Source organism: Castor canadensis, chromosome 2 (assembly GCF_047511655.1).
Source record: "Castor canadensis chromosome 2, mCasCan1.hap1v2, whole genome shotgun sequence".
NCBI classification, from domain to species: domain Eukaryota; kingdom Metazoa; phylum Chordata; class Mammalia; order Rodentia; family Castoridae; genus Castor; species Castor canadensis.
This window is the reverse complement of record NC_133387.1, coordinates 7,218,186-7,288,872: the sequence shown is the minus strand read 5'-3', so window position 1 is coordinate 7,288,872 and position 70,687 is coordinate 7,218,186. Positions and strand designations below refer to the sequence as shown.

The window sequence follows — 70,687 nt, the reverse complement described above, 5'->3', positions numbered from 1 at the left end:
AGAGAACAAAGTTTCATTAGTCTCCAGTGTTAATGTTACCCCTTGCAAAAAATAAAACCAAAATAATAATGAATAATTGATGTGTCATGATGAAATAGATTTAATTTCTAAGAATAAAACCTCTAATCAAATTGTATATCCAAAATACCCACACCTAAGGACCCATTCTTTTCCACCTCTTGGCTTTACTTTGGAAGGCTGGCAGGAGTGACTCCATTTTGCTGTTAGTTTAGATACAGGGTCTCATATACTTTAGGATGGCCTGGAACTCACTATGTAGCCCAGGCTGGTCTTAACTCAGGATCCTCCTGTCTTAGCCTCCCAATCACCGGGATTTCAGGTGTGAGCCACCATGCCTGGCATCTTTATTCTGACAACTTTTCCCTTGATTCTTCAGTTTCCTCTGAAGATATCCACTGACCGGTCACTGTGGCCTGACTTTAACTGTCCCTCATTTCCAGGGTCCCCCAGATGGTTTGATGTGATCCCACATCAGGGAACAAGTGTCAGATAGGTTGAGAGTCAGTGCCAATAAAACTCTTTTTTGGTGCTCGCTTCGGCAGCACATATACTAAAATTGGAACGATACAGAGAAGACTAGCATGGCCCCTGCACAAGGATAACACACAAATTTGTGAAGCGTTCCATAAAAAAAGCAAAAAAAAAAAACCCTATCTTTTTTGTGGCCAATTTAAGCAAACTGAGAAGTTTAGAAGTAGCCCTTAAGCTGGGCTTATAAGGCACCTACATTTAAGAGCTTTTTGTTGTTGTTGTTCTAAGGTAATGTGGGAGCATTTTTAAAAACATGCTATTTATGTTGTACTTTTGCAAAATATCAGCAGAGAACAGTTAAAAGTATTACAAGGAAAATACAAAACAAAACCAATGATAGCAAATCTTTAAATAGACAACTGTTGAGAAACAGGTACTTGCTAGAGATGTTTTCTTGGAGTTTGGTTTTAAATGCCCTAGAGAAGGGTCCAAGCTATAGATGACAAAAACTTAGAACAGTTATTATTAGAATGTTTTTAATGTTTAGCAATTGACAAAATAATTTCTATTATATAACATTTAGGATAATAATTATGATGGGTAGCACTTACTAGTACCATTAATTGCTTCTTATCTCTTAAGTATATTTTAAAAACTCCTATTTTAGTGTTAGCATGACGTAATATACACTTATAAATCCCCTTTATAATTTTGCCTTTAGAGTAAATGGATTTTAAATAAATTACAATATGATTTTTTTTTATTACATATGTATTTTATGAGTGACCAATGTCCAATCCTTAAGTAAATGACAGTGTTTTTTACTTTAGGCAACATATACTTACAGAACTTACGTGCTTTTAACATTTAAAGACAGTAACAATTAGCATCATAGCTACATGGATGTCATATATGTTAATTTAAATTTCTGACATTTAGAGGAAGATTTAGCAAAGCTTTTAGACCTCTTACCAGCTTCGGGAGACAGTGTCAGTGCCCCTAAGTAGACTTGCTTTCTATTGACCAAGAGTTGGTCACTTTAATAAACTTCTGTAACTTTAATCCCATAAACTTTTGTATAGCATTTAAATGAAATTTAGACATACAGCCCACACATTTTTAGCATGATAAATGTATTTAAGTCACTGAAAAGACAGATATTTAAATAAGTTGATTGGATTAGAACTTAGTTTTCTAAATAGTCAAAAGCCCAATAAAATTAGCAAACTATAAACAATTACTTATCACAAAAGAAAAGCTTTCCTGTTAGCCAGTTTTTAGCAGTTACTACTCTTAAACTACAGTCAACTTAGTTACACAATAAACTTTTATAAATCCCATCCACCACACACTTTTAAGACTTACTTGGGATCTTTATATGACATTTTAAAACTTTTGATGGTTTGTCCTTATCCCTCTCTTTTATTTTGGGAGCAATCTTTAGGATAAAACTTTTTTTTTTTAAATCCTTTCTCATCCAAAAACACACTCTTTCTCACTTTGACTTTTCTTTTCTTTTCTTTTTTTATTGTTTTTACAATTATTCACACGTGTATACCTACCTCTCTCCTCCCCCTACCCCCACCCCCACCCCTTGCTTGCAGGCTCCCTTCAACTTTTCTCCAAACACAGACTCAATACCTTTTTATATTCTTTCTACTCATTGACTTTGAAACTTGTATTTAAAATAGAATTTTAAATTGAAATGAAATTGTTTTTTCAAGTAGCCTTATTTTTTACTATACAGACCCATAAAGACAATTTTAAACTGTCTATACAAGTAACTTAAAGACACATTTGTTAATAAGTCTAATTATGAAAGAGAGTTGAATGTAAATTACACTTACGAAAAGGTGAAACAGATCAAGATTACTGTCCATAAAATAATGACTGTGCTTTAGTTAGACCTGGTTGAAATAAAACCTTGAAAAGTTAGTTTTTCTAAAAAAGTAGTAGCAGGAGAGGTGAGGGAAAGAAGAGAACAGAAGCAGCAATGTCTTTATATTAACTCAATAATAAGAACCATCCTAAAGATTTTTAAACACACATATGCAAAAAAAAAAAAAGGTTTTAAATCAGGCATGCCATAAATGTCAATTAAGCACACATAGATAAGCTGAAATTTTAGAAGGAAATTAAATTGTGCTCAATGCTGTTTTAGAATTCACTTTGTTAGTGGGTTATCTTGGTAGCCTAAGGAAAAGAAAACTCTAACAAGACTGTTGTTTCAGCCTTTAGAATCTTTGCCTCCATTAAGTCAATCAGAGCACAAGATAGACATACACAAAAAGACACATTAAAAACAAGAGTGCACTCACAGAAAAAACCTTTTGAACCACGTGTAAGTTAGAATTTTCCTTAGGGAAGCAACAAGATGACCTCAGGGCCTTTCATTTTTATGCAAATCACATTAGATCTCTTTGAACCTCCTATTTTAATATGTACCATCCCTTCCCTGATAAAGACCAAAATAGAATCCAAATTTTCCTGTTAGACAAACTGCAGAAACTCGAAAGTAATACAAATGGCTCAAAATACCAAAGTTGCGTTGGCGTCTTTTAAGGCCCAATTCTGAGGCCTCTTAATGTTAGGTTTGGCCATATATTATTTTTTTTAATCCCTCCTTTTAAAAGCTTTATACACTTAATAGTACCCTTAGTGCAGTAAGCAGCGCTCATAAAATCCTAATGGAGAATCACCAGGCCTGCGTTTTCTCCTGTGCTGTCTCAATTTGTGCCTGGAGAAGAAAGACAGAAGGAATTAAAAACAGAAATGGAACTGTGCATAGCTGCATCTGTTCCCTTATAGGGAACTATTTGCCAGGGGATGGGGAAGTTTTCTTCCCCCCCTTCCTAAATACCCTGTTCCCTTTGTTACATGCCGGTGTGAAATGTTGTGGCTGGTGTCGAGGGTCCTTGAATCTTCACAGGCCAGAGAACTGGCTCGTGAGGCAGCTGATTGACTTGTGAGGCAAGGCCGGTACACAAAGTAGGATTTATTAGAGAGAAAGGAAAGGCTACAGTGAGAGCAGTGCAGCGGAGCCCGGAAACCAGTGACCCCCTGCTCAGGTGAAGGCTGGGGCTTTTATGGCCGCTTTAACTCTGGGCTAGGGTATCGGTTAGGTGGGTTCTTATCATTGGCTGTGGATTTGCATGCATGGCCCTCTTCAATGAGCTGGTCTGTTTGCCCCTTACTTGGTGTTGGGGGGAAAACAACCTTGAGAGCGTTCTGTTTATCAGCCCTATGGCAGATTTATGAGACCCTGTATCTCCTCCTCAGGGTGCAGGAATGCAGATTTATAACTCCTTCTCAGGGTGCAGGGCTCATAGTGCTCACCATGGGGGATGGGATACTGACTCACTCAAGGTCCTTTAGGTCTCCAGACCCAACAAGTCTCCCTCTGAGACAAGTGCCCAGCTGCTGTTGGGGAGAGAAGTAATGACTTGTCTAGCTGCTTTGTGTCGGCAATGGGACAAGGGAGGGTAGGGGTGGTGGTTCTTGTCTCAGAGGTTGGCCTGTTAGTCTCCAGAGGCCCCCCAGTAGAACTGGATGGAGGACTCACGTGTAGGCAGAGGTGAGTATTCCTTGACTAAGAGCTGGAGTTTGATCCATTGGACCTGTGGAGATATGGATCTGGATAGAGCATTTATTATACAAGGCCCAAATAGGAATATTAGGAGGAGCATAAAAAGGGGGCCAAACAGAGGTAGCGTTTAAGGAGCCCAACTTCATATACTGTTTTAGAAGGACTACGAATTTGCTAGCTTGCTGTTGTAAGGGGTTAGTGGAGTTTTTAAAGGCAAACAGAGGCTGACTGTCAGGATGCAGAGGAATGCAAGAGAGCATCCTTTAAATCTAGTACAGAGTAATATTGGGCTTTTGAGGGTATTTGAGCCAATACAGTATAGGGTTTGGGAACACTTGGGTGGAGGGGAGTGACTTCTTCATTAATGAGCTGGAGGTCTTGAACCAACCTTTATTTATTTGGCCCCTTGCAGACAGCAAGAATAGGGGTACTATAGGGGTTGGAGAAACTAATTAGTAGCCTTTGTTTTTTTTTTTTTTAAGGAATTTAAGACAGGTAAGAGGCTTCATTGTCCCTCAGGCTTGAGGGGTTACTGTTTTTGATGTGGAAACTGTGGGGGATCTTTGAGTTTTATTTGAATTGGGGGGGCTGTTTTGGCTCACCCTATAGTCATAACATCAGTCCACATTCTGGGATCTACTTGTTCCTGAAGAAGGGGACAACAGAGACAGTTGCCTGGGTGGGGGGAGTAGGATTTGAGCCTTTAGTTGAGATAGTAAATCCCATCCCAGCAGAGGCACTGGAGTTTCAGGGACTATGAGAAAAGAGAGACAGAAGTGGAGGTTGCCCCAGGAGCAGGCCAGAGGCTGAGTAAGATAGCGGTCTATGGGCTGGCCAGATATGCCCCAAACAATAACCTTGTTTTTGAACCAGGGACCAGGAGAGAATGGTAAGACAGAGAAATGGGCTCCACTGTCTAGGAGGAAGATGACCTTTCACTTCTCTACTATTATGGCTTCCTAAGGCTCCTCAACATTGATGTTAAGAAGTAGAGCCTGGACAGGAGGCCCCAGGACCCATCAAATGTTTGGATCACAGAAATAAAGGTCTGGATATATTGGTCTAGGGCATCAGTTTAGCTACCCAGATCTTTTTAAATCTCCCTTGGATCTGATAACTGGAAGGGGACATAGACTCGCCCTCCTCCTACCACTGTGGTTGAAGGGAGAAGCGCCCATAGGAGGCTCTGAATATTGGGGTGGCTTAGAAGGTAGGGCAGAGGGTGGAGCAGTAGGGACAGGGGCCCTGTCACTGGTAAGGGGCTTTTCTGGTCCTCTTTCCCCATATTTATCCTGTGGCTTACAAAGAATGGCCAGTGTTTGAGCATCTACATAGCAATTATGGAGCCACTCTGGGTGGTCCCAGAGATAAAAGAAAAGCTGTATATAGGTGACCTCAGTCCACTTTTCCTCCCTTTTACAGAAAAGGTCTAATTGGAGTATGGTATTATAATTTAAGGAGCCCTCTGAAGGCCACTTTTCTTGATCACCCAAGGGATATTGAGGCCAGGCCTCAATATAAAGAAAGATGAGGATTTGCTTTTTTTTTTCCTTGAGATTAACAGGGTCAAGGTCCTTCCAACATTTTAGTAGACAGACCATCAGAGACCACTTGGGTACTGAGGCCAGAAGACTGGAGAGGGTAGGTCCCACCTAGAAACACTTGTCAGACTCCCCTTTTGTCATCATCCCAACTAGGGATTGACCTGACAAGTGCACGCATCCCTGTCTTGTGATTTCCTTCTGCTGTCTGTGGCCAGGACCAAAGGAACTGCAGTGACTGGTAAGACTGCAGCCACCCTTACCTATGCAGTGAAAAACCTCTATGATTCTGCCTTTTAGCCTTATATTACCAAAAGCAGGCAGCCTCTGACAAAGGCTACCTCTTTAACAAAGGGATGCATCAACTGGAGAAGTGTCTGTAAAGTTAGAGAAGGGTGCTCAGAGGGAGTCCCAGGGTAATTACAGTGCCACAAAGGGACAACTAGATTTAATATTTGGAGGAAACTTCTTTATGCTGAGGCTGAAAGTGTGAGAAGTTTTAAATGAGAAGTCTAGAGACCATAGTAACATCCACTTTTTGCTGTCCTGAAAAGTTACATTAGTGCTTCTTGGGGGCCATAACTTTGAGATAAGAATTGGCTCCAAGGGCTGGGTTGGTCAGGCTTGGGCATGAGGTGGGGCTGGGAGCAGGGCTTTCACAAGGCACCACCGCCCTCCCCCATGCCCGGGACAAGTGACCCTGTCTGCCCAGGCCTGCCCCTGTGGCCTGTTGCCCCTTCTCCTGTGTACACATGCCTGCACATGTTTATTTTTCCTCTCATCACTTTTTGGGGAAGTGGCAGCAGGTTGCAGTTGTTGCCACGTATGGCTGGTGGCTTTGGTTCCGTGCAGGGCCCTTTTTATGGATTGCCTTAGCTGTGGTGGGTGTCACTGCTGCACCAGTGGGATGGGCCAGTGTCCCTGTGCACACGTGTGCACTTTTGCCTCCTCCCCTTGTGGGGATGCGGTTAGGGAATGCATGTGATGCAGTGGGAAGCCCTTGTTGGTCCTCAACCCCACTGGGTCCACCCCTGTGGTCTGCTGCTCCTCCTTCTGTGTGCATTTATTTTCCTTATTATCTGTTTTTGGGGAAGTGTTGGCAGTTCTGGACACCAGCTGGAATCTTCCCATGGATTGCCTTAGCTGCAGTGGGAGCTGTGCCCAGGGGGGTGAGATTTGGGTACACATGTGGTACAGATGCCTGTGTCAGTCCTCACCCCTGCTGGGTCCGTCCCCCAGGCCATGATTTCATGAGGTGCCTTTGCCTCCACTTGCACCCAGCAGCCAATTTAAAGCTGGTGTGGACCAAGGGGCATGACAAACTAGGTGTGGGAGTAACTGAATAAAGACATGAGGTACCATGGTAAGAGTTTCCCATGGGAGGCCAGGGTCCCAGTAAGCACAGGGAGGGGAAGGCAGACGAGATGAAGGACAAGGTGGCAGGACCAGGAGGGAGTGCGTAAGTAAAAGTATGTCTGCTGCTTCTGGTGGGGACAGAAGGGGAGACCTGACATTCTGGGTAAGGGAGGGGGGACAGAACCAAGAAACAGGACACAAGCTTGAGGAATTAATGATTAGGTGTGCTTTCAGGTCTCTCCCACTAAGTGGTACTGGAACACTGTCAGCCACACAAAATCTCCACTCTAGGGTCACTGCCTCCAGCAGAAGGGGTATTGACAGGTGGAAGAAGATGAAGATCGCCTGGTGCCAAAACCAATCAGGTGTCCTCCAGTGTAGCATAAGACATACCAAAATAAACCCTGGGCTCGGTCTCAGCTTGCAGTGAGGGAGCCAAAAGCAGCCCCAGAACTGGAATCACCATGAGGCCAAAGTTGGCTAGGAGCTGTTGGTTCAATATCATGATGGGAAATTCCCTCAGGAAGACAGGAACAGAGAGAGAGACGGGGAGCAACACAGGGAAGACTGCTTTTGGCTAGTCCTCAGCAGGGGGTTCCCCCAGCAGGAGTATCCAGTAGGGTGCTGGGGGCTCATGGCTGCACTTTAGGCAAACTCTTGCTGGTTTGGTGCTCAAGTCATACAAACCTTGGTCCATGAGAGATGTCCCTTTATGGTCGCCAGAAGTGTCACATGGCAGTGTGAAATGTTGAGGCCGGTGTCCAGGGCTCTTGCCTTCACAGGCCAGAGAACTGGCTCGTGAGGCAGGTGATTGACTTGTGAGACAAGGCCAGTACACAATAAATCTGGGTTAGGATTTATTAGAGAGAAAGGAAAGGCTACAGTGAGAGCAGTGCAGCGGAGCCCAGAAATCAGGTGAAGGCTGGGGCTTTTTATGGACACTTTAACTCTGGGTTAGGGCAAGGGTTAGGTGGGTTTTTTTCCATTGGCTGTGGATTCACTTGTGTGGGCCCTCTTCAATGAGCTGGTCTGTTTGCCCCTTACTTGGTGTTGGGGGGAACAACCTTGAGAGCATTCTGTTTATCAGACCCATGGCAGGTTTATGAGACCCTGTATCTCCTCCTCAGGGTTCAGGAAGCAGATTTATGAGCTCCTTAGATGCAAGACCTGTAGTGCTGTTCCCAGGGGATGGGATACTGACTCACTCATCTGTCCTTAGGTCCCCAGACCCAACACCTTTATTTGGAACAATTAATCTAGACCTTTAAGGATGAATGTTGCCTTACACCTTAATCAGCATGATTAATTAAACTTGCAATGATTGTTATGGAGGTGTCCCTTCCTAATCATTGCACCTTCCACTCTCACTGCTGGGTCCCTGGACTGCCCCATCCTCTAGGGGGTCCCCTTATTAGGCATATCAAGACACACAACTAGGATCAAAGAGTGGGATCCTAACTTAAAATGGCCTCTTTTAATATTTCAGATTCACTCCTAGAGGGTGTTTGTAAACAACCTCTAATAATAGTTTACCTTGGACTACAGCAACTTTGTTATTAGTCAAATCTTTTAAAGAAAATTTAGGGAGCCTAGTTTTGGATGGAAAGCTGGCATCCTGTATCCTCCTCTGGAAAAAGGATACAGGATTTGAGAGTACACCCTTTTAATTTACACCAAAATTTAGTTTTTCAAATCAGAATTTGTATGTTAGGCAAGGAAAAGGGATTGCATCTCCAATGAAACTGGTGATATCAAGCTATTTTAGTAAGCATGGAAAAGGTAGAATGAATGAGACCCTCAAGAGTTAACTTCAGGGAAGGGTCCCTTTATAATCATAAAAATTCCTAATGCCTTATTGAATGCATAACAGAGCCTAAGAAGGGTGCTGTCTTGTTCCTTTTAGCTAATGTAATAAACCTGGAATACTAAGGTCCCAAATTTAAACACAAGGGGCATTTGTAGGAGGTAAAGAAAAGCTTAGACAGAAAATTGAAATTCTCTTTTTTGTCCCTCCAGCCTGTGCACGCATGAGGCTGAGGATGTGAGTCCATAATCCCGACCGTGTGGTGTCTTGGCCAGGAGAGCAAATGGGCCAGCACATAGTTGCTGTCTGAAGCAACCTGGATATGACCTGGCCCCTTCCCTGATCTTGACATGTCTGTAATGGGAAAACCTTCCCATCTTGGAAGCAAGACTTAATGGGTTAACTGTTAGTAGAGAATTTAGGCAGATTTAGAGATTTAGAATTAGATGGGAAAAAAATCCAGGAGAGAAGCAGCACCAAACCTCAGCCACATCCCATTTAGATTTCCAATTGATTTTATGCTTTTAATCCCAGGATGCTGTGAGTCACTTGGGAGGCTGAGAAAACTAACAATTGGACTTGAGCAGGACTTCTCTCCCTTTTCCTAGCTCCTCATCCATCTTTGCTTCTGTTGTCCTCAGCCAGGAGGCCAGTCCAGGAGATGAGACAGGGGCAGGCAATGGAGTAGGAGAGGTGAAAGAAACCTCCACTATGGTGGATAAGACAGATTACAGAGAAAAGTTCCAAAGCCAAACACTTCCATACCTTTGAGATTCAAGTCCTGGCTCAGGCTTCTCAATTTATGTTATCAGAGGATGGATGAAGGGGCTCCCACAGCTTCTCAGTTTCCACTCAAAATCTCAAGTCCTTGAGATCCACAAACATTGAAAAGCATTTCAAGGTGTCTCACAACAAGGAGTCTCACAAGGTGAAAGTTCCAGCAAGGATTTATTTTAGTATAGCAGAAACAACATATAGCTGGAGGGAGGAGAAAAAGAGAGAGAAACATATCCTGTTCCCACACAGGAAATGGGAGCAAAGACTCAAAATGGTGGTCCCCAACTCCTAGTTTTATGCTGGAGAGCTGGAGAAATACACATGGTCAAAGATAATGGGTTCTGATGGCTGAGGTGGCTGACAGGGAGGGGTCACCCTCCCAAATCACACCCTAAATCCAATAGGATGCTTTAGAACTTCCTTTCCTAGACATTATTATTCTCCACCCATTCAAGAATCCTTGCAGCTTCTTAACATCTCAAAGAGAAAAGCAGAAGCAGGTAGCTCCTCTTCGTCTCCCAGTTTTTATAACTTAGCATCTAAAAGATGGGAGGGGGCCAGCTGCCCTGACTCTTCTTGCTCCAATGTCAGTGTCTGGCCTTTTAAATATTGATTAAAATATAATTTCCCTGTCCCCTCATCTAACTATCCTGCTTCGGTTATGATGTGTCACCCGTTTTCTACATTTCTATTTGTCTGGGCTTTGGTTTGAATGCGTTCATGTTTGGAAACTTAATCTCTGAAAAGAGGGCTACCAGGAGTGGTGAGTCCATGAGGGCTTTGCCCATGGTCATGTGCATGCTGCTATTGCAGGAGTGGGTTAATGACAGTGAGTGGACTTGTGAGAAAGGCAGGTTTGGTCCTGTGAGAAAGCAGTCTTTCTATCAAAGTGTGTGTTGCCATTTTAATTACCTGCACTGTCTGTAGTTCTGGGTTCATCTTCTGGATTCTTGCTAACCCCCTTTGCTGGTGAAAATTGCCCACCATACTAGGTGTCTTAACCCCCCTCTCCCCAGTTAGTATAGAATTTCAGCCAATGAGAAGATCGTGAACTTTTGATCTGGACCAATCCAGTTCAAGAGGCAGGGACAGTCATAGCAGGAATATCAGGAAGGACAGACTGCTCTCCCCTTTGTGTGTGCTGTGCCCGTGTGCCCGTGCACCCTTCTGCAGAAGTAAATTTTGCCTTGCTAGACAATTCTCCATTTCTGTGTCTTTAATTGTGACCCCAGTGGTCTTCGGGGGTCTTAATTCTAACAGTCCCCTTTAGCTTGCTCTCACCCTTGTGCCTTCCTTGATGAGATCATGCAGCACAGAGACCCTCCAAGATATTAGTACCATGTTCTTGACTTTCCAGCCTCCAAAACTGTAGGAAATAAATTTCTCCTCTTTATAAATACTCAATGTGTGGTATTCCATTATAGCACAGAAAACAAAGATGATCTGTAAATTTCTTTCACTCTCATTGGCTACCATATATGATTAATATTTGTATAATTATGTTCTCAAAATATGCTAGAAGTACTTTCTTTTCTTAAAAATTACATAATACCATTTCTGTTTCTTTTTTAAATGTGTGGCAGTATTGACCACTGAAACCATCTGAGCCTGGAGTTTGTTTCATGTGAGTTTTTAAATTTAAAAATTTTTAAAAATGGGACTCTGGATTTTCTGTCTTGTGTCAGTTTTAGAAATTTGTGCCTTTCAAGGAATTTGTCCATTTACTACAAGCTGTAGAATCTGTGGGCATGAAGAAATGAACTCACAGTCTCTTTGTTACTCTTCTAAGTGATGGTGGGGTGCGAAGCATTTCCCCTTTTATTCCAAATACTGATAATTTACACTTGCTTTTTCCTGAGCAGTATGTCAGGAATGATATCAACTTAATTTATCTTTTCAATAATCAACTGGTTTTTATAATTTTTTGTTGTGCTAGATGATGGTACATTGTGGCATTTACACAAGTTCTTATACTAATATGTCAAATATATCATACTTGAATTCGCCACCTCCACCATTCTCTTTATCCCCCTCAACTGGTTTTTTGTTTCTGTACTTTTGTTTTTGTTTTGAGACAAGGTCTCACTATGTACCCCAGGTTGGGTGGACTTAAACTCATAATCCTCCTGTTTCAGACCCCCAAACGTAGGGATTACTGGCATGCACCACTACACCCAACTCAAACAATTAACTTTTGCCTAAACTAATTTTCCATTTTGTCTATTTATTATTTCACTAATCTATGCTCTTATCCTTATCATTTCATTCATTCTACTTACCTTCAGTTTAATTTGCCTTTTTTGTTTGGTAACATCTTGAAGTACAGGTTTAAATAATCCTCTTTAAAATTATAAATTTGGGGACTTCTAGAACATAAACTTTTGAGTCAGTAATATTTCCTTTAACTGCTGCTTTAAAATTATATCACAAAATTTGATTCTGTTTTCATTATCATTCAGTTCAAAATTTCTTTAATTTCACTGGACATTAGAATATATTAACAGGAGATTGTGCCTGTCAAGATAAATGTTCCCAGAGTTCTCCTGAGCAGTACTACATTGGGATTACTAGGAATGATCTGTACATTTTATGAGGTCACATAGTGATACTAATGCAAAGCAGATTGGGTCATTTCTGATCAGCATGTCCCTCCATGAAATAAACTGTAAACAGCAACTAATTAAGAACTTCTGAAACTCACACAGATCATTAACAACAGGACCCTGGATTGTGCCAGACAACTGATGTCACTGGAGAAAACTAGCAGAAGTCCTAGAAAGAGTGGTGACGAGGGTGACTAGTGATCAGAACATCGGATAGAGAAAGAACCATTCTATTCTAGGTTTGGCAGTAAAGCAAAACACCAGCAGAGGGCACTGGGACTTCAACCTGGAGACCTCTTGATCTGCAGTCAAATGCTACACCCCAGTGCCTGACTGGGATTTCCCCTTAACATATTTCACCTGTGTTACCATCTCCAAGGATACCATAGTATACTGTAAATTTTATTCTTTCTTAGCCTATGTCAACTCTCCATAAACTCTTGAATTCACAGCTCCATTCCCAAGAAGCCCCTCACTTGTCTGCCAGACTCTTTTCCATCCTGAAGCCACCTTCTGAATTTCTTCAAGAAACCAAAGTCTCTTCCTCTCTCCTCATCCAGTGCCTGATGAATGTTGGGTGTAGAAATTATGGCTGTGTAGTCAGCCATGTAGTCAGCCACTCCCACAGTAATGCTTCTCAACTAATCTACCCAAAATCCAGCCTCATGCAGCAATGAGCGTTTGTTCTCATGCTTGTAGTTCTGCAGCGTGGGTTCCAACCAGCTGATCTAGGCTGGGCTTAGGTGGCTCTGCTTCAAGCTGTGGGTCCATCTGTGCTTGGTTTGTCTCTGTGAGGTGGGCTCTGGGATGCTCCAGGTATGTTGATTCTGGGGTCCCCGCTGGCTGAGTAAGGTGGCACAGGGACACTTCTGCAATGGCAGAAATGCAAAAAGAGCAAATGCACCCAGGCAAGCAGGATTCAAGCCTCTGCTGTGTCACATGCTACTATCTCATTTGGTAGAGCAAGTCACAGAACTGAGACCTGCTCAAGAGCAGGAAAGTGTGTTCTACCTCTAATGGGCAGATGTGAAAAGGAATAAGTGAAGGACTGGGGCCAATGGTTTCATCTCCTACAGTATGTCTTCTTGCTGTAGCCGCATGCAAAATATACTCACCTCTGTCCCAAGACCCCCAACCCTCATCCAATCAGAGCCCAGGATCTTGTGATCTGTGTTAAATCTTGGTGAGGCTTCTTTCAATACAGAGATCTATGAACCTAAAAGACAAGATTTCTGTCCTCACACATCCCAAACACAGGGGAAGCACAGGAACAGACTTATTGCAATTAGCAGTCACCCTCAAAGATGGGACAAATGGGAAGTCCAAAGTCATGAACTGGTCATAGACATTCAGATGCTAGGCAAAAGGGGCCATGTCTACCTTTTATCTCTGTTACAACTGAGCCCCTGCTAGATATAAATCTCACTAGCTTCCAGTCTTTTCACAATCACCCCAAAACAAAGCTACAGAGAACAAGAGCTCCCCAGGTTTAGGGAAAGTTCCTTGATTAAACCCTGCTTCTGCTCCCTGGGAGTGGCTCCCAAGATATTGTTCAACATAACCCTTGACTCTGCCCTCTGAGGATACCTTTTCTCTCATCCTCCTTTGCAGTGACCATGAGGCCATTGGAACCTGTGTGCCTTTGGGTGGCTAAGCAGTCTCCTCTGCTTGATTCCCACCCATAACATGTCAGAGGCTCAGAGGTCTTTTTACTTCTCAATCTTAGTATTTGAGTTCACAGTTTTGTCAATACAGCTCTCCCAAGAAACGTGAGGGTTTCCCATGAATTTAATTTCATTTTCCAAAAGCCATGATCACAATTCTTTCTGACATTGACAAAAGCCATGATCACAATTCTTTTTGACATTACTTTCCCCTAACTCAATTACATGTATTTGGGCACATCAGGTTCTGTGGAACCACAACTTGCATCTTCCCAGTAGGACTTTTGTCCACCTGGGTATCTACTTGATACCACCTTGGTGACTTTAGTGGATTTAATAAAAGGTGTTCAAGCCTCCCAGTTGATTTTGGTCTCTTCCCTAAGGTCACATCTTCCTGGAAGGCTCTGAATTTGCCTTTTCCTAAAGGGATGCCTTTCTTAGGGCTCCTTTTTTATAGAGAGATCAGCTTAATTTTTCTGAGTATAATTTCTGGACCTCTTCTATTGTCTCTGAATTCTGTTTACAAAGCCATCAGCTTTCTTTTGAACATTAATCTTTCTTGTAGCACCTTGTCTCACGAGCCTGTAGCAAGTAGCTCACACAGTCAACCTTTTGCCCTGAAGTTTCTCCCTCAAATGTACAGGTTGAAGTACATTTTCTGCCTGCCATGTTATTATGAGCCACCATCCTTTGTCAGTACTAGTGGCCCCACCATTTTCCCAGCTGACCATAACAGCTTCCTTTCCACCCACTACTTCATGAGAAGCTATACCAAGGGTCTCAGGCTTTTGTCACAGCCAGAGGCCATTCTAGATGTCTATTTCAATATTTGCCAGTCTTATTCACAACAGTGTGTAACACACCACCACAAGAACCAGTGACACACATTGATAGGCATTTGTTCTCATACCCGTGAGACTGCAGTTGGATGTGAATGGGCTGATGTCATGTGGACTAGACTGGATGGGTTGGCCTTTGTCAACCTAAAATAGCAACAGAGAGAGTGGATCTCCACAGAACTGGCACAGATGTTATAACCAAGAATATGAGTGTTGTGATCAATCATAGGCCCATTCAAAGAGGCAAAAAAGATGAATTTTTTTAGGGATAAAATGAGGAACGTTACATAAGTTGTTTGAAACAAGTTTGTGTGGAGCAAAGACAAAGATTGATAATTGGGTGGTGTCAGTTCAAGACTGAACAGGCAGGTCTTGGGCAGGTGTGCTCTCAGAAGATTTTTTTTTTTTGGTGGAGTTGGGGTTTGAAATCACGGCTTCGTGCTTACAAAGCAGGTACTGCTTGAGCCACACCTCCAGTCCATTTTGGCTTGGTTATTTTTTGGAGATGGGGGTCTCATTAACTATTTGCCTGGACTGGCCTTGAACCGTGATCCTCCTGATGTCAGCCTCCCAAGTAGCTAGGATTACAGGCGTGAGCCATCAGCACCTGGCTGGACTCCTTTCTTCTTTTTTTGTTGTTGTATTTTTTTTTTAATCCTTCTCTTTCTTTACGTACTCTTTCATTTGTAGACATTTTTTTTAACATTTTTACTCTATGTCACTTTTCAGCTTTGTTTAACCTGACAAAGTATTTTTTATGTAAGATCGCAGTGGGCTTTATGCAAGGTTGTAGTTTCAGCGTCTTTGTGAGGCTGGGTAGATAGATGAGGAGACAGGAAAATTATATTATTTTAATAAATATTAAAAGGTATAAGCAAGTAAAAACTGAAAAGCCAGAGCAGTAGCCCCCTCGCAGCTCCTTTTAGATATTAAGTTATAAGAACGGGGAGACTTACAGGGGCTCCCTGAACCTGCCTGCCTCTTTGAGATGTTAACAAGCTGCAAAGTTCCTTGGATTGGTAGAAAGTGGGAAAGGTTTCTCTGGCAAAGAGAAGTCCTAAAACCCACCTATTCTCCCTGTGTTTTGGGCAGGCCTTGGTAACAGCTCCATATTTTACAATTATAAACAACACCCACCTTGGACCCTCAGAACCATTGTCTAAAGGTTAGGGTTGCTAGACTTCTGGTGACTTAGATTCTCCCATCCTAGGAAAGTATAAGACCACAAGCACTGAACCACCATTTTGAGTCTTTGCTCCCATTTCCTGCGTGGGGACCGGGAAATGGTCTTTCTCTCTTTGGTCCCCCATCCCACTGCTCCATACTGTGTCCTGTTACACTAAATAAATCCTCGCTAAAACTTCCACCTTGTGAGAGTCCTTCTTGTGAGACACCTTGAAATGCTTTCATATTTGTGGATCTCAAGGACCTGAGATTTTGCATGAACACTGGGAAGCTGTGGGAGCCTCCTCTTCCATCCCCCAGTGACACTTGCAGCAGTTTTAATCCTAGGCACGTGTGTATGACAGTCCCTCCTTCATGGTCTCCTGACTCCATTTCCTAAGTGACTCCATCTTGGCCTCAATGATTTTTGCAGCTTTAAGCTGCAGATACCACTGGGCTCAATGAGGCCATGTGTGCTCATTGTAGGTCCACCCATGTTGAAAGGGCAGTAGTTTGCATCTCATGGTAATGGTGGACGTGACAGATCTCAGGTCCTGCCTGCCTCATATCTGTTAACATCTCATTGGCCAACAGAAAGCAAATCCCACGTGTGCCACTTGTCAGTGTATTGACTCTCAGCTCCAAGCCACCCTTCCAAAGCTGCTCTGTTATAATGGACCAGGTTGTTTTAAGTTGTTCCTTCAATTGAGCACAATGTTGACAGTTTTCAGTAGGGGGTGCTAGGGAGACCATTCAGGAGAAAGGAGCCTCTCTTCCTAGTCCCACAAGGTAGGTCTGCTTTCCTGCCCCTGCTGCTGGTTGTCAGTGGTGCGCACACACATCGGAAGAAGGTCCCTTGGTGACCTTGCAGCCTCACGAAGCCCAGTAACTACTCCTCCTTACCAGCCTCAGCCTGCCCTGCCCTGGGGCTTCAGGGGAAACACTGCAGCCCCAAGGCCTCACTTCCACGTGGTTCACCTGTGCCCTGGCAAGCACCTGTCTGCCTGGCCACTGCAACTAGGTGGAACTGGAGCAAGCCAGTGTGTGGGCTGCAACCACCCTGTCCTCTATGAGAGGCACCCCGCTATGTGGAGGGGTCTTCTTCCAATTTGTCACTCCTTGGGTCCCTCCATCAACCTCCTGTTTTCTTTACACCTTTCACAGGGTAGTTCTTTCTGTTAGATGTCCTCTGCTTAAATTACTGGGTGGTTACATCCGGCCAAGCACAAAGGGAGTGGAGTGCATTCCATCCTTGTGGGAGGGGACTGAAACGTCACCAAGCGTGGACACAAACAGGTGAAGGCAGAGGAGTGAACCCACCACTCCTCAGTATGCCAGAGGAGGGACACCTGAGAACACAGCACAGTCTGAGGAGAGCTGGGGGAGGGTGACTGAAGACATATCTCATGAGAGAGTGAAAAAAGGGAATCTACAGAGAGCAGCCGGATTTGAACCAGGGACCTCTTGATCTGCAGTCAAATGCTAACCCCTAGTTTAAAAGAGTCTCTAAATATCTTTAATCCATGTGGCCCGGCCATTCCACCAGCTGCCTAGAGGGCACTCTTTCAGCCGGGAGCTCACCTTCCATTGGCAAGAGACCCCTCGCTTCTCTGCAGACACTTCCATACTCTGTAGCCACAATCTGAAACACAGCCTCCCTTCCCTCTTCTCTCCGGGCCAGGTTTGAGAATGGGGTGAGTGGCTGGAAGCCCCACCCCACCCCTGGCACTGAGCCCAGCTGCTCCTGGGCTGCCGGTCCTCTTCTCTCTGTCCCTGACCCCGTCCCTGGTCCTACAGACTCTCCGCGGGGCCCCAGGGTAAATAGCATGAGAGAGGTCGCCAGCAGACAGCATCAAGCTGCGGTTTGGAGGCCCCCAATCCAGGAGGGAAGGGGCTGTGGCGTTGATCAGAGATCTCTCCCTCTTCCTCTGTCCCACAGTGGAGAGCAAGCCTGCACTGTGACCGATGCCCTAGCAGATGTCGGTCCACATAGCGGGGACACTCACCTGTACTTCTTAATAAGCAACTGACCCTAAAGATGCCAAGGATTTGGAGAAAGAGTAGCAACCTGTGCAGTTTGCTTGCGTAATTACTCCGTTATACATCAACTATTTCACATAAAAATATAAACTAAATTCAATGAGCGAGGTGATGCACAAATCTATAATCCCAGAACTGGGGGGAGGAAGAGAGGTGAGGCAGGAGGATTGAAGCCAGTCTGGGCTGCAGAGCACGTTCCAGGCCAGCCCCCAAACCCAGTGTGTGGCTGGGTGCTGGTGGCTCACACCTGTAATCGTAGCTCCTTGGGATCCTGAGATAGGGAGAGTCACCGTTCAAGATCAGCCCAGGCAAATTGTTCATTACATCTTCATCTCCAAATAACCAGAGCAAAATGGACTGGAGGTGTGGCTCGGGTGGTAGAGGATCTTTGCAAGTGTGAAGCCCTGAGTTCAAATCCCAGTCCCACAAAAACAAAACAAAACAAAACTGTGTGCATATGACTGAAATGCCTCCCCTGCCCACTGTCCGGCCACCCCAACTTGGACCAAGCCCAAGTGTCTGATCTCTTCGTCCACCTGGACTGCGAGCTCTGCTTAAGATTATCAGCCAGCCTCACAGATTGGGGCAATAGCGAAAGCTCACTCATGCACCCATGGGTGGGTGCAACACTAATGTGGCTTCCACATTTTAGTGCTGTGAAAAACGCTGCCATGCGCTTTGTGAACCGATAGTTTTCAGTTCTTTTGTACAGTACTAGAAGTGGAATTGTTGATCACACGGCAATTCCTTTTTTTTTTTTTTGGTGGTGGTACCCATGTCATCAGGGCTTAAAAGTTGCTTTTTCTGAGGAGCACTGCCCCCTTACTTGGGCCCACGAGTTAACTAAAGACAGGAAGCAGCTAGATGATGGTGATGCTTCTTTTCCATAGAAATGGAAAGAATAAATGGACAGTGGGGAAAATGTAGCAGGGATTACAAAAGGGAAAACTTTTTGTGTAGCCGGCTTGCATGCTGGCCAGTTTACTCTGCTCGTTAATTAAAATGACATCTTATCCCTCTTTGTCTAATGCTGGAGAGTCAAGGTTAACTCCATTTACTCTTCAATTAAATCCCTCATCTCTCTCTGACCACCAGTACAGTCAACCTGCCAGCCAAGACATACAGCTTCAGAGAAGTGGCACCTGACCCCTGTAGAACCAAGGCCAGCAGCCATGGGGAACATGCATTTCCTCACGTAGTCAAGCCCCTGAACTCCCCTTTAAAAGGTGGACGTTTTCTCTCACAGTGGAGCAACAGTGCTCTCAGAGGTTGACTCTCCCCTTGTCCTCCTCTGACAAATAATAAGCCTTATTTGCTTTTCCTTAAAACCCCGCTCTCCTTATTTGTAAATTGTAACTTGACATTGAGGCTTTCCTATAACACCAGGGTTTGAACTCAGGGTCTCATGCTTGCCAGACAGGTTCTCTACCATTTGAGCCACTCCACTGGCCCTTTTTTGTGAGGGTTTTTTTCAAGATAAAGTCTCATGAACTATTTTGTCTGACCTGGCTTCAAACTGTGATCTCTCCCTCCTGAGTAGCTAGGATTACAAGTGTGAGCCACCAGCACCTGATTGATAGTGTCTTTTGATGACCAAAATTTAAATTTTTCAATGAAGTTTTCTTTTTCTTTTTAAATATTTTTCAATGCACTTCTGCTTGTCATTTTTTCCTCATGTTGCCTGTGTCTTTGGTGTCATATCCAAGAAAGTTTGTGAAGTTTTTTCCTTATGTTTTCTTCTGAGAGCTTTACTGCTTAAGGTCTTAATTCAGGTCCTTGATCCATTTTGAGTTAATCTTTGTATACGGTATCACTTAAGGGCCCACTCAATCTTAAGATTGCTTTGGATATTTGGGGATTCATGAGATTCCATATGAATTTTAGTATGGGTTTTCTGTTTTTGAAAGAAAAATGTCTTTGGAATTTTGATAAGGATTGCTCAAATCAGTAAGTCACTGTGGTAGTATAAAATCTTAACAATATTGAGTCTTCCTGTACATGAACATGGGATATCTCCCCTTTCATTCCCAGAGGTCTTCAGGGTAAAATTAGCCAAATAAAAAAATGCAACTTTCTTGAGAGGCCCTTGGTTGAAGTCACAATGCCAGGTTAAATGCAGGAAAGAACAGCAGGAGGCATTCAGATTTGAACTGCAGATCTCTGCTGTCAAATGCTCAACCCCTGAGCTACACCCCATAACTACAACTCACGTCACAACCAGCAGCGTTTGATCTGTTGTAATACCCAGCCATCCTGCAGGGCGGTGATGTCGCCCTCATGGGAACCTGCAGAACTGACTGCTTCACTCTGAGCCCCCAGCCTCAGCCTCCTCTGCTTCCCACAGAAGTGCTTATGTGGTAGGTGAGTCTGCGTAGACTATGCATCGGCTGATTTTCTTCCTTAGAACTGCAATCAGTGATTGCTCACCCATCTGGTTTTTGTACTGTGGACTTACACCTTTTTAAAAGTTGCTTTGTTATAATTAAGATAACATCCACATTTTTACAAGTTGTATATTTCAGTGAAATTAAATATATAAACAAAATAAAGTAAAATAAGGTAGCTCTAACAGGCCTGTATTTATTTACTTATTTTATTTGTTTATTTGAGACAGGGTCTTGCTAGCCCAGGGTGGCCTCAAACTTGTAATCCTCCTGCCTCAGCCTCCGGAGTGCTGGGATTACAGTTGTGCATCACCATCCCTGTCTATAGACCTGAATTTTTTTCAGGGAAAATACATATTTTTTTCCTCAGAAGTAAAATAACCTCTAATTATATCTCAAATTTCCACAGCCTCAAATCTATTATAGTATATGCACTGCTAAATGTGTAGGTTTTCAAAGCCATTCCACCAGCCCTTTTTTTGTGATGGGTTTTTCAAGATAGGGTCTTGCAGATTATTTGTCAGGCTGGCTTGGAACCTCGATCCTCCTGATCTCTGCCTCCTGAGTAGCTAGGATTACAGGCGTGAGCCACCAGTGCCAGCTGTTGTTGTTTTTAAATTGTATAATTTCTTCTTTTACTATTGTGTTATTAAAAATAAGTAAGCTTTAGCTGAAAAGTGCAAGCCACAGTATTTTGGGCATTGACAAATACATACTTGGCTACACAGACCCCTGAACTATGTCATCTCAAAATTTAAAACTTTTCGATGCTTTGATGAGATGAGAAATTGAATAATAACATTGCTGTCTTTATGGACATTGTATAACATTACACAAATGTTTTTTTGATGGTACTAGAGTTTGAACTCAGGGCCTCACACTTGTTAGGCAGGTGCTCTTACCACTTGAGCCACACCTCCAAATTTTTTATGCTGTAGTCATTTTGGGGATACGGGCTAGCCTCAGATTGTGATCTTCCTGCCTACTCTGGCATGTATCTGGGACTACAGACATGCCCTACCACACCCAGCTTATATATTGGCATGGGATTTAACTTTTTGCCCAGGCTGGCCTCAAACCACTATCCTCCCCAATTTCTGCCTCTCAAGTAGCTGGGATTATACACATCAGCTTCCTCACCTGGCCCTTAAAATATTTTTTAAGTGCCGAAGAAAAGTACCTTTGAACCTATGTAAACTGATAATTCAAAAACTGGGACAAAGACATTTTCAGATACAAAACTGGAGAGCATTTTTTTAGAGCAGAACCTCCACAGATGAATACCCGAAGGAGAGAGAAGGGAAAGTAAGGCCCCAGGAGAAGGTGATGACCACACTGCCGCACCTGCAGCCTTACTTCTCTCCTGGTCTTGAGGCTCAGACTTCCTAAGTCCAGTGGGCATCTCAGACCTGCATGGTCAAAAGAGGACAGTTCACATTCACACCTAACTTGCTCTCCCCACCCATGTTGCCTGCCTTCATAAATGGCACCATTCCCCATTACTCAGCCTGAAAACTTACCGGTAATTGTCTACTCGTCTCTTTCTTTGACATCCAAATCCATTGGCAAATCCTGTCGGTTCCACTTCAGGCTGTGGCTGAATCTGAGTGCTTCTCACTGCTCTACCCCAGGTCCGGCTGCCATGGCTCTACCCAAACCATCACCACTCCCTCCTACAGCTGTCTGGCTCCCATCCAGCCCCTTGACTCATTTCCCAGGAGCCTTTTCCCCAGATTCAGGCCCAGCTCGCTCCTTACCTGGCTTGGAGCTGTCAGCTGTGGGTTCCTGGTAGTCAGCCTCTCCCCATCACATTTTACCCCCTGGCACTGCTTCCTCTCTCCTCACAGTCCTTGTATCCACAGTACAGCAATGCAGGTTTCTGTTGCCTGTTCTCCCTCACTATGACGGAAGCCTTATGAATGCAGGCATTTTTCTGCTTTGTTCTATGTGCCTGGTGTTCTGTGAGTTCTCAAAAATACTTTTTGAGCCAGGTGCCAGTGACTCTCACCTGTAATCTTAGCTACTCAGAAGGCAGAGATCAGGATGATCATGGTTCAAAGCCAGCCTGGGCAAATAGTTTGTGAGACCATATCTTAAAAAAAATTCTTCACAAAAAAGGGCTGGTAGAGTGCCTGCTTAGCAAGCCTGAGGCCCTGAGTTCAAAACCCAATACTGCCACCAAAGAGAAACAGTCCTATTAAATTCAGAAGTAAGGAAGCCTGCCATCACTCTTACTGCTTAACATTATACTAGAGATCTAACTTCTAAACCAAAACAAAAAGGGAAAAAAAGAGTAATGGAGGAGACCAGCTGTCTTTAATGGATATTGTGATTGCCAACATGGGAAGTAGAGAAATCATTAGAACTGCCATGGTGCGGTGTGGCTTGTCCCTGGGTTCTCGTGCTGGGATCTCAGTCCTCGGAATCATTGCCCTCAGAAGTTTGGAAGGCACCTCCCTGTTCTCTCACTTCCTGTCTCTCTTGCATGGGCACCACCATGATGCCATCAACCATGTGTGACACAGCCAAGAGACCCTCACTAGTGGCCAAAACAAACTGTGAGCTAAATAAACCTCTTTTCTTTATATACTACCCAGCCTCAGGTATTTTGTTGCAGCCACAGAAAATGGAGCTAATTAGAAATAGTTTAGCAAGATTGTTGAATGCAAAAATCACCCGACGTAGTGAATATCATTCTGCACACACCAGCAGAGACCAACCAGATAATGAGTTAGAGTAAAAATCCTGTTCAGAATAAAAACAAAAACCGTATATTAACTACAAATAAAGTAATATATTTATGACTTCTTCATGGACAAAATTATAAAATATTACTGAAATATTTAATGGAAATCTGAATTGATGGAGATGATTCATTAGCTTTCCCAGAGATCCTTGAGCAGCTGACACATGCCTGTCCCCCCAAGGTCACAGTCCAGTCCCCTCCATGGCCTTGGGAGTGTACAAATCCACTCATATGGCTCCAGGTCTGAATCCTTTGCATTTATTGAACCAATGAAAGATGGGGACAAGAGGACAATAAGAAAGTCATTGGTTTATATAGTTTCCATGTCTTGGGAATTAACCCAGAGCCTCAGGCAGGCTAAGCTTGAGCTCTACCACTAAGTTACGCCCCAGACTAGGAAAGTTAATTTATAACAAGGTCCTAGAGACAAAGTCAGGAGGAAAGGACTCAGGCCCTAAAGCTGTCAGTAGGGACTTGTGTGTACTTGGGAAGAATAGTAATCTTCTCTGTTGTCAGGGAACACACTGGGTCTCTGAAGGCCCCTCCAGCTATAAGACGCAGTGACAGTCCTGACCCAGAAAGAGCAAGGAAGCTGCTCCAGGGAGTTGAACTTGTTGCTTGTTTTGCATCAGAGATGTAAAATTGTAGCGAGGCAGGCTTGGCAGCTTCTAGGAGGTCCAGCCTGAATGAACATCTGTGGCAACATTTTGTAGGAATGTTGGGAATGGCTGCACAGGTAAAAGGTTTTACTTAGAGCTGTTCTAACATCAGGGGTTATAGCTTAGGGGTAAAGCATTTGATTGCAGATCAAGAGGTCCCTGGTTCAAATCCAGGTGCACCCTGTTTATCTACTTTTACTCACTGGAGCTAGGTGTTGAAGATTCAGCTCCTTTCTCTAATCTTAAATCTCAGAAAAAGGCAGAGGTCATTTAAAACTGAGTCACTGAGTGTCACAGCACCAGAATGACAAGTTCTTCCTACTTTGACTTTTTATTTCACTTACCAAGGATTTTTTTCTATATAGCCAGGTTTAGTTTCACTTTTTTTGTGTTTTCACACCCCCAGATCAGCAATAGCTGGAAATGCTTAACAATAAGCTGACTGGGGGTCTGTAATTCGTAGTGTTTTCCAAGCTCGTCACGTAAGGAACCCACAATGGACCTGCAACTATGGGGTCTCTGACCACAGAGCTGGGGAGATATGTTAATGAGTGCTGCCCAATGCCAGTGTCCCTCAGCCGTCTTCCCACACAGGCCTGGCCTCTCTGACCCTGCTCCTTCTCCACAAAGCCTCCCTTGTCAATGCAGAGGTGCTCACCCATCCATTATTCCATGAACTCATTCATTCACTCAAGACATACTTGGTTACCACTCAACACCAGACACAGGTAAATACAAAACTGAACAAGAGCAGTCTAGAGTGAACAAGACAGCCAGATGAAGAGATGACCAAGCAATGATAAAGACAGCCAAACCAAAGGAGAGGTGCTGATTCTTAAATGAGAAGGTTTTCATTACCAGCAGTATATCAGACTAGATAATCTAACACTCCCCCACCTCAAAACATCCAGAAATGCATGATGAAACATAATAAATCTTTGTTACTCGCTGATCTCTCAGAAGAGGAAAAGGTATTTCATTTGGGGGTGAGGAATGAACTAACACCATAAGAGGTGAACTAGAGCCAAAGCTTGGCCTGGCTGGGTGAGGGTGGTGAGATAAACTGGCACTTGAATTTTCAGAGCTACGTGGGTATAGAAGATTAAGTCGTAGACCTGGAGCACCCCTCTCCTCATACAGTCAGACTCCTACAGAGCTGTACTGTTAGTAAAAGAATGAAGGAAAAAAAATCCAGCCAGCAACACAAGTTGACAAAAGGTCTTTCTTGTCTTTCTTTTCCTGGGTGCAGAGGGCAGTCCTCTGAAAATTTATAACCACAGATCTACTCTTACACGTTAGGACTCTGAGTTTATACTACCTACATGCTTCAGAAAGTCCCCAACCTGAAAGTTAACATAAAAAGTGCTCGGGTGACAATGATTCTGGAATACCCAGAAGCAGCAAACACAAATCCTGAAGGGCACACCTTCGGCCAGGTCGCACAGGGAGTTCCACTGGCCCAGCCTGGCTTAATATGGCATTGAAATCCAAAATCCACCTGGGTCTTCACACTGCAGATTCTTCATCCATCGATTTAACCATGAATTGAAAATATTTTTAAAAAATGTTTCTTGTTGGGCACCCATGGCTCATGCCTGTAATCCTAGCTTCCTGGGAAGCTGAGATCGGGAGAATTGTGGTTCAAGGCCAGCCCAAGCCAATAGTTCCTGAGACCCCCATCTCCAAACTAACCAGAGCAAAATGGACTGGTGCTGTGGCTCGAGCAGTAGAGCACCTGCTTTGCAAGTACAGTGCCCTGGGTTCAAAACCCAGTCCCCTGGGGGGGAAAAAATGATGTAACAAAAAAGAATAGCGATTATATACAGGATGGAAGGGACTTAGTGTGGTGACTGAAATAGTATACAAAGAGCTTATTGTTTGAAGGAGAATGGAAATAGTAATGTTGTCAGCTGACTTTAATATTAATAATGTGAGAATCAGCTTAGGTGGAGTCTTTTCTGTCAAAGGATTTAGTCGGTCACCACTGCTACAAATGTTAGTCTCACTAACTCGCTTCCCATAAGCTCGTTTCATGGGCTCTGCTTAACGTGATAAAAATTTCTATTAAAAATAAAGGGTTGAGCAGGGCACTGGTGGCTCATGCCTGTAATCCTAGCTACTTAGGAGCAGAGATCAGGAGGATCTTGGTTCAAAGCCAGTCCAGGCAGATAGTTCACGAAACCCTATATCAAAAATATCCAACACAAAGAGGGCTAGTGGAATGGCTCAGGTTGTAGGCCCTGAGTTCAAGCCCCGGTACATCAAAACAAACAAAACAAAAACCAATAAAAAAGAAAAAAAGGGTTGTTACCCTCACTCAGCTGGACAAAATTCTGCTAGATGCCCTGCTTCCAGAACTGAAAACCTAAAACATTTATTGCTTCCCTGAACTTTTAAACTTTTTTGTCTTCAAAGCCCCTTTGGATGTCTCCTTTCCAATTAACCAACCACGTAGACAGTGAGCCCAAAACCTGTTCAGTTCAGGGCAGGGGCAGCATTGCATTAGAGATAAAACCCAAGCAGACTTCCCAGCAAGTGTGCTTGCTCTTTGTCTGTGGTGCACCCTTCTGCAGAGGTAAATTTTGTCTTGCCTGCTGACTTCTGAGTTGTGCTGTCTCTCTCTTGTGACACCCCAATATCTTAAAGATATTTCTAACAATAGTAATGTTAACATAGGCCAGTACTAATGTAGTCTACTATTAGCATATACCAAATATGTATGTAAAATTGTAAAGAGTAACCCCTAAAAGAAGAGAAAAGGAAGACGGCACTTTCAATCAGTAGAAAGAAAAACAATTAAGAAAATTGTTGAATCCATCTAGAGAAAGAATGGAGAAAAAAGTATAGAAAAAAATCAGAATAAATAGAAGCACAAAATAAAATGGTAGAAATGAATGAAATATATTAACAATCATAATAACTGCAAATGGGTTATTTGCCAATTAAGATAAGGAGTAAATTTAACAATAAAATCTAGCTACATGCTCTTATCTAACACACACCTGAAACACAAATATACAGAAATTTTGAAATAAAAGGATGGGAAAAGGTATCAAGCAAATGCTAGCTAAAAAAAACAAAAAAAGCTACCATAGTTATATGTACATCAATAATGGATTATAGACAAAAAGTATTATAAGGGATACAATCATTTCCTAATAATAAAATGAACAATTATCCAGGAAAATCCTATAAATCCAAATTTATATGCACATATCCTCCAACTATGCAAAGCAACATTTGTTTCAATTACAGGGAGAAATTGACAAGTATATAATCTTTGTATGAGATTTGTAACACATTGCAATAATCTGTAGATCAAAAAGGCAAAAAGCTGGTAAGATGTACAGAAGGTACAAATCATATCAACAAGCTTTATTTGATACTTCTAACTAGACCATTACAAGCAGTATAAGATAAATATATATACTCCTTTGGGCTGGCAGTGTGATAAGAATGGTAGAGTGCCTGGTTAGCAAGTGCAAAACCCTGAGTTTGGTAGTGCCAAAGAAAAAATACTCCTTTGAAACAAACATGGAACATTTCAAACATTTCTTGCAAGTCTCAGAAAAATCTAAAAAGTTCACTTCACATACAACTGTCTCTGAGGATTCAAATTCAAAACCAAAATATACTTTCTGAAAAAGACTCACATTTGGAAATTCAAAAGGACTTTAACCTCATGGATGGAAAGGGAAATCATAGTGAAAATCAAAAGGTATGTTTGAAATTGCAGACATTTTCACGTGAGGTAAACAGCACAGTTGACCACTGGAGGAAGATAGCTGATTCATTTGGGGAAAATAGCTGATGAGTTCACCAAAAGCCAATTCATAGGCTGGTCAGCGAGCCAAAATCCAAATATGCTGAATCCATAGTTCTCAATTTGCTGAACAACCAATCTGAATTATTGAGATTTTTTTAATGTGCTCTGTCTCCACTCATGCCCTTATCTAGATCCAGTGTGTGCAAGTGGTCAGACTAAACTGGAATCACTTGTATGTGTGTGTGTGTGATGGTTTCCTCATACATATTTGCCTACTAACAAAAACTACCACAAAAGACTGTGTCAAAACCACAACCTTGCACAAAGGCCACAGCATATTTGCAGAAAAAATACTTGTACAACAATGCCTACCCAGAAAGTACATGTTCAAAGTTGAACACACCTTCTTCTTTATTGATCCTTGTAGCCATGGATTAGTGTTTCAAAACAACTCTGCAACCTTGCTCATTTTATCCTTTAAAGATCCTTCTCTTCTTTTGCTTCCCTGTCATAGGCATTCTGGATTGCAATCTCCTGTCATCCAGAGTAAAATCTTTGTTTTGGAGAGCTGGTCTCTCTGCTGCTCATGTTAGGTTGACAATAGTCACCAAAGAAAACCTATTTAGGCCAGTTCTCCCAACCATTTTTTACGGTGGACACAAGGACTGGTGTCAGTTAAAGTACAGTGTGAAAGGTGTGACTAACGCTTTGGGGGTAGGTGGGTGTTGGAGGGTTTCTCCATAATTTGAAAATTTGGCCAATCAGCAAATTTGATGTTACTAAAAAAATTGCTTTTAGTGACTGATGGCTGGGTGTCTACACAAGCCCACTGAGGAAGGCAACAACTGAGTCAAAGAGGTACCAAGACACTGCACATGCCAAAATAAAGTTGTGTCTTCCTTGGGCAAAGATAGCTTTTTTTAGAGTTTTTTATATTGAAAGGGTTTAAGTTTAGGAACCTGGAGACCGGCAGTGGGGTCCCTGGCTTCAGGGCCTGGGACGTACTCTGAGCAGCCACTGGAGATGACGTGTTGAACTTTTAAGTTTGCCTTTTCAGGCGTGGCAAAATCCCTTGTGATATCTTCAAATACTGTTCAGTAGAGCACACAACACTAGCCTTGTGCCAAAGGCGTCTTGGAGCTTGAAGGAGGGCTTTGCCCAGGCAAGTGCTGGTCAGTGGCGGAGAGTGGTCTCTGCCCTGTGTTTCTTGGGAAGGGAGCATCCCTGAGTTCGAGGAGGTGATCGGCCAGCACTGCTAAAGACCATCATTGGGGCAGCTGGGAGAGAAATTCCCTTTCCTGGGCTATTGCAGAAGATGAGTCCTCCTAGGTTTTAAGTATATGGGCTGGGGTTCGAAGCTCAGAGTGAAATTGGAGCCTTGGGCCCAAGGCCCAAACTCCTGAGATTCTATATGCTGGGTCCAACCACTCACCCCTAAACGCCAAATAAAGAGGCATGGTAAACGCACAGAAGGAAATTTATTACATGACTCAGGACATGCCATGGGAAGAGGCAGAGTAAGCACTCAGCTCAGCTTCAGCCATCTTTGGGGTACAGACATGAGCTACAGGTTTAAGTAGACAAAAGAACTGGGGGCAGGGGACAATGGTATGCATAATTAAACAGTCCCAGTCACAGGTGTGTGCTGGTTGACCTTTATCTCAGTCCAAGGGTTCCCAGAGGGGTTCTGGAGAAGATGTTATCGCTGTCATCACTTGAGGGGAGCAATCTGGTTCCCATGAGATGATTGCTCCAGCTGCAGGATGCAGTCTCATCATTGTAGGTAATTGTCCTCATTTGGAGGGATGGTCTGTCCTGCGAGGTTCCACTGTTCCTTATGGAAAGCTTAGTCCCTTGTCATAAAGATGTTATCAGTCCTGTCTTTTCTGGAATTCAAGGTGATTGCAAAGAGAATGCCTCAGAGCAAAGGCAGATACAAAATGGAGGCAGGGATGCCAAGTTTCTCGTTTGTCGATAAAGGAGTCAGTGCTTTTCAGCAAAAGCAGTTCAAGCACCTCTTACAAGAGCAGTATTTTCCCTCCATGGGGCCCGGGTCTCTGCTGTCTCTCCACACTTGTCAGGAAGAAGAGCCAGCCTCCGTTCCCTGAGTTCTTTTAACATGGGGGGGGGGGGATCCTCCAGACAGGAAAACGAGGCTCAACGTACTCACCTTGGGGCCTTCCCCACTTCCCTCCCACCCCCAGAGGTCATCGCATCCCAATTCCGAGAATGGAGTGTAAGGAGAGGTGGGAAATGGTGAGACCCATGCTTAATTCATTCATCACACATTTATTTGAGGTCCACTACTTCGGAGAAACTTGCAACTACTAGGACTGCCACCATCAACAGAATAGGCACACAAAATATAATGACACGCAGGTTAGTGCTGTGGTGAGCGAGGATGCACCAGTAAACGCTGGATGCCAGAATGAACGAGTGTATGGATGGCTGGGTCCCTGGGTGAGTGGATGGATGCACCCGGGCATGCGCAGCTGCAAGCGCCAGGCCAGTCCCGACGGCTTTGGGGCGAGGATGGTGGTGCGTAGGGCGCGGCAGTGAGGAGCCCGGACCCGCCCGCCTTTCGCCCCGCCCCTAGTCCCGCCCCAGCGCCGCGGAGCCCTCTGGGAAATGTAGTCCGCGCTTGCGCCGTCCTGGCCGAGAGGCCTGGGGGTCTGCGAGCGGAAGAGGGCTCGCCTTTCCAGGGATGCAGGGCGCAAGGAGAAGGACATGGCCAGACGCGGGGCGGGACCCGGAGCGCCAGCCGCAGCAGCTCCCTCCCAGCCCAAGCCCTTGGCCCCGCCTTCTCTCGCGCGGAGCCGTGCGGCAGCCGTTGAGGGTCGTTGCGCATCCCCCTCCTGGAGCGGCGCCGGAAGCTGGGTGGGCCAGGGGCCCACGAGGCTGAGTCCTGGGATGGCTCTCCAGGTAAGGTGAGCTGCACAGACGCGCTGACGGACGGACTCATCAGCGGGTCTGCTCTGCGCAGAGGGGGCGGCGGGGCGGGGAATACCCGGGACAGCCAACTTTGGGCTCGAGCCCGGTGCCCAGAATTTCAGAAGCCCAGGCCCTCCTCCGCCCCTCCCCCTCTCCCCCCACTCCTGGACAGACGGACCTCAAGCTTTTCTCCACCTGGGGAAACTCGCCCTCCCTCGGCGTGCCTTCTTTTTTAGTACCAGTTGTCCTGAGAGTGATGGGCTTGAAGGCCTGCGAATGACTTAAATCTGAGACTTTAATTTTGGTAAGACTCGGGGAGAAGGGATGTGGAAGTGGGGAAATATAAAACATAAGACAGGTTCCAACTTTTATCCGGTAACATGTGTCGATCAGAACTGGAGAGAGAGCCCCCTCTGCTGTCAGTGGCCTGGGCACAGTCTGGGCTGGGTTGTGGGCTGTGAAGATGCCAGGAGGAGTTGCTGCAGTCTTCTGGGTGGGTGACCCAGCCAGCTGTGCAACTGTGGTGCACATGAGCTTCGGCCAGGCTCACACATTGCTGGGACAGCGTGTGGCCAGGCAAAGGCACTGTGTCAGGACCTTGGCATCACGAGTGCCCCACAAATATTTTGGGAGAAAAGAAAAGCCAGAAAAATGGGCTGCTGCAGGGCCAGGGCATTCTTCTTTGCAGTTCTGACTGACAACACCCTTGCTCAGATACACCCACTGGCTCTGTCTAGGGCTTCCTCAACTGGGTTTCCTGTTCTTGTAGGATGAGGAGGTTAGACCACTGATTTTTCAGACCTGATGTTTCCAAAAATATGCGTCCTCACTCTGAAGCTTCATGGAGAAGGTAGCCAGGAGTAGCCTCTGGGAGTGCAAGGTCACCGATGGAGAAGGGGCAGGGAAGACCTGCAGTCTTTGTGTACAGTGAGACTCCCAGAAGCTCGGGAACAGGTTAGCACAGCCTGCTGGTGGGGACAGTGTGAGGCAGTGTGGTGCAGGGTCTGATCTGGTAGCCCAAGGCCTCCTTGGTGAGCGCATTGAGGCTGGCATGAGAGATGGATGGGCCCTGTGGACACTGAAGTTGTGGTTTTGAGAGGGGCCAGTGATGCTATAAAACAGTGTTTTAGGAGACCCAGCATGGCAGGCGTGAGTGAGGAGGCTGCCCAGCTACAGCCCTGGAAGCTTTTTTCTGTGGTGTCCAGCCACAGTGGGTTTCCTCCTCCTGAAGACCAGTGTCTGCAAACTCACGTATTCCCTCCCTTGCACACATGCCACTCACTGTTCCTCCACTTTTTGTGAGCACAGGAAGCCTGTGACAGGACCATCTACTCTGCCATTGCAGGTTCCCATTGGTATTTTATGAGAATTTTGTCACTGAAGAATTCATCTTGAGGCCAAGATGGTGAGAGGCCTGGAAAGCATCACTCACAGAAGTCTGAAAGAGCCAGCTATATTTAGCCTGGAGATAGAGAGGCTCCCCCGGAAGACAGCAGTAGTGTGTGGAAGAGCCCTAGGTGGCCAGCTGTGCCCTGCAGGTGGATGTTGACAGACAAACCTCCCTTCAGTAATATGAGTCATAGACTTTATTTATTCTGGGCACCTTTTGTTGATTAAATCATTTTGTCTTCACAACATCTCTATGATATAAGTTGTTATGATTCAAGTATTATAGACGCCTTTGCTAAGGCCCAAATGGGTTAAGTAATTTGGCTGAAGTCCTATTGAAACTGGAGTTTAAGGCAGAAAAGCCCTGGCCCCAGGGTCCCAAATGAACTAGGTTCTGCCACCTGTCCCTATGTGCCAATTAAAGAGACTGGCACTGCGAACGGCGGAGAAAGGAGATTTAATTGAATGCAACTGCATTGGCATTCATTGACCCCTCAGATTGTCTTCACGGGGCTTACAGGATTTTTGAGTATTCTTTTTTTTTTTTGGCAGCATGGGATTTGAACTCAGAACCTCACACTTGCTAGGCAGACATTCTAACCACTGGAGCCACTCACTCCTCCAGCCCAACTTTTGAGTTTTTATAGAAAGAGAGTCAAAGCTTATGGTTTGATCATCATCGTCTCAGTTCTGGGAAGTTGCCGTTATTGTCACCTGAGGGGTGTTACCTGGTTCCCATGGAGATGATTATTTCCACTGGGGTATTGTCCTCCTTGGGAGGGTGGCCTGTCCAACAAAGTGGCTGCTCCCTAGGGGTTGTTGTGGGTCAGTCCTGTTCCTCCCAGAATGCAAGATGACTGCAGAGAAGAGAGGGGCCCAGAAAAATGTTAATGTGGCAGAAGGACAAAATGGAATTAACTAGACTAGTGCCCAGTGTGCTCTTTCACTGTAACTAGTAACGAATGGTGTTCCGTGTACCTCTAGGTTACAGTTTTCAGGAGAATCAGTTTACACTAACCATACTCACAAAAGACAGGTAAATCAGAATGCTGTGATTTGACAGTGTTTCCTCAAGTTTCATGCTTTGGAATCTTAATTCCTGTAGTCATATGTTAATGCTATTTGAGAGGTGGGACCTTTGGGAGGTGACTAAGGCCTGAGAACTCTATCCTCATTTATAGTGCAGTCAGAATGCATATCAACAGATAGTACTCCTCGACTTTGGCCTTTCCAGTCTCTAGAACTCTAAGAAATAAATTTAAATCCTTTATAAATCACTCATCTCAGGTATTCTGTTATGGTAAGAGAAATTGGACTAAGAGTTCAATTGGAATAAGCCAGTTACTTGCCTTACAGTGAAAAATAGAGCCAAATCAAGCCAGAAATACATGGTGGCTGATTCTTTGGCCACCTGGGTTTTTTTGTTGTTGTTGTTTTGGGGGGCCTGGGGTTTGAACTCAGGGCTTCATTCTTGCAAAGCAGATACTCTGACTTGAGCCATACCTCCAGTGTACTTTGCTCTTGTTATTTTGGAAATGGTCTCTATTATCTGAGAGTGGGTTATTTATAAAGAATAGAGATTTGTTTCTCACAGTTCTGAAAGCTAAGAAATCGAAGATTGATGGGCCAGCATCTGGTGAGCGTTTTCTTACCGAGTGGTCATCTGGGAGGAAAGAGGCTAAACTCATCCTTTTATCAGGAGACTAATCAGGCACTAATAATCCCATGACCTAATCACTTCTTAAAGGCCCCACCTCTCAGCAGTGTTGCATTGCCTTTAAGCTTCCAGCATATGAATTCTGGGGGCACATTTGCAGGGTAGCACTACCCAAAGTGGAATCCACATAGGAAGCCATATGCTAATGGAGCGCTGCCTGGTGAGCATGGAGGTTTGCTGGATGAGCTGGCAGTATGGGGCTAGGGTGGCCTGAACCATCAGGAAGCGCTTTGCAAGACAGCCTGAGCATTTGTGTTACCTAGCCAAGGTCTGGGACACCCAGACCAGTTCTTGCTCTCCCAGGTTCCCCCCACCTCTTTTTTTTTCTTTTTTCTTTTTTGTTTTTGAGGTACAGGGTTTGAACTCAGGGCCTCATGTGGGGTAGGCAGGCGCACTCCCACTTGAGCCACTCCACCGGCTCTCCCAGTCCCCTTTACTGGCCTTGGCTTGTGAAATGATGCGGTTCTGTTGGCACACCCTCTCTTGGGAAGGTTAACCTGGCTCCAGCTTTTCATGCTCCTCTAGCCACTGAGAGGTGCACATGTGAGGCCTGGACACTCCAGGCCCTCTTGGGTTGTACTTTCTGTGCCATCGCTCTGGTCACTCTTCAGGTGGCTGATCATTCCATGGTCCCTCAGTTGTCTCAGTGAGAGACTTGGACTGTAATAGGGGCTTACAATCTTTTGACTCAGTGACCAACACCCCGCAGACAACCCCCTGCCTGCACCCCACCTTCTTAATGTTGAAACTTCAGTTTGTATTGGTTACTTTTAAAGAACATACATGTCAGTCATCACATTTCAGCATAGTAGTCAAAAGCGTGTAAGTAAAACATGCATATTTAGTCCATAGATGGCATTTGTGCCCATTTGGACCCCAGGCCTTTTGTGACAAGTCTGAAGCTCCTAGGGCCCACAGATGGGGACTCTGGTTTTGATGACCTGGAGCCTCTTTTCACTCTGCCATCTTCCAAGGCCTGGGAACCAGAAGGGAGAGAAGGAAGAGATTGTGGCACAAGAACCAGAAAGGACCAGTGGTAGTAGAGGGGCACCTAGGAGGAGGTTAGAGAGTGACCTGGTGGGAGATGAGGTGGCCAACTGTAATAGAGCCTGTGTTGGGGTCCCCAAGAGCAACCTAGGCCCAGGGTCTCCCAGGAAGATCAGGCTGAGCAGGTAGTCAGTCAGTGGGGAGATGCCTAGAATTGTTACCAGGAGCCAGCTGACTAAACAGGTACTGTCTGCCTAGTGCATGCCAAAATTCCACACTACCAGAAGGAAAGTAGTGGTTCAGCACAACTCATATTGTTTGCACAGTCTAATCATGGTGAGCTACCTTCATCATTTAGGGAATGATAGGAACCCTCCCCAAATCTACATTCCTGCATGCCAGCCTGGGTGCCACCTGGCCACCAGGCCTTTTTAAGGGCAGCAATCTCAGGCCTCCCCTATTGGACACAGATCCAGAGGTTGGCCACATTTTTACCTGTGCAGAAAGCCAGGAAGAAATGTAGGATGTTTTAGAGGGTATCATGGACGAACCTGAGACACAGTGGCCACACTGGACCACAGCATGGAAAGAGAGGCTGCTGGGTTATAGAGTTGGTCAGGAACTTGCAGTGAGCCAGGAAGCAAAGGCCACAGCCTCTGACCACCTGGGGGCCATTACACCACTGGATGGCTGTGGCAGGCAGTCACTGGAGGGACTGTCCCCACCCAGGTATGTGGATGGAGTCTAACTACTTCAAAGAGAGCAGGGCACTGGGAATGTGACTGTAGTGTTAGCTGTCAGCTGTCAGAGAGTAGCAGACAGAGCATAGCACTGAGCAGATGACAAGGCTGTCAGTCAGCAGCAGTGATGTTTTTAAATCACTGGCTTGAGTGATGAAGCAAGACAGTAATTCTGTACTTTATTAGGAGCGTCTTCATTTTCTTTCATAATTCTTTCTTACAAATACTTAGCAGTTGTTTCTAAACTAGAAGGATCTTTCCCATCGTTTACATTCTGTTTGCTTCATTTGCACAAAGTTAATTTTTGCCATAACTCTGAATTCATGCCTATCATATGTTGGTCATTTTCTAGGGTTTTGTGACTGTTTAAAGTCCACTGAATGATTATTTTTTTTTAAGAAACATTGTTTTTATCTTACAAAACCACAGGGTAGCAGGAGGTGAGCATAGAAGATACAAATGCAGAGTGTGGAGTTGAAGAACTCAGTTTCCCAAAGTCCCCACGTTTCTGGACTTCTGATCAGATCTCTTAAGAAACCAACCTCAGCTCCCAGTCCTGAGGGGTGAGGGGTAACACAGCAAGGTGGGGACAGCTAGACTGCAACTAGAAGGGCTTTGTGGGTGTCATCTCCTGCCAAGCTTAATGCTCAAGGGTCTCCATGTATGAACCTGGTGATGGGTATCACAGCTCACAACAGTAGAGATGACCATAGCTGGCCCATGTGGCATAGCTTTGTGGAGAGATGGGGCCTTTAAAGGGCAGACAGGACCAGGAAAGTGAGGGTGGGCTCTGCCAAGCAAAGACCTGGGGTCCAGCCCAGCAGTTGGGAACCCAGACCAGCTTGATGGACCGGAGGGCCTGTGAAGAACTTGGTTGTGGATTTGACACTGAAGAGCAAGAGCTCTAAGCTCAGACCACAAGTCAGGTCTGGGTGTCTCTTCGTTCACCATCAGCCTGACCCATCGGTCGGCCTGGAGAAGGAGGGTCAGTCTCCTCTAGATTTGCAAGGCTGTGTAAGGTTTTTATTCTCATCCTCCTCCCTTTCTGTGCAGGTGCCTAAAAATATTGTATAAAATTACCTGCAGGCTATGTGTATGAGGTATGAAATATAAATGAATCTCATGTATATGCTAGAGTCCCATTCCTCAAATAACTCATTACATATATGCAAATATTCCAGTATCAGAAATGCAAAGCACTTGTGGTCCCAAGGATTTTGGGTAAGGAGTACTCAACCTTGTTAACTAATTCCTTTTTTTAATGCTGTAGAGCTAGGATCCCAGGTTCTTGCGCATTCACTGGAGAGGTGGCTTGTTAACTGAAATGATTTTAGCATGGTAAATGTAAGGCTGACTGGGTTCCCGTCACAGGGCTGACTTTTGCTTAGGCCAAGCAGCTGTGGGGCATGAGACTGTCATTAGTTTCCCGGGGCTGCCATTAACACAGGACTACATACAAACCAGGGGCTTAAAACAACAAACATTTGTTCTCTCACAGTTCTGGAGGCCAGAAGTCCAAAATCAAGGTGTCAGTAGGACCATGTTCCCTCTGAAGGCTTGAGGGCAGGAAACTTCCTGCCTCTTCCAGCTTCTGATATCTAAAGCTTCCCCTGGATTATGGCTGCATCACTCCAATCTGCCCATCTTCACATGACAGACACATTCCGTTCCCTGTGTCTATGTCTCTTTAGGACACACGGTACTTAAGATTGTGACCTCCTCTTACCTAGTTATATCTGCAGTGACCCTGTTTCCAAAAAAGGTCACATTCACAGGCGCTGGAGGTTAAGGCTTCAACATGTCTTTCTGGGCACCCGGCTGATCCCAGCGCCAACTCTCTAGCTAGTTCCTGCTGCTCTTAATGTTAGGTCCCACCCCAGTGGGGTCCTGTCCCCAGTGTCCGATGGGGGATAGTGTGGGTCACTGAGCTGAGGGGCAGCTGGGTTGGTCTCACTGTCATGGAACCAGCCGACCTCTGGAGACTGTGCCCACAGGTACCCATCAGCTTCAAGGACCTAGCTGTGCGGTTCACGGAGGAGGAGTGGCGGCTCCTACAGGAGGGGCAGCGGGAGTTCTACCGAGACGTGATGCGGGAGAACTATGAGACACTAGTCTCCGTGGGTAAGGGACCAAGGCCTCCTGGAGTGCAGGAGGCAGTTGAGGGCCAAGGGAGGGGTGGAGGGAAGCTGGAGCCCACCGGGCTCCTGCGTTTCCATGTGACCCCAGGCCACCGGGTTTTAGTCTTTTCATCTGTGTGATGAACAGTTTCAGTGACATTCTGAGAGCTGGAGACTGGTCCTGGGTCTCGTTTTCTGTCATGCTGTTGTTTCTATGAACCAGAATAGGGTTCTAGGTACAAGTCCTTGGGGTGCACGGTGGCCTCTGCTGTCTGAAGATGAGAGACCAAACAAGCGTGCAGGCACCCAAGCCACTGTATGACTGGGAGGGTGGAGACCACTCCATTCCCAGAGTAACTGTCCCCTCTGTTCTTCCTAGGGACAGCTGAGCTGCTTCCCCTCTCTGCTTTCCTGTCACCTGCAGAGCCTGGAGGAGCCACAGGGGGAGAGAGCTGCGCAAATGAGGGGCAGGAGCCTTCTGTGGGAGGCCCCCAGCATAGGTTCTCTCAGCAGACTTTGGAAGCCCCCTCCTTCTCCCGGTCCTCAGCCCCTGGGCTCCACCTTTCAGGTGACACCTTGACCTCAACTGCTCAGTTTAGCCCTCCCCTACCCTGGCCCTTCTTGACTCACCCCTCATCCCTCTGGGCTATGAGCCTGTTACATGTTTGTTTCATGGAGAAGTGCTCAGAAGAAACCTGGGGTCACCCTGGAGAGCATCCCCTGGCCCAGGCGCTCCTCCTGCCACCACCCAAAGCCTTATCCCAGTCACCCTGCCAAACCAGCCTGCTTCTCCTCAAATGGTGTATGTGGTCCGTGGGGCCCAGACTGAGTGAGGTCAGAAGTTTAGGGGATGTAGGAAAGGCAGAGGGCCAGATGGTACAGACAGCTCTCCTTGACTTCCCCTTGAAGGAAAGAGCTAACTCAAAGTGACAGTGTAGAAGAGCCCTGTTACTCCCACCCAGCCCATCCTGGTTGAGCCCTTGAGCAGATCATCTGGTTTTAGTCCAATGTTCTGGATCTCCCCAGGACATTGATTCCTTCTTGGCTGTTTTTCCTGTACCCAGGAAGGTTGCCTGAAAGACTAGGTATGACAACATGTGCATAAGTGTGCAGGCTGAGCAGACACAGGGCACAGGGTTCATTGTGGCCCCTCCGCAGGAGGACAGCCCCTGTACAGCCTGCACCTCACCGCCCTGGTGCAGCTGGTGAAGGATATTCCAAAGTTCTTGTTCGGGGAAGTCAAGGGCACTGATGACAGCCCCGAGAGTGGGGGAGCCAGCCTGGACGGGGAAAGAGTGAGCCCCAAGGGTAAGTCAGACAGCGGAGCAGCCCCTGCAGCACACACAGCCTCTGTCCTTCAGAGGTGAGGTGCAAGTCCATGTTGCTGTGCGCAGTGTGTCTGCAGCTCCCAGGCCCGTGCAGGAGGCCATAGCCAGCAGTCCTGATTTCTGCGCCATGTGTACACTCTCTGAGCTTCTTGGGCAGTGGGGGCAGGAGCAGCTTCGGTTTTCTTATGATAATTTCTACATAGTTGAGCCACTCTCTGGTGGCCCCACCCTGTTGCCCTCCATGGCGAGTGAACAATGTGTTTATCCCTGTTGTGCAGAGAAGGAAGGGAAACCTTGTCTTGAGTGGCTAGCAGGGCCCCGATACCTCTGCCAGCCCTGTGCTCTTTCTTCATCACTTAACTGTGTATCCTTCCTTTGTCTCAACTTTTCAGCCCAGGTCCTAACCTCCCTCTGGATTCTGTGCCCCCGCCCCCGCCCTCTTCAGTTGATGGTGGATGAAATAAGAAAGGGGTAGAGGTATTGGGTGAGAGGGTTGGTGGGATGTGATGTGGCTTTAGAACTGCTTCTCTGTACTTTATTAGGACACACCTAGGGCTACAGATCTAGGTTTCTGAGCTCAGCGGTGACAATGCGTAGATCACTGGTGTCCTGTCAATGTTAGGAGGACATGGCAAGGAAGGACCCAGACTGTGATGTTGTCAGGGGAATCGTATCAGTTACTGTCTTCTCCCTCTTCTAACAGCAGCCATGGCAGTGGAGACATGTCCTCCCCGAGGCCTGCTCGGCTGCCTTTTAGAGAGCAACTCCAGTGGCCCGCCAGGAGACCAGCAGCAGGGGAGTCCCCTCCCCATTAGTGAGTCTCACCCAGTGGGGCTGGGGACAAAATCAGCATTCTAAGGGTTCTGACCCTGGATTTAGGAGAGTTGGGTCCTGCGCTCTCCATTTTCTTTAGGACTTGGTTTCCTCTGTAGCAAAATATGGACAAAGGTCTTTGGTGAGTGAGACAACAGACTTGGCCTCTGGTCTGCAGGCCAAAGAAGTGTGAGACTTGGTTCCCAGGTGTCTCTCACCCAGCCCTGATTGCTAAGAACCATGTGCACAGGCACAGGGAGCCCGGGGCAGTTTCTCAAATGCCTGGCCGGTAACTTACTATATGCACCTAGTCTGATTCTCAGATCTTCTTATTAAGCAACCATAACAGCAGACGAGGATAGCCACTAGATTTTCTCTGGGGTCTCATTTTATCTTCAGAATTTCTTGCAGATTTTTCATTTGTGTGTACATCTGTTTTTATTAAAATTATTTTTGAAGTACTGTGGATTAAAGTTGGCACTCCCAAAAAACATACCCCAGTCTGTGGATTCAGGTGTCACATGTCCATTTACTTTGGGGTTCCACATGTACAGATTTAGGAAGCATGTGTGTAAGATTGTGGCCTGTGTGTTGAGGCTGCAGGTATCACTTGCTGAGCCAAATTCAGCAGGTTCCGGGGTGTTCAGAGTTAACCAAATAGTCTTAGGATCTGCTGTTTAAATGCAAGGAAAGACTCCCCGGCCCCTCTGGACAAAGTCCTCTGAAGCTGCCCCCATACAAATGCAGATTCCCAAGACTTGGCTGCCCCTCAAGGAAGTGGGACACAAGAGGTCTGTCCAGATCTAGGGTAATTTACAGAGTCTGAAGTCTTCCTTGTCTTCTGCAACAGGAACTGTTGACAAACTGCAGCCTTTGGTGAAGGAAGACCCAGAAAGCCCAGCCAAGGAGCCCAGCCCTCCCACCTGTAGCTCCAACTGTCCGAAGAGCCACCAAAGACAAGAGAAAGGGACCACAGGACCAGGTGAGAGGCTGGCTTTCCTGAGAGTGGGGCAGCCCTGAAGCTGAATGGGGCTGCAAAGGGAGCAGGGGGTGTTGGCTCACGCACGAAGGTCATGTCACTTTCCCATCTGAGCCTCATGACAATAGGATAAGGGAGGCTTTGTCTGTCCATAAAGGTGGTTCTCAGCCACCCAGAGACCCCAGTGGCTCCTAAAGGTCTCATGCTGCCTGTCAGCCCTACACTGACCTCCTTCACCTTTCATGTGCACAGGAATCTCTCCTGGGAACAGCCCCTTGCAAGGCCTCGTCAACTGCCTAAAAGAAATCCCTGTGCCTGGGCCTCAGAAACCTGAGGCAGGCTCAAGTTTGCTGCTTTCTCTCCCTGGCCTGAGTGTGTTGAGGCAGACCAGAGTGGAGGAAGGGCCAGGGAGCCCTCCCCAATCAGGTGAGTCCCTGGGCACCTGGCTTCCTCAAGCCAAGGGCTCTCTAGGTCCTGGAAAGCTGTAGCTATTTCTCTACTCCACACTGTCTGCCTTGAGGATCATTACCACCTGGGCGCTCTGGTATCCCCACTGTTAGGTTTCTGAAGCCAGGTGACTCTTTTAAGGATAGCATTTAGATAGAAAGGGAAAGAAAATTCAGAAACAGACTTTGCCCTGCTTTCCTCTGTTCTTTACTCTCCTAATTTGGGACTCTGAGAAGAGCTGCAGAACTCGTGTCACTTCTGTTAACATCCAGTGAAGTGTTGAGTAAACTCGGGTCTGGGCAGCACACTAGGGCAGGAACACCGCTGGGAGTGACTCTGAGAAGGCTGCTGAAGCTTTGGGTCTTGGTTTCGGCATCTGTAAAGGGGATAGCTGATCCCCCATTGTGGGTGAGTGAGTTTAACAACAGCAGTGTACCTCTTATGTGCGTGCACAGAAGGCTGGACCCTCCTGAAAGGTAAGCTGTGCTCAGGCAGGGGACTGTCTAGGGTAGTGAAACACTGGCCCCCCTTCAGTTTGTGCATGAGTGATGCCCCTGCTTGCCTGCAGGTGTACTTTGCACCTTCCTCCTTCACTACCTGGTTGTGAGAGTTGTGTGGATAGGCATTTTTAAGCTGGGCATATGGAAGACAGTGGCTCATACAAGGCTAAGTGAGCAGGGTAAGGCCCATGTCTCTGGCCCTGTATTCTTGTAACTGCATACCAGAATGGTGCAGTCTATTAGGAGGCCTGGACACTGGGCATAGGTAGAAACATGTGCCTTTTCCTTTAGTGAAGACCGAGCCAGCGTCAGGGGATTGTCCCCTCCAGGGTCTGCTGAACTGTGTGAAGGAGATCCCAGAGGCCCTGGGCAGGCATCCTAGCTCAGGATCTGAGGACCCATGGCTGCTACAGGAGGATCCAGGGGTCTGGAAGAGAAATTCTGGAGGTAAAGGCCACTCACTGGGCTGGGAGGGTCCAGATGTTACCTGTTTGGTTCAGGGCTGTCAGTGGCCCTTCATAGCAAAACTCACAGGCTCCACATCATTGTGTCAGTTGGAGGAACCAGATGTTGATTACATGGAGTGAGGCATGGAGATGTTTAGTCAGGCCTCATAGTTTTCCACTATGACTCTTAGTAGAAGGTGAAATTTCTGGAAGGAAGGAAGGAAGGGATATTGAGCGGGGACAGAGACCAACAAATAGAAGACAGAGTTGTAGTGCGGTATACCCCTGGTCATAATTGTGACTTTGGGTTCCCTTCATGTGTGTTTCAGTGGTATGACTAGTCTTGGGGTTCTCATCTGTGTTTGGGTGGGGTTCACAGTTCTCATGCCTGTCAACTTACTAGTGTGTGTGTGAGCGTCTCAGAACACAGCCTAAGAGAGGTTGAGCCAGGCCTGATCTGAGGGCAAGGTCTGATTTGCTGATGCCCAGGGGAAATGGACTTAATAACTTCTTAGAAAATTCTGGAGCACCCTAGAGGGGCTTGGGTGAAAGGAAGAGTATGATTTGGGTCTGTCCAGTGATTATGAAGTTACCACACCAGAACTGATGACTGCTGGACTTGGGGTGGGTCCAGGCCTGAGACCTGGGCTTCCTAATGACCATCTTTCTGCAGGGCCCAAATGCCTTCAGACCTCTCCCCCGTGCCCTGGCCCTGGAGCTGGCAGTATGCTTGCTGAGGTGAAGGCAGAGGACAGGTGTGCCCAGAGGCCCCCACTGCCTGCATCCTGCCAGATTGGCAGGCAGAGCCACAACCCCTCCACCAGTGGAGACACCAGAGGGGTTCCAGTGCCCCGCTGGGCTCCTACAACTCAAGGTTAGTCCTGGGTTATCTGCCCCCATCTCCTGGTGGGAATCAGTTTCCAGACAAGGCTCCACATCCTACAGGGAAGAAGCACCTGCCTATCCCTTGGGCAGGGAGCCCCATTCCCTAGCCTTTCTCCCCAAGCAGTGACTCCCATAGTTCAGGTTGTCCTCAGTTCAAGCCCTGGCTGAGGAAGCTGCCCACTGCATGCAGGTGGCTCTCCACCCTTCCCTTGGAGCTGGGGACAGCTTTGTTTGTTCCTTCTGGAGCAACAGAGAGCAGATCAGAAGTCCTGCCCCCAGGAGAATTTCCTGCCTGGCAGATCCCTAGAGCCTGGTATAGAACTCATCACCCCTTCACAGAAGGCAGGGCTGTGACTGGTCACTGGGGACCAACCTGGAGCCTGACAGGCAGGGCTAGGGCCCTACAAGAGAGGGTAACAGGACGACCTCTTGTGTCCAGCCAGCAGGACCTCAAGTTCACCCCTGGAAGCCCTAGAGGCCTGTCTGAAGGGCATTCCCCCTGGTGGGCCATCACCTCCCCAGCCCCTGGCCACTTCTTGGTCCTGGAGCCCCCAGCCAGGAGATGCTAGGTCTCAGAGGCCTGAGCTGCAGCCCCAGGGATCATACAGTGAAGGTACGTGGGCCTGTGTGGCCTTGGTCTTTGTGTATGCAGTGGGCCTGGGCCTCTCGGACATGTCCCTCCTCATGCCCTCCCCTAAACCGCTCTCCACGTTTGCTGACAATAACTAAAGTTTGCTCCCCACCCCTTCCGTTCTTTGAGATCTCTTCTGATCCGCACCACAGGAAACCCTGGCAGGAGGTACTTTGAGGCTGAGTCTCCTGGTGCCACCCACTCCAGAGCCCAGGGGGCTCATCTGTAGCAGGCTCTGCTGTGACCCTATTGTGCCTCTCCCTGCAGAGGCCACCAGGGAGCCACTTCCACCTCTGGGCTTGCGGAGCTGCAAGAGAGAGGGCCCCATTAGACCTGCAGCTGGCACTCCCACCAGCTTTTCCTCAGCCAGCAGCACCGATGGTGACCTGGATTTCGGGAGCCCTGGGGGCAGCCAGGGGCAACAGCCTAGAAAAGGTGAGCTGGAGTTCCTCTGGAAAAGTATGGAAGGCCCTTGCTCACAATCATCTTGGGCAGGGTGGAGGGAGTAGGGTCCATTTCAGCTATTTGGCTCAGAAGAGGCAGGGCAACTTCTGAAGTCTCTAAAAAAGTCTCCCTTTGCACTACTTCGGAGTGAGATCAGGAGGATCACCATTTGAGGCCAGCCCAGGCAAAAAGTTAGTGAGACCTCATCTCAACAAATAAGCTCAGTGTGGTGGCATGCATCTGTCATTCCAGCTACAAGAGAGGCACAGGTAGGAAGATTGTGATCTGAGGCCAGCCCTGGGCAAAACCACGAGACCCTTTTTGAAAAATAAAGGAGAAAAGGGCTGGCGGAGTGGCTCAAGCAGTAGTGTGCCTGCCTCGCAACCATGAGGCCCTGAGTTCAAACACCCAGTACTGCCGGGAAAAAAAAAAAAAAAAAAACATTTAATACAAAGGGACTTTCTTTTTTCTTTTTTTGGAAGTACTAGGGTTTTGAACTCAGGGCCTCGTGCTTGCTAAGAAGGCATTCTACCTCTTGGGCCACTCTGCCAGCCCTAAACGCTTCCTTTTCCCAGCCACAGAAGTGCCTATAATACCAAACCAACCTCTGCTGTAGTGAGGTTTGTGGAAGGCCACCTTCAGCAGTGTGCTTGGTGGCCTACACCTCTGGATCCTACCTGGGAGAGAGTTCCTGGGGACTTAGAACTTGGGATCGTATGAGGCTCTCCAGCATCCTCTTTTGTCCTTTTCCCCACCTGAATAATCCAGTCCATCTTGTCCCATGAGTGGGTACTGGGTGCACCTGTTCACATATGTGTCTTGATCACATCCATTGTTAGTAAAAGGTCTAGAGCCATAGCCAGGACTCTGGCTGTGAGCCACTGGGGTCCAGAGACCAGGCCTGGGGCCTTCTCCCTGCCTGGGTTCTCCTGGGGGGGGGGAGTCCCTTGGGTGTGGAGTTTTCCCTCTAAAAATGTCTTTTAATTTTTAGTTTTTAATAGGTAATATAATTACATGGCTTTGTTCAAAAGCTATAAAACATTAAGTAGGAAAAGTGAAGTCTCCTTCCTTCCCCTGTCCCCATTGTCATCCTCCCTGTACCAGCTGTACCAACTGCTGTGAGTTGATCCACCTTCCAGAGACATCTGCATGCGATCAGACTTCTTTCTCCTCACAGATGGTGTCATTGCAGACATGTCCCCACCTCACTTTTTGTCCTGAACCTTTTTCCTCCACATCTTTCTACCATTTCTCCTAATATTCCTGGGCCACTGGCATCACTTCACTTTTTGTAACAGTATAGCATTCTGGAGCACATTTCTGTTTCAGTAGCCTCTACTGATGGGCTTGGTGTTCTAAGTAACCCAAATTGCAGGACACTCGGCCACTTTTGGAAGCTTCAGTCCAGCCCCAGCACTCTCTGCTACCCCAGAACCCGTGGTCATTCTATGGTAGCTCACGCCGTGCCGTGCCAGTGCCATGTGCTAGTCTCTGGCTTCTAACCTCTGCCTGGCCCCAGAGTTGTCAGCAGGCACCCGAGGAGCGTGGCCAGTGCTGTCTGCTCACTTAGGACGGACTCTGCCCTCTCGATTGTCAGCTCAGCCAGCTCCGCTGATTTACGTAGCACTGTCACTGGAAATGGAACTCTTTAATGTATGTGTTTTCATCGTTGAAACCATACGACTGCCCAAGGCTTGATATCCTATGGCGAGGCAGGGAAGCCTACAGTGTTGTCTTCCTTTGAGGGGTGAAGAAGCCTCTCACACATCTTTTGTTAGGGCCACCCTGTGTGCTAGGCTCACACTCATCATGGTGGCAGTGGAGTGTACTGAGGGAACCTCGGACCCACCTATGGTGAAGCCCCGTTATTCCGGCCCTGGGGCGGATGTCTATAAGGTGGCTGACACAAGTCAGGCTTCTTCCAGGCAGCCTGAGCAGGGCTATCTCAGAGCCAGAGCTGACAGGTGTTTGGGGCCAGGTCTCCATCTGGGGTCATGAGCTACTGTGACATCTAGTGCACTGCCTCCTCCCACTGTCCAAACGTGGGAGAAGGGGCAAGGTTCCCAGGGTTTGCAGAGCCCGAACTACAAGACTCACTATTTGATCTTCATAGGATATGCGCTGGGAAGCTCCCCACTGCAGAGCCTAGAAAACTGTCTCAAAGAGATCCCCATTCCCAGGCCACAGCCTGCCTGGTCCTGTTCCTCAGCCATGGGCAGGGTTGTGAGGAGAGTGGAACCCCGGAGCTGGACAGCAGACAAGGAAGGTAACTCTGGGGCCATGTGTACCTAGGTGGAGGGCCAGGTTGATCCCAGCATCCCACAGGCCAGATGTACACCTGAGCCAAGAAGGTGCTCTGGAAACAGATCTGGGCAGAGGCTTGTTTGAGACCAGATAGGCTGTTCAGTGCACATGCAGACTCACTGTCAAGGAACTGATTGGAAGAGTCCAGAATACAGATGGCCCAGCACCATTGCCTGTTGCTCCGCCATGTAACCCTGGGGTGGAGCCTTGTTGACTGGGTGTCTTCATCCTGGCTGTGTCACTCCTTGTGCTTTGGTGTAGGCACTAGTCACTGAGCTCTGCAGTTCCCAGGATTCCATGTAGCTGGGCCAGAGAATATTGAGGTCCTGGAGATTTGGGGCTGGCTCCTGGGGAAAACACAAGGCAGGTCATCCCACACCTGAAACTTGTGTGCCTGAGAGCCATCAGTGGCAGAAATTCTCTGTCCCACTGTCAAGAGGATGACAGGCCTCTTGGCTTCTTATTAAAACAGGACTAAAAAACGAGGTTTGTGAGGCAGCCCGTCTCAGACAGGGTGGGGGACAAGTGCCCACCAGGAGCCTCCATCTGGCCAGCTCACAGGCTTTTACCTCCAGCTCTACTGCCACTTGCCCCCAGCCAAAGCTCAAAGATCTGGGGGCCACCAGGCCAGGACCATGGAGGTGGCTACAAGATGGTGAGTCGTCCTTGGTATTTGCTGGCATGTTTTCCCTCCAGGTAGTTTTTGGCAAGGAACTAGATTTCCTTTCTCTAGCCTTCTATCCCTTCCCTACCTCACATTCCTTCCTCAGAAGATGGATGCGGGAACCAGACAGAAGCTGAGGTAGGCTAAAAGAATATAAAGCAAAACAAGTGCTGATGAAGATAGGTGGAAGAGTGTTTTTCTGTCTGTCCCTTGGTTTTCTCCAGTGGAGACGCTGTGGGGGGGTGAGGGACCCTCTTTGCCCATCATGGCTGTAGAAAAGCTCCAGTAGTGTGCGTTCCTAGGTCCCTGCAGGGCAGGAGGGATGACTGGTCTGGTCTGTGTGGTTTTCTAGCCCTCCTTCCTGGCACCAGTTGACCCTCACCAAACTGCTCCTCCCTGCATGATGCTGGTTAGAGGTTCAACAGCCTGTGGAGGGGGGGAGAGGCTGGCCTGGGTCTTATAGTGACTACAAAGGACTTTAGTTCCCCAGTTCACTTTCTAGAACAACCAAGGAGGAGTCTCTCTACCTCCTAGGGCCATAGCGAGCTGTTCTGGGCCTACCAGAGCATATGTGGTCTGTGGGCTGAGCTGAAAGGGACCCATCCTGTATACCTGAACCCTAAGGCAGAATCCTCCTGGCTGTCACTGAGTGATGGACAAAGTCCTATTTTGTCATTTGCATAGGGACAGCCACCATGCCCTCCCCACTGCACTGCCTGGAGAGCTCTCTGAGAGGAATTTTGCCTGTGAAACCCTTGCGCTTTTCCTGCCTGGTTGGCACTGGCCCCAGCCCCAGCCCCTGCTCCAGCTCGAGCCTCAGCAGCTCTGATGGAGAAGACCCCAAGCTAGAGCCTGAGCTCTGGCAGCCCCCGCTCCAGGGTGAGCCTGCTGGGAGTAGGGGTGGGGTTGAGCTGCTCCCCCGGATACCAGTCAGCACTCTGACACCAGCTTGTTTGTGATGCAGAGAGAGACCACCTTCCTAGCTGCAAGCATCCCTTTCCTCCATCCCCTGTCCCCGGAGGGTCCCCCAGAGGCAGCATCAACAGCTGCATTGGTGAAGACCTTGAGAGAACAGAGGCCAAGGACTGCAGCAGTCTCAGTACAGGTGAGCCTGGGGTCTCCCTGAATGGGCAACCACATGTCCACAGAAGGCCAGGAGTCCAGACTGTATTCTCTGAATCCCACCTGTCAGTTCTTGGCTCTCAACAGAAAGTGCTCTACATTTGTTGCACTTTAGTCCCCTGTAAGGGTAGCCGAGTTGGAGAGAAGCTGTGCGCCCTTTCACAAAGGTCCCTAAACGGTGGTTTGTTAGCTAGCATCTGTAAGAGGAAATCTTGGCAACCCACTTAATATGTACACACTGTATGTGCTTATCGATATATGTACACATATGTGTGTATACGATATTACATAGCAGTATATAATGTGTATGTTGTACAACTTTTTTTCGGCATTGGGGCTTGAACTCTACCTCAGGCTTGCTAGGCAGGAACTCTACCACTTGAGCCACTCCACCAGTCCCAATATAATAATTTGTAAAACTTGGCAATCAATAAAAGAAATATCAAAGTGAAATTTCTCAGTGGTAGATCACTTTCCTAGTATGCCCAAGGTCCTGGGTTTGGTCCCCAATATCACAAAAAGAGAGAACAGAACTTGGCATTTGTCAAGAAGGCTACAAATGCCACCTACCTATCTCAGGCTGCTTCACTTCTCCATCCAGACTGATCCAGTATTCTCTCCCAACAGGAAAAGTAGAAGAAGGGACAGGAGACAGATCCCAGTCACCCAGGAGGAAAGAGAGTGCAGAGAGTGCTGGTCAGCCCGGCCCTCTCCACAGTGGAGGAGAAGGAGGTAGGGGCCAGGGAAATGGTCAGGGGAGGCTGGCTTTATTGACAGGCCTTGGCCTCAACCTCTGTGGGACCCAGGCTGTACCATGTTCCTCACTTCCCCATGTGTCCAGTGGAAAATGGCAGAGCTCGCACATACATCTCCAGCAGGCCATTCCACCAGTTAGTCTCCCTAACATCTTGCATTGCATTTAATCATTGTTTAAAAATTGAAAGTTTGATTTTGTTTTTCTTTTAGGCCAGATTGGAACATCCCCATGCCACTCCCAAGCCTTTCTTTCTGCAAAGGCAGCTGGGCATCCCTGGCCTGCACCTAGGCTGGAGGAAAGTCCTGGGCCCACGGGTAAAGAAGAACCCGGGGTCCTGGAACCCAGACACGGAAGACCCAGTGTTGTAGGTGAGCTTGGGGCTTCCTAACTTCTGTGTAGACCAAGACCCAGGTCCCATGCTAGGAAAGGAAACATCCTCCCAAGTTCATTGGTTAGGTCATAGGCAGGAAAAGTCTTGTCTTTCAGCCACTCAGGTTCATGTTTCACTTCAGTGTTTTTATAGAAATCACTGGATTTCTCATTAAACCTCACAGACACAACTGTTAGAGGCAGAAATTGAAGTGTCTGCGAATCTAGGTTTGGTGTTTGAGGGAACTTTAGAGAACAGATGAAGGAACCAAACCCCAGCACTGTTGAGTGACCTGGCCAAGGTCATTCAGAAAGCTTTGATTCTGTCACACCTGTTCTGAGGAGCCACATGGAGACAAGCAGGAGGGTGAGGTTCCTACACCCTTGTAAGTGCTGGAAAGGCCTTACACTAGGGACTTGATGTGTGCCTGTGGTGGAAGGTCCTTCGCTGACTTGGAGCTTTGAGCTTTTCTCAAGACGTGGGGTTTTGTTAAGAGCTCTTGGTTGGTCCTTCCTTCGGGAGAAGCACCAGATCAGATCCTGGCTTTATTTTTGGTTTTGGCTTTTGGTCTTTTTGAGAGAAGGTCTTGCTGTGTAGCCCAGGTTGGCCTCAAACTCAAAGTCTTCCTGCCTCAGTCTCAGATCCTTGTTTTAATTAGAGAATTTGGCCAGGCAGGACTGGCGACCTTGGGCCACTCAGGCCATCATCACCTTTCCTTCCCTGACTTCAGCCCCAGAAGTGGTGGAAAGACAAGGAGAGAGTCTTTTCTAGGGCTCAGGGGAACCAGAAAGAGCAGATTCCTCTGTCTAGCCTGGGTTCAGTGGGCTAAGAATGGCATGGACTGTGGCTAAGGACTTCTTGGCCCCCTGCAAGGGAATTTGGGGTGAAGAATTAAATGATTTTTTTTTTTTTTTTTTAGTAATTTAAGATTAAAATTGTCTGAATCTGGCCAGGAGTGTAAACCCAGCACTCAGGAAACTGAGGCAAGAGAATTGTAACTTTCAAGTCCAGCCTGTGCTACACAGTGAGACACTATCTCAAGAGGAAAGTCAGGAGGAGTGAAACCTTGTGGTTTGCTAGTGACCCAAGGGTACCAGCCAGGCACCTATGGTTCACACCTGTAATCCTAGCTACTTGGGAGGCAGAGATCAGGATTGTGGTTTTGAAGCCAGCCTGGGCAAATAGTTCATGAGACCCTGTCTTAAAAGTACTGAACACAAGAAAGGGCTGGCAGAGTGGCTGAAGTGGTAAGAGTATCTGCCTAGCAAGCACAGGGTACTAGTGAGTAGCACCAGGGTCCTCCACTGGAAATGCCCCAGCCATCCTTGGCTAGACTCCTGGCCTGTCTCTCAGAAGCTCACCCACGGCCTTGGCCTTGTGCTGTTGGGAGCTTGCTCTAGGCCCTTCTTCCTGACTCCTATAGCAAAGAAAGTGCTCTGGGGGATATTTGGTCCTAGTGGTCACACAGGGAACCCACTTGTTGCTTTTCTCCCACTGTCTTGGGTAAGCTTAGTCACTGTGGAAACCCAGCCTGGTTGATCCTGCCCATCAGTGGGGAGAACATTAGGAGCAGCCAGCTTTGGTGTAAGAAGGGCTGGCATCACTATTCTCAAACTTGAGTCACCTCCTTTCCCTTCTAGGAGCCACTCCTTACATGGGGAGAAGACTGACACACTAGTTCAAGGGGCCTCTAGGGGTAGTGAAGGTCCTTACAACCTAAGTATGCTTACCCTGCACTTACTTTACTTTTAGCCAGAACTCAAGGGAGGCTGCTCTCAAGGGACCCACCAGAGCCACCCAGCAAGTCTCCCCAACCCACAGCCATCTCTCCCCCATGGTCAACCACCTCTCCCCAGCCACTGTGCTCCTGTGGAGGATCCCTTCAGCAGGAACTGCACAGCCTTGGTACTGCCCTGGAGGCAAAGCTGGACCGGCTTGCTGCGGCCCTGACAGGCCTGGCTCAGGAAGTAGCCACCATGAGGACCCAAGTGGATCGGCTGGGTAGGCGCCCACGGGGCCCTGGATCAAAGGGCCAGGCTTCCTGGCCATGGACCCTCCGCTGGGCCAGTGGCCCTGGTCACAGACACTTGCCCTACTGGAGACAGAAGGGCCCCACCAGGCCTAAACCAAAGATCCTGCGGGCCCAGGCAGAAGGTGGCAGAGCTGCTGACCTTCCAGGACTCTCCAGAGGGAAGGCCCACGTGGTGTCTACACTGCCTGCAGGAGCTCCCCTGACAGAACTTTCCAATCCCAATTGTAGCCTGGCCCAGCAGCCCTCATCTTCGGTACCCAGCTGCCATGCTGTGCTGATAGGGCACCCCCTCAGACACACTGGACACCACCAGAGCCCCACCTCTCCTTTAGTGCCTGCTCCCTTGTCCCCGCTAGTGACCTTGCCTGCAACCAGTGCAGATGCTAAGCTGCTGGCTGTAGGGGCAGCACCAGTCAGGGTCCCAAACCAACCCAAATCGCCAAACAGCTTGCTGGGGGGAGCCTTCCATGAGGGCCTGTGGGGGGAACACAGGGACCCGAGGTGGGGGGCCCATTAATTGTACTGTTCATCAGCTCAGCCTTCTTGATGCCCCAGCATCTACCCCAGGCTGCGCTCTTCCTGTGGTCACATCTCCCTCCTCACCTGCTCTACTGACCCTTCCAGTTGCTGGAGTTCAACCCTTTGCCTTCATTGCACCAGAACCCAGTGGTATCTGCTTATGAAGCAGCCCTCTTCCCATGGGGTGGGGTGGGGAGCCTTCCTATCTACACCTCATGCTTTCTTGGCTCAGGTTCAATCAGATCCTCTCCTCTATTCTCACCAGAACCATCTGGCTCTGGGTGGGCAGTGTGTGAATATCACACATGAACATAACCAGCTGCAGGGTGGCCACAAAGGCACCTCTATCCACCTGCCCTCCTGATCTCAGCAACATGGAGGGCTGGCCCATGCCTTCCTGGAGTAAATACTGCACAATCTCATTTGGGGAGACCTACTCTAAAACATATTAACTGCTAAGGAAAGGTTCTTGTCTCCTATAGAAAGGTACTCAGTGGAGCCCACATTGGGGAATGGCTGATTGGGTTGTGCCACCAGTACAGTGGGAACAAGGCCACCTCAAGGGACTGTAGCAGTGTGCAACTAGGCTGGGGGAAATGCCACATGGCTCCCTGGGAGAGCTGTCAGTCTCCTAGGATTGCACAGTGCCACAGACTTAACCAGTCTGAGCAGCTTAAACCAGAAATCCAAACTCAAGGTATTATCAGGGTTGATTCTTTCGTGGACTGTGAGGGAGGGATCTGCCCCAGGTCTCTGCCCATAGATGGCTGTCTCCGTGTTTACACGATATACATCTGTCTCCAAATGCCACTTTGTTAACAGGGCACTAAGTTGCATTGGATAGGGTCTACCCTTTCACTTGATTCTGTCAGAGACCCCTCCAAGTACTGATGCACTCTGAGGTACTAAGGGTTAGAACTTCTGCATATAAATGGGAGAAGGCCATTCATCCCATAATGCAGGTAAAGGCATCATTTACCTTGGGTTTGGCTTGGGAGAAGGGATAATGTCACTCAGCCTGCTTCTTTCCTAGCAACTGGACTACACCTGCCCTCAGTCCCATTGGCCAATACTTGGAGTGTTGGTGCTGCCCTGCCTGCATTTACTTGCCTCATTGTCCTTCCCCAGTGCCATAGTTCAACCTGAGTTCTTATTTAACCTGGGATTTTCAAGAACTGAATATGCACATAGTACCTGAGGAGGCCCAGCCTACTGTGGGTTGGCACAGCTAGCTGTGCCATGAAGATGGGGGACTGTAGGATGGATGCCAGTGCTGAAACCCAGGGTAACATGAGGCCTCTGTACAATGACCACATGAGCAGCATTGCCTGCTTAGTGGTTCTCTAAAGTCAGGGTCACTGGAGACACTGAGGGTGTGAGTTGGGGCAGGTAGCCCTGCCTGGAGTTTGGGAACTGTGACCTCAGGCAGGGCAGACACTGTCAGAAAGGGTTATTCAGGTGTTTTCAGGACTAGAGCAAGTCCCATTACTGCCTGGAAATGGGTGTTCATAAGCAGAATGCTGATTGAAGTAAGTGGCCTAGCTTGAAGCCAGCTGGCAGTAAAGAACAGAAAGGCCACAGCTTCCACCCCCTCCCCCAGGAACTCGGTGGGTTCAGCGCCCTTTTCACATAGGCAGAGACATGCTGGGTTCTTTCAGCACCAATAGAAAGGGATAGAACCAAGACTCAGGAAGTCAGGGAGAGGCCTCCCACATAGGTGGCCCTTGCTGGAAGGAGAGTTCTCTGTCTACCTGCCTGGGTGGCCCTCTGTTGTCAGTTCAGTATGAGCAGGTTTGCCGTATACCTCAATGGCATGTCCAGGTGGTTTGGCTCTATGGCCTTACAGATACCCTGAACACACCTGTGCAGCAGGTACAAGTGGGTGGACATGCCTAACCTCACACAACTCTTAGAAGGGCTGGGAAAAGAGTTTGGCTCAGTGTGGCCCCCATGTGTGGCACAGCCATCTATGAGGCACAACTGCCTCCTCCCACCTGGGCCTCTGTGTGACATGGCAGTCAAGCCCATCTGTGTGGTCCATATCCAGTGGGACTGTATAATACATTGAAAGAAAGGTTTAAGATTGTGGAATATGAGTAATAAGTGGCAAGAAGCTCTGCAATGTGCAGCTCTGTTTGTCCTGCAGGGAGTTGGTCTTCAGGCCCCACCACTGCCACAACTAACTGAAAAGCCTAGAATCATTGGTGTGGTGAAAGGCATATATATTCAGGTGCTTGGCATTGTTGCCAGCATCTGCACAGGGCTGCTTCAGAGACTAAATATGGCCACTTTGATTGCAGGAATTTTTCAAAGCCAACGTAGTTCCTTCCCTGCTCCTGCCTAGAGGTGGGGGCAGGAAAGGTTCCAAGTCTGCTGCTATCCTGGGAAGTGGCCACAGGCCAGATCTGGGTGTATACCCATCAAGCTCACACCAGAGGCCCTGCACGCACTCCACCTGCCCTCTGCCTGCAGGAATGCTAGGGCATGAAAGTAGGAAGGTACTGCTTTGGATATGAGTGAGTTCCTTATACCTGTTTTCCCCAGGCCACCGCTGAACAGTCTGATGGAAGGGAGCCTGGGACATGGTGTGTGTGGGGGGATATCATTCACTGCCTGTAACTCACTGTTCTTCCTCCTAAAGGAGCTTGGCTCACTGGTAGGCCAGATCTGCACCCCTTCAACCTCCCAGGGTACTAGGATTCGAACTCCACACTTAGGCAAGTGCTCTGCCACCTGAGCAATGCCTCCAGCCCTCAGATTAGATCTTCTGGTATGGGTTTTTTGTGGTTTGTTTTGTTTTTGTTTTTTTGGGGGTGGTACTAGGGTTTGAACTTGGGGCCTCATGCTTGCTAGTCTCTACCACTTAAGCCATGCCACCAACCTTGGTATTTGTATTTTAGATGTGGCTCCTTTACATAACGCACAGTTGGATTTTATCTCATCTTGACAGATGTTCATGGAACTCTTAGCCCACTTAAATGTGATGTAATTAGTGACATATTTAGGTTGGAACTTACCATCTTATTTTGTGCTTTATGCTTCTACCTGTTCAAGGGGTTTTTGTTGTTTTTCTTCTTTCCCACCTTATTTTTGGACTGACAATGTTGTGGGGTTTTGTTTTTCTTATTCATTCCATTTTTCCTTCTAGCCTTGAAATTTCAGGACTAAAAGGAGAAACATCCAAATTCATATTTAGGAGATTTTTACCTTCTCTTAGAATTTGATAGAACAAGTCAGGAAGAAAATAGAAGATTTGAACAAGCCAGTTGCCAAAAGTGGCTTGATGAACACCACCATCGGACTGCACATTCTTTTCAGAACATTTACAAAAGTTGATGTGATTTACTGAGCCCTGGAGCAAGAGTAAGCAAATTTAAAAGTATTGAAATTATATGGAGGGTGTTCTCTGACCATACTTTACCTTTCAGCCTAGAATTGAAAAACAAAAACCCCAAAAATTGTATGTATCAAAAAGTGATTTTGCTGCTGAAGTAACCTATTCTTCATTGGAAGAAATCACACTGGAAATTAGAAATAGTCAGAATTGTAGAGAAGGCTAGTCAGCACTTAGGCACAAGTGAGTGGTGAAGAGGGAAAGGCTGAGCGCTCACAAGGAGGTACAAATACAACAGCCAGGGAAATCCACAGAAGTGTAAAGAAGGGGGCATGAGAAGAATCAACAGAACCAGAAGTCTTCTTTACCAAAAGTAATAAAATTGACTACTCCCTGGTGAAATTCAAGCACAAATAACCAGTCTCAGTAATGAAAAGGGTGAATTACTAGAGATGCTGAAGACTATGAAAAGATGAAATGAAACAATTTATTGCCAAAACTTGAAAATTCATTAAAATGTAAACTCCCACAATAGTGTAACTTATTTTTATGTGATTTTTGTTAGCATATGTTGTGCAAAAGTTAACAAATTTCCTTCTGTTATTTCCATACATATACTTTGATCATATTCATTGGCCCCATTGCCCTTCCTTGTTCCCCCACCTGCTGATCCCCTTCCTCTTCCCAAATAGTCTCCCTTCTTTCATGTCTTTTTTTTTTTTAAGCTAACTTCTGTATGTCAGAGAAAACATTTGTCTGTCTGAGTCTGCCTTCTTTTGCTTAACATGATCTCCAGTTCTATCCACTTTTCTGCAAATGATACAGCTTCACTCCTCTATGGCTGAATAAAACTGTGTATAAATATCACAATTTCTTTGTCCGTTCAGCTGTTGATGGGCACCTAGGCTGATTCCACAATGTGACTATTGTGAGTAGTGCTGCCATAAACATGGATGTGCAGGTGTCTCTATTGTATTCTGACTTTGATTCCTTCAGGAATGGCACAGCAGGGTTTTATGGTAGTTCTAGCTTTAGTTTTTTGAGGAACCTCCATACTGATTTCCATACTGGCTGCACTAATTTGCGTTCCAAGCAACAGCATATAAGGGTTCCTGTTTCCTGAATCCTCAGCAGCATTTGTTGTTTGTTTCTTGATGATAGCCATTCTGACTAGAGTGAGATGGACTACCAATGCTGTTTTGATTTCCATTCCCTGATGGCTAAGGATGCCTAATATTTTTCATGTGTTTATTGGTCATCTACTTCCTTTGAGAATGTTCAGTTTATTTGCCCATTTATGGATTGGATTGTGTGGGTTTTGGTGTTTAATTTTTGGAACTCTATATATTCTGAATATTAATCCCCTGTCCAATAAATAGCTGGCAAAGATTTTTCTGTCATACTGTAGGCTGTCTCTACTTTGTTGTTTCCTTAGCTGTGCAGAAGCCTTTTAATTTGATGCAGTATCATTTGTCAGTTCTTGCTCTTATTTCCTGAGCTGTTGGAATCCTAGTGAAGAGTTGTTACCTGTGCCTACATCTTCAAGTATTTTCCCTATTTTCCTATAGTAGTTGCAGAGTTTCAGGTCTTACATTAAGACCTTTGATCCACTTGGAGCTGATTTTTGTACAAGTGAGAGATAGGGGTCTAGTTTCAGCCTCTACTTGTAGATAACCAGTTTTCCCAGCACAGTTTGTTGAAGAGGCTGTCTTTTCAACATATGTTTTTTGACACCTTTATGAGAATCAGGTGGCTGTATCTGCGTGGGATTATTTTTGGATCTTCTCTTCTATTGGTCCATGTGTCTGTTTTTGTGCCAGCACCATGTAGTTTTTATTGCTGTGGCTCTGTAGTATAGTTTGAAGTCAGGTATTGTGATACCTCAGCATTGCCCCTTTTGCTTTGGCTATTTTGGGGTCTTTTGTGCTTCCATATGAATTTTAGGATTGTTTTCTATTTCTGTGAAGAATGGCATTGCAACTTTGAGGGGGATTGCATTGGATCTGTAGATTGCTTTTGATAAAGCATTTTCACAGTATTAATGAACATGAGAGGTCTATCTTTTAGTGTCTTCAGTTTTTTTCTTCAGTGTTTTGTAGATTTCATAGAGATTTTTTACCTCCTTGGTTAGGTTTATTCCTAGGGTTTTTGTTTTGTTGTTGTTAGGTTATTGTGAATGGGATTTTTTTCTTGACTTACCAGCCTTTGTTATTTTTACTTAGAAAAGCTACTGGTTTTTATGTTGATTTTATGTTCTACTGCTTTGCTGAAGGTGATAAAAAGATCTGAGGGTTTTCTGGAGGAGTCTTTAGGGTCTGTTTGGATCTGTAGGGTCTGTTGCAGATCACATCATCTGCAAATATGGATGATGTGACTTCTTCCTTTCCTGTTTGTAGCCCTTTCATTTCTTTTTCTTGCTCTGGCTAAGAATCCAAGCACTACATTGAAAGAGAGTAGAGTGGCACCCTTGTCCTGTTCCTGACTTCGGAGGAAGTGCTCTCAGTTCTTCCCCATTCAGCGTAATGTTTGCTATAGGTTTGCATAGTCTGTTATACTGAGATGTGATCCTTCTAGTCTCTTCAGGGCTTTTATCATGAAGGGATGTTGAGTTTTGTCAAAGGCTTTTTCTGCATCTATAGAGATGACCATGTGATGTTTGTTCTTGAGTCTGTTTATGTGCTGCATTTTATTTATTGATTTGGATCCTCCTATCTCCAGAATAAAACCAACTTGATCATGGTATATGATCTTTTTAATGTGTTGTTGAATTCAGCTTGTAAGTATTTTATTGAGGTGTGTGTGTGTGTGTGTTCATGTGTGTATATCCTTGCCTGGTTTTGGCATCAGGGTAATCCATTCAGCTAGTCCGTGTCTTTTAATTGGAGTGTTAAAGCCATTTGACATTTAGAGTTATTTTTGAGAAGTATTACTAACTTCTCCCTTCTTCTTCTCCCTTCTTACAGGTTTGCTGGTTTACTGAGTTATATTGCTTGATTCTTTCCTACCTCTCATCTGTTTATCTGTTCTCCTAATGAGATTTATTCTTTCCCAAGTTCTCAGGCTTCTGTGTATTTCTTCTTTTTCCACGATTCCTTTAAGTATTTTCTGCAATGCTGGCTTAGTGATCATGAATTACTTATCCTGGAAAATCTTTATTTCTCCATTAATTTTATCTTTTGATAGTACTGGGATTTGAACTCAGGGCCTCATGCCTCCTAAGCAAGCACTCTACCTTTTGAGCCATGCTCCCAGCCCTTTTGCTTTAGTTTGTTTTTCAGATAGCATCTCACACCTTTGCCTGGTGCTGGCCTGTAACTGCAGTCTTCCTATCTCCACCTCCCATGGAATTGAGGTTACCATCTGTACCACCACATCCAGATTATTCTGAGTTCTGCCCAGCAGCAAACCACATATGGGAGAGAGGCAGCTCTAGAGGCTGAGCAGTGCTCTACCCATGTGTTCAGGCTTGAGGGTCTCAGTATCCACAGTAATCCTCAAGTGATGGGGCTGGCTTCTGGCCACAGAGGGAAGGGCAGCACCCTCCACAGTCCAAGCTCCCTGCTGCTTAAACTTATCAGCAGGTGTGTATCTGAACCTGTGCCTCTTCACTACTGGTTCTCATGGGCCATCTCCCACCCAGACACTGTGGCAGGGTGTCCTCAGGCTCCTTGAGTTGCAATTGTTCCTTCATTTGGAGGTCTGCATAATAGCTCATTCTCAAACAATAAACCCCCTTTCAAACAATAAACCCCCTTTCAAGATGGCACCTAGCTATAGAACTCTGTGATGTGAATAGCAATGCAATGGATTTCTTCAGTGTTGGTCTGCCATGCAGGGGGAGTCACTGTCACCCCAAATCCCAGCACTGAATTTAAACTGAGTTTCTCCTGTGGCTAGGACTGGAAGTTTGTTGTCACTAGGGCTGCCTGGCTTACCTTGTGGTTGCAGCTTTCAGTCCCCCACTCCCCGCCCCCTCAGCTGGGTTGGAGCTGTGGGCTATTTCCTACTTTTTTTTTGCATTGCCTTCCAATTTCTCTGAGACTTTTTGGCTGTCCTGTTGGCTCTTTCCTGATTCCCGATGCTCCTTCTCTCTTTCTCTCTTCAAAATGTAGTCATTTGTTACCCTAACTCTTCTCATTTGCATAGTTGCATGGAGGAAGCTTCTAGTCCACCATCTTACTCCAGAAGCAAGAATACAACTTTAAGCTGCGCTGGTGCCTCACATCTATAATCCTAGCTACTCAGGAGGCAGAGATTGGGAGGATCCCTTTTCAAGACCAGCAAAAAGTTTGGAAGACCCCCCCATCTCAACCAATAAAAAGCTGGGCATAGCTTGTCATCCCAGCTATGTGGGAGGCATACATAAGAGGATTTCAGTCCAGGCCCTCCTGGGTGTAAATGTGAAGCCCTATTGAAAAATAACTAAAACAAAAAGGGCTAGGGTCGTGGCTCAAGTGGTAGAATGCCTCCCTACCAAGTTGCAAGGCTCTGAGTTCAAGCCCCGGGACTTTTTCCTCCCCCTCCAACAAAATGCAACCTTAAACAGACTCAAAAAGGTATAGAAACTTGAGCAGCCGTGCAGCAGTCATGAAACATTCTCCCCCAAAAGAAACTACTGGCCTAGAAGCCTCAGGGGAAAGTTCTACCTCCCATTTAAAGAGGAAATTATTTCAGTAATACACATCCTACTCCAGAGAACAGAGAAACACAGACCTCTTTGATACAACCTTGAAACCAAAACTTGGGAAGGACTACCCAAGAGAAGAAAATCACTGGCCAGTCTCAGAGTTGAACATGGAAGCAGAAATCCTCACCAAATATCCCAACACTCTGGCCACGCGCAGAGGAACAGAACAGTGGGCATGCTGCGTTTGTCTTTGAGATTCAAGAATGACTTTTTTTTTTTTCCGGAACTGGGATTTGAACTCAGGGCCTACACCTTGAGCCACTCCAGCAGCCCTTTTTTGTGATGGGTTTTAGCTTGCGGCCCTAAGTTCAAACCCCAGTACCACCAAAAAAAAAAAAAAAAAATGAAGAAGAAGAAAACAAGGAACAAAGGAATCATTACAGATAAGATGGCTCTGTGCATGGAAATGGAATCTGTAGATAAGCTGTTAAAATTAAAGATTTTTTAAGGCAACTGATTAAAAAACATATTCCCAAAATAATTTGTATTTGCACATACCAAAAACAGTTAGAAAATAAAAACTGATTTCAAATTTTCGTTGGTTGTCAAAAACTAACAAATCTGGGAATAAACCCACAAGAGATTTATGTACAGAAAACTGTTAAGTGCTTTCCTTCATTCCCTAATCCTCCCTTCAGCTGAGGTATCCTCGTCTTACAAGAGAAGCAGTTGAAGCACAGAAACATTAAGGAACTTGCTCAAAGTCAAAATGTGATTCGAGCCTGGATTGTCTGTGTGTTACTTTGCTGAATGTCTGCTTCTCATCCCCACTCGTGAGTGCAAGCTCCACGGAGGTGCAGGTTCACCCCGAGTCTGGACCAGCTACAGGCTGGAGGGTCAGTTAACATGCGTGCGTTCCCTCTTATCCTCAGGGAATACATTTCACGACACCTCCCCCCCCCCCCACCCCCCGCCCTGCCCCGTGGACACCTGAAACCAGAAGTAGCCTTTTCTATCTTAACTAAGCACTTACTCACACTGGCTGTAACTTACACAGTAACTAGCATGAATTTCTTTTTCCTCTTCACCATTTCATGAGTAGATTTGTTCCTGCCATAACAACCTCTGCATAGGACTTTTTTCCCCCTTCCTTATTAAATTGAGAGCTTTCATGCTTTCTCTTAAAGGAAGCACTTTATTATTTTTTTTCAATCTGGAAAACCTCATGAATTTGCATGTCATCCTTTTACAGGGGCCATGCTAACCTCTGCATCATTCAAATTTTAGGGTATGTGCTGCTGAAGCCAGCACAGGTAGTGCTTTAATGACTTTTCTTTGGTGATCCTAATTGCCAGCATCACTACTTTTGTTTTTTGTTTGGTTTTGGTTTTGGTTTTGAGATAGGATCTCACTAACTTTGCCTGGGCTGGCCTCAAACTCTTGATCCTCCTGTTCCCTGCCTCCTGAGTAATGGGATTACAGGTGTGCACCACCATTCCTGGCTAATGTCTCTACTGTTGCACTCTGGAGTCGTTGTTAAGAAAAATAAGGGTGATCTGAACACAAGCAGTGTGATACCTGAGACAGCGGAATGACTAACAGGTGGGTAGAATATACCGCATGGATATGCTGAACAAGGGATGACTCACATGCTGGGAGGAAACAGTGTGAGCACAATTTAAAACTAAATTTTCAATTTCATATTTTTTGACCTGGGTAACTGAAACCCAGAAAGCAAATCCTTAGGTTAGGGGGGAACTCACATCAAATATCAGAGATCATGTGAAGATGGTGGAATAAATTCAGCAATTTTTTCCAAGTGTTTATTGAACCCTTGGATCCTAACTGAAACCATGAGCAGTTATTATGGACAGCCGGGGCTCAGGCTGTGCCTGCTTTCCCATGTTAATGGGCTGATTACACATCATTGTTAGAGGAAAATAAACAGATAAACACTTTTTTTCTTTTAGCATCAGTGCATTCTAAGCTTTGGAACTATGCTGGTTTTAGAATTACATACTTCTTTGTTTTTTTTTAATAATTAGCATAAATTAATTGTATAATGGGGTTTCATTGTGATTTTCACAACATGCATCTGATGTACTTTGATCAAATCACCCCGTTTATACTACTCTTTCTTAACCCTTCTTTCTCTTCCCTCTCCTTTTTTTTTTTTTTTTAATAATTTTTAGCCAAACTCTTTCCTCATCCTGAAAAGGCTCTTTGTGACCTTGGCATGTCCTCAAATGTTTCTCCATCCCTGACTTAATTTTTTTAAATGATCCTGGCTTGGTGGTAACCTGGATTTAGACCTTCAAGATAATGAAGGTCAAGCTCCTAGAGCTGTGGTTTCCATCCCTGAGTGCACATTGGGGTCACCTGGGAAAGGTTTTTAAGAAATCAGATTCAAATTCAATAGGATTGGAGTGGGGCCTGGTTTGGGGCGCTATTGCGTGTGTACGTAAACTCTTATTGGGATGTGTAATATACACACAGAAAAGCGCACATCCACTGCCCTGTGTTGAAGCTTCTAGGGGGTTCTAATGTGCAGCTAGAAATGGCTGCCATTCTTATTGGCAAATGCACAGGACAACTAACTTTTGTGGTCAGGGCCCCACCGCCTCCTCTCAGCCTTTCTCTCTGTTTGCCACAGGTCCTTCTCCTGGCAGGCAGCAGCTCATGTATGTGCTTCATTCCAGAAGATTTCAGGGTGCCATTTACATGCCAGGGACCCCACAGGGGTGGCCATAGTCCCAGGGAGACTCATGATGGCCATCAGGCTATGGAAGTTCACCATGTTGGTGGGCTGGAGAGAAGTACCACTCCTGTGAGTGGAAGCCCTTCCACAGTCTGGGGTTGTGTCCCCAGCTGAGAATCATGGCACTGACCTTTTCTTCTTCTCCCTTCCCCCCAGTAATGAAACTTACCTGCCCTGAACCCCAGTGCCTTTCCACATTCTCAACTAGAGAGCTAATTGAATCAATCCATTGTATTGCCTCTCTTAGGAAACGTTTGCATTTAACCAGAAACTTCCAATCAGCTTGCAAACTGTTGGGAGCAGGAGATCCTATTCTTAATCTAGGATGCCTGTCGCTATCATGAAGACCACACTGGAATGCTTTCTGTGTCAGACCTAGGGCACAGCAGCTACGGCCTCTGTTCCAGGAATTCCTGCGTCACTGGGGTTGGAGCTGGTGGAAGAAGGGGCTTCCATCCCAGTGCACAGGAGCCACGTGCAGGGAGTGGGGAGTAATTACAAGCCAAAGCCACAGCTAGCAGCAAAAAGGGGCTGAAAGGAAAACCAAGAAGTGGAAGTTCACCCTTTCTGTCCTTAAACATAGACCCCGACCTTGTATATGAAGCCATCCTGGGGATGCTGCTGGATGTGGAAAACATAAGCCTATCTCCATGGCTTGAGCCTCGTTGGCTGTAGAGCAAAGTCTATGCCTCAACTGGCACTTGAAGCCTTCTACTACCCTCGACGTGGTCAAACCACCTAGAACTTGCCCTTGACCAGCCTGAACTCCTTTTTCCTAATGCATTCCTAAGCCCACACATTCTTCCTTGCCAGAAATACCCTCCCTCAAATACCCAATTTTACTTGTCAAAGCCCACCTCAGTTGCCACCTCCACCCTTCAGTGAGAAGTGGTAAGAGTGACAATGACACCTCACATTTTTTTTAAGCACGTGCTATGACCTGGACAGGTGGTAAGGACTTTACTCACAGCAGTATTAAAAGGTGAAGTTCCGCTGTTCACAGGTTCAAATCCTGAGCATCCGAGCAGTTCAGGCGCTTATCCCAAATCACAGGTTTAAGAAGTGGAGCCCACAGGTTAAAACCCAGATCTGATTTCAGGTCCATGATTCATTGCTACTCTCTACTGCCCGTTTCGGTCAGGGCGGCCTCCGTGTTTCCAATGTCGCTGTTTCATAGTTATAATTCTAATTCATGCAGCTGGAGTGCTTTTCTTTGTCTTGACGTCTCTTTACATTTGACATTTAGCTAGTGGTGAACATCTCTGGGCCATGGCATTTTCCTGTCTTGAAATCCCTAAAATATGATCGTGTTAGGAATCTGGATAGGGAAAATCAATGTTTTCCAAAAAAAAATTTGCTATTAGCCATATATAGCTGCATTAATTTCACAAATTATGTCATATAAAGGAATTGTCTGTTTCGAGCACTACAATTCCTGGCTTGCAAAGTGCTCCTTCACCAATGCTGGTGGTGTGACAGAGGAGCGTGTCATAAAATGAGCTGGAGACATGCCTCAAGAGGTACAGCATCTGCCTAGCAAGCACAAAACACTGAATTCAAATCCCAGTAATGCAAACAAAACAAAAAACACCAAGAACATTGACCCCAGGAAATGGTATGGGAAGGCCAAGGGGAAGAGCCAGCGAGGAGCCCTGAACCTTCCACAAGCCCAGGAAGGGACCGGTGCAGAGGTGCAGCTGTGGGCCGCTGTCCTGTGCTGTACTTAGGAGAGGTGCTGTCATCTCAGACCCCACCTGCCTCTCAGGCACAATGCCCAAAGCCAGCAGAATGCTCTCTGTCTCTCTCTCTCTCTCTCCTCCTGTCTCTGTCTCTTTCTCTCTCTCACCTTCCTTCCTGCCTCTCCATCCTTCTCTCTTTTAACATCTGTGGATACAGTAAGAAGGCTGCTCAGCCCTGTCTGCAGGCCAGGAAGCTGGCCCTCAGGGAACTGAACTAACCTCTCACTTTGATTTTGGACTTCCAGCCTGATGAGCTGTGAAAAAGTTAATTTCTATTGTTTATGCCACCCCATCTATGGTATTTTGTCTAGGCCACCCAACCACACTCAGACAAAGCCTCAATTTAAATTTTTTAAAAGAGTGGAAAACAGAAGCATGGCTTTATTTGCTATTCTCAAATACTAGGAGGCAGTACAGCTAGCAAAATGGAGTGAGTGACGTGTGCAGAGGCCTCAGCACACACTGGGCTCTGACCTAAGCTGTTCATTCATATTGACCAATTAAAGCTGTCACAACAAACCTATGGAACAGGTGCATTGGTGCGACCAGGATCTTCATATCACAGACAAGGTGAAGCCCTCTGTTCTGGGTTACAGGACTAGCACATGGTGAAGACAGGATGTAAACTGAGGCAGTGAGTTGTCTGCAACCTTTCCAAATCTTGTTTCCCCTCCTGTAAAGCACAGTGGTATCCAGTCCAGTCATTGCTGTTTCATGAGCTGCCCCTCAGGAGGATCCCACAAGGTGTCTGACACAGGCGATGTCTTCATGAATGTTCTGTCATTTAGAAGGCAGTTCCCTCACCACCACTCTCACCTCCACTTGGAACCTGGAGACGTGCGTTGTAGGCAATTCAAAAGAGACAAAGGCTCTTCCCTTCTACAGTACCTTAGAGAGCCTTCAGCCACCATCTCCAAACCTAGCTCAGCTCACCTTGACATGGGCAGCTCTTGTGCAAAATGCAGTGTCCCGTGCTGGCTGGCTTCTGAGCCACAGTGCACAAGTCAGGGCACAGTGGGGGCTGGGGCCCCAGACCCAGCACTTCCCCAGGCTTCCGGGATGGTGGCACTGTTCCATGAAGGCTCATCTTTGTTTCCTCATCTTCCCTGCTGGCCTGCCCCCCCCTCCGCAGGAAGCCAGCTTTTCCTCCTGGGCTGAGACTTCTGAGAGCTGAGAGCCGACTGGAGCTTCCCAAACTTGATTACATTTGACACAATTAAAAGTGCGTCTCCATTGGGAGGGGGACTCTGTTCCATCCCTGCTTCCTGTGAACAGAGATGGGCCTAATTAGAGCTACAGCCGCAGTGTCTAAGCTACTCAGAGGTTACAGGAACTGTCCCTCGGACTGTGTGATCTAAGTCAAGCTCCTCATGGAGTGACATCTCCCAAAGCCCGTGCATGTCTCTGCCAGGCAACTTTTCTACCCTCTCTAGTCCTCCCTCTTTACTCTTTCAGCACCATAGGTCCTCACTTGGACCTTTCCACCTTTGCTGGGACCTCCATTTATACGACTGTCCCAGTAAGTGGAAGAAAGATTTGGGAACAGTTGTGGAGAAGGCTTTTCCTCTGATCTGCTGAGCAACAACGAAGGTGAAACCCACAAGCTAGTGTTTAACACAAACAAAAAGAGGACTGGGGCTGGGCGCTGGTGGCTCACACCTGTAATCCTAGCTACTCAGGAGGCAGAGATCAGGAGGATAGGGGTTTGAAGCCAGCCAGGGGAAATAATCTGCTTGACCCTATCTCGAAAAACTCCACACACACACACACACACACACACACACACACACACACAGGCAAAAGCGCTGGTGGAGTGGCTCAAGGTGAAGGGCATAAGTTCAAGCCCCAGTACTGCCAAAAAAAAAAAAAGGACTGGGGAGTGGTGCTGAAAAAATGCTACAGTTTGTATACAAAGATCAGCTTGTTATGATCCATCCACTTTCTTAGTCTTAGTCTAGCTGTGTAGACCTATCCTTTCCCCTTCCCCCTTTTCTCTGTCTCTCTAACACCCCACACTTAGACATATACACTCACCCCCACTTACACTTACTCTCACAAACTACACACTGACACTCACACTCACATACACACACTCACGCACATGCACACACACTCTCTCTCTGTCTCATGCATACACACACACTCACATATTTTGTAGTCAAATAGTATCTTCTGCCCAAGGTCGCCCCTCGGGAGCATTTTAATTTGTTCTTGGGCACATAGGAGTGCTGACAGGTGCAAATCCCAGTGAGGGACAGCCCTCCCTGACTCTGTGTGTCTAAGCTCCTTTGGCTGTGACTAGCTCCCTTTCTCTTACACAGGATCCCTGACGTCGAGGACTTCCCCCTTCAGGTTCAGAAACTAGCTGGACTCTCTGGCATTTATCTCAATAAAATTCAGCTTACCATAGGACAGACTCTAAGGAGCATCAGTGAGTGCCTTGTTTTTCACTCCCTCTCTTAGGTGTGAGCAGGACTGAGACTTGGCTCCTTAACTAGTAGAATATGGCAAAGGTGATAGGAGGTCACTGCCATCATAGTGTCACATTATATGAAGCTCTGACTTACTAGCAGAGGATCTCTTCACAGGCCTGATGAAGTATGTGCCATGTGGGGAGCATTAGTGACCTCTAGGACCTAAGGGTGGCCTTCAGCTGACCTACCAAAAAGCCAGGGCCCCTCCCTTCAGTGCTGCAGCCACAGGAAATGAAATCTTCAAGTTCAAGGGAGTTTAGGGCAGACTTTTCCCCAGTCAAGCCTCCAGGTGAGAACACAGTTTGGATGACCCTGAATTGCAGCCTTTGGAAGTCCTAAGCAGACGCCCACTAAGGGATTCGTGGACTCCTGACCCACAGAAGCTGCCAGATAATAAGCATGTGCTGATTTAGGTCACCAAACTTGTGATTGTTACCCAGCAATAATTAATACAACTAAATATGCCTGCTTCTCCTCCTCCTCCTTCTTCTTTTTTAAGTTTTAGCAAGGATTTATTTTAGTATGACAGGATAAAGTATAGAGAAGGGCAGGGGGAGAAGAGAGAGACATTTCCTGTTCCCCATGCAGGAAATGGAGCAAAGACTCCTCCCCTTCTTTTAACATATTTGCCCTCATTCTGATAATAAAGAAAATACATCATTACAGAAAATGTGCAAAAGGAAAAATACAAGGAGGAAAATAAAATTTCTCTAACGTCTCGTATCACTGAAGTGTGTTTGCCCTGTGCTCGGCAACGCACAGTGGCATTTAATCATCACAGCTCCTGGTGAGGTGACCGAGGCTTCCAGAAGGCAAGGGGCTTGGGGGGAGCCACACCACCAGCCAAAGAGGTGGACGCAGGACATCCTCTAGTAACTGCTGGCTTTTTAGCCAGAACCTTTGAGCCATTCTGCCAGAAGTCCTCAGATTTTTTTGGGGGGAGGCCACTTTCGGACAGAACTTTGGCAGCAGGCTCCAAGAGGATCTGAAGGGATCTGAAGATTTGCAACAACATTTCCCAAGTCTGGAAAATAAAACAATTAGGATTACATTTTAACAATGCATCTCTAAACGTATCCAGCGAGCACATAATTTAATGACCTTTCTTTTGCGTGTCTCTGTTTTAAAAGAGTGATTTTTAGCCAAGATCACGTTCTAATTAAGACTCTTGAAGCAGCTGGCAGAGCAACTCAAGTGGTAGACTACCTGCCTAGCAAGGGTGAAGCTGAGTTCAAATCCTAGTACCACCAAAAAAAAAAAGGAAAGACTCTTGAAGCAAGCAGTAACATCTCTTTGACTTTGGCTTGACTTTCTGTCATATCATTTGCTCTTTGCTTACAGTGAATGTGTCCCTTATCTGTCTCAGTGTCCCATGAAGTACTCTGATAACACTAGCTAATCCTTGTGAGCACTTATATGCTAGCTTCAACGGGACCTGGATTGGAAAAATTTCAGAATAGTCCTTCCCTTGATCAGTTTTATAAAATAAGATTTAATGGGCTTTTTGTTTTCAATTAGCTTGGGCTATTTGCACTCAGAATGTGCTAGGCCCTATGCTGTATCTTCTCATCTTATGCATTATGTCACTTCATTCTAGCACCAAACCAATGAAATGTTATTTTATCCTTATTTTGCAGAGGAGGAAATTGAAGTTGAGATAGGTAAGTCATCATTTAAACTGGTAAGTAGAAGGGATGACAGTTGCCTCACCCCTGGGCATCCACCCTCATCTGCACAGCTAAACTCTGTCTAGCTATAATATGTGTTTGTCTGTTTAGAGTCTCAGACATTTTTGTAATAGCTGAGTGGGTGCAACTTGCAGCTTTGTGTAAGAATAAAAGCCTAAAGGACAGGAAAAACATTTATCATTGACTCAATCATTTTTCATCAGGAGGACTTTTTGTCTCACATGTTTTGTCAACATTGTGTCCTGGATTTTACTGGGCAGAGATTTGACCAAGTTCCTGGGCTGGCTCCTGTGCATGTGGTCAGCTGGGACCTCAGGTGGCTATTTGAAGAGCTAAAGGCCATCTGAACTTCCTTAGGCCTCCAGCCAAGCTCTCCGTTACAGCTAATCTCCCTGGCATGAATGAGGGACCCAAATGAGAGAAACAGCTAACACAGACATGAGAGAATCCACCCTTGGTCAGATGAACCCCACTCCTCACTCAAATGGAACTCTTGACCCTCCTGGACATTCAGCCAGGATTGCTTCTTCTGGGAAAGCTGACATGGAAACATGGGGAGGTTGAGGGTGGGTAGTAAGAGGGAAACAGGCCAACAGGTTTCACTGTCTGGGTTCAGATAGTAAAGACACCTAGAACCAGGAGGAAAATGTTGAAGGCCAATTGAGTCATCTCCATGCAGGAATAGGAAGTCTTCTTGGACACCATCCCATGCAGCATTTGAGTCTTATTGGCTCCAATCCTGGGAGGAGTCCTTCTCCTCCAGTTCTTGCTTGAGGCTGCTGGAGCCCAGCCCATCAGAACTCATCTTTCCAAGTCAGAAGGGAAGTCTGCCTAGCCACCAGCAGCAGCTCTTCCATGCTTGCATGGAAATGGCTCCAGGTAATCCAGGTAGAGTTGTTTCCCTTGTGTGGGCTTTGACCTCAGGGTCTCAGTTACCACTCTGCCTTCATGGCATCATTGCTGGCTCAATTGGAGCACTGTTTCTGGAGGATGATTGGGAAGATGAAATTGTAGGGCCCACCGCTGACACTTTTCTTTTCCTTTAGTGGTCAGGAATAAGATGGTGTTGACAATATTGACCGAATCAGAGACAACCACCACCTACGTGTTGGGGAAGGTGTAGGTGGGTGGGTGGTAGGGGTGGTTAGCAACTTTCATCCCAACTGGGAACTTGCAAGTGTCAGATCCTGCACCTCAGCCAGGTTCTGTTGGGCACGTGGCTCTTAAGGCATCTGAAGCTGTCTCACTCAGAGCACGTTGAACAGGAAAGAGGCTGGCTTCATCATGAGTCTGTTTTGATCCTCCAGTGAAAGTCATGAGGATGGACCTCTCTGGATGGACCTCCAGCTACCACCATTGTTGGGGGTAGGGCTCTGAGTTCCAGCCCCTCCGACCTGTAGATACAAGCCAGGGTCTGCTAGAGTGCCTTGTTCAATGGAAAGCAAAGCCAGCTGGGTCCTCTGGTGGGAGGAGAAGACTAGGGAATTCCAGGAGGGAAAGGAGTTCTGAGAAGAGGGTGGGAATGTACTTCATTTCTAATACTATTTGTGTGGGCAGAGAATGGAATGTTAGATGCTTTTGGCTACAACTTTAAAAGCTGTGTTAGGCAGATGAATGGATAGTTAATTAGAGTAGAATAGATAGATAGATAGATGGACAGATAGGAGGACATTTATTATGGGAACTATTGAGAACCAACTCATGCAATGTGGAGGCCAAAAAGTCCCAGATCTGCCATCAGCAAGCTGGAGATCCAGGAAGGCTGGTGGAGTAATTCAGCTGAGTCTGAAGGCCTGACAACCAGCAGAGTTGATGGTGTAGCTCCCAGTCTGAGATCAAAACCTGGTGTAAATTCCTGTTATGACTGGAATCTGAAATGTCCCCCAAAAGCTCATGTGTTGAAGGCTTGGTCCCTAATGCAGTCGTGTTTAGAGGTGGGGCCTTTGGGAGGTGATTGGGTCATGAGGGCTCTGACCTCATGAATGAATGAAGCCATTAATGGATTCATAACTTAATGGGTTGATGAGAGGTTGTGAAAACTTTAGGAAGTGGAGCCTGGTTTAAGGAAGTCATGCTCTTGAAGGGCTTATTCTATTCTCATCCCCTTCTTGCTCTCCCAACTCCCACACTGCTTCCTGGCCACAGTGAGGTGACCAGCTTCTCTCCTCCACATATTCCCTGCCGTGATATTCTACCTCACCACGGTCCCAGACACAAAAGAGCCAAGTGACTATGGACTGAAACCCCTGGAAGCACAGGCCAAAAGGAATCTTTTCTCCTTTAAGTTGTTTTTCTGAGATATTTTACACAGTAATGGAAGTTTGATTAGCAATCCCAGAGTCTGAGCCCAAGAACCAGGAGTGTAATATCTGAGAGCAGGAGAAGATGATATCCCAGCTCAAAAATAGTGAGAAATTTCCCCTATCCTCTGCCTTTATGCTCTACCCAGGCCCTCAGTGGATCGGGTGATGCCCACTCACATTGGTAAGGTTAGGTCTTTACTCAGTCCACTGATTATGTAACA

General features: G+C 46.5%; 1 protein-coding gene and 3 non-coding genes across 11 annotated transcripts; 3 read left to right on the top strand and 1 right to left on the bottom strand.

Annotated features, from left to right (window-relative positions):
• The first annotated feature begins 547 nt into the window (after positions 1-547).
• On the top strand, positions 548-654 carry LOC141420991 (U6 spliceosomal RNA). Its single transcript, XR_012445699.1, has one exon. It is a non-coding gene; the product is annotated as a U6 spliceosomal RNA (small nuclear RNA).
• A 23,112-nt stretch (positions 655-23,766) lies between these two features.
• Positions 23,767-23,839, top strand: Trnac-gca (transfer RNA cysteine (anticodon GCA)). The gene has a single exon. It is a non-coding gene; the product is annotated as a tRNA-Cys (tRNA).
• Positions 23,840-30,049: 6,210 nt separating this feature from the next.
• On the top strand, positions 30,050-60,100 carry Krba1 (KRAB-A domain containing 1). Of its 8 annotated transcripts, none has more exons than XM_074061046.1 (18): positions 30,051-30,343; positions 37,180-37,306; positions 37,682-37,870; positions 38,461-38,610; positions 39,334-39,444; positions 40,294-40,425; positions 40,675-40,848; positions 41,661-41,816; positions 42,489-42,689; positions 43,140-43,313; positions 43,599-43,766; positions 45,889-46,041; positions 46,552-46,734; positions 47,428-47,622; positions 47,708-47,848; positions 48,493-48,597; positions 48,832-48,990; positions 50,745-60,100. In XM_074061046.1, the coding sequence occupies exons 1-18, from the start codon at positions 30,149-30,151 to the stop codon at positions 51,539-51,541; spliced, it is 3,510 nt and encodes a 1,169-aa protein (XP_073917147.1). In that variant the 5' UTR covers positions 30,051-30,148; the 3' UTR covers positions 51,542-60,100. The 8 variants fall into 8 exon arrangements, with proteins under 8 accessions (XP_073917172.1, XP_073917178.1, XP_073917147.1 ...); XM_074061088.1 differs by having other exon boundaries at positions 30,230-30,348; XM_074061071.1 differs by lacking the exon at positions 41,661-41,816 and having other exon boundaries at positions 30,050-30,343.
• A 611-nt stretch (positions 60,101-60,711) lies between these two features.
• On the bottom strand, positions 60,712-60,815 carry LOC141421034 (U6 spliceosomal RNA). Its single transcript, XR_012445739.1, has one exon. It is a non-coding gene; the product is annotated as a U6 spliceosomal RNA (small nuclear RNA).
• Between the last annotated feature and the right edge of the window lie 9,872 nt (positions 60,816-70,687).

Coding starts and splice junctions, on each gene's coding strand:
- Krba1 (XM_074061046.1), top strand. CDS start 30,149: ATGGCCAGACGCGGGGCGGGACCCGGAGCGCCAGCCGCAGCAGCTCCC. Junction 41,817..42,488: donor CTGGAAGAGAAATTCTGGAG/GTAAAGGCCACT, acceptor ATCTTTCTGCAG/GGCCCAAATGCCTTCAGACC. Junction 43,767..45,888: donor GGGGCAACAGCCTAGAAAAG/GTGAGCTGGAGT, acceptor TGATCTTCATAG/GATATGCGCTGGGAAGCTCC.